The sequence below is a fragment of the Bos taurus genome, chromosome 18 (genome assembly GCF_002263795.3).
Source record: "Bos taurus isolate L1 Dominette 01449 registration number 42190680 breed Hereford chromosome 18, ARS-UCD2.0, whole genome shotgun sequence".
Classification (NCBI taxonomy): Eukaryota; Metazoa; Chordata; class Mammalia; order Artiodactyla; family Bovidae; genus Bos; species Bos taurus.
In genome coordinates this window covers 61,973,602-62,040,470 of record NC_037345.1, presented here as the reverse complement: position 1 = coordinate 62,040,470, position 66,869 = coordinate 61,973,602, and the positions used below count along the sequence as shown (strand labels likewise).

The 66,869-nt window shown below is 59.5% G+C and overlaps 5 protein-coding genes and 1 non-coding gene across 13 annotated transcripts; 4 read left to right on the top strand and 2 right to left on the bottom strand.

The window, feature by feature from the left end:
* Nucleotides 1–8,933: 8,933 nt before the first annotated feature.
* Nucleotides 8,934–15,537, top strand: ZNF628 (zinc finger protein 628). 3 transcript variants are annotated; one of them, XM_010815491.4, is made up of 3 exons: nt 10,813–10,932; nt 11,599–11,791; nt 12,318–15,537. In XM_010815491.4, exon 3 carries the CDS (start codon nt 12,323–12,325, stop codon nt 15,413–15,415), a length of 3,093 nt encoding a protein of 1,030 aa, XP_010813793.1. In that variant the 5' UTR covers nt 10,813–10,932; nt 11,599–11,791; nt 12,318–12,322; the 3' UTR covers nt 15,416–15,537. The 3 variants fall into 3 exon arrangements, with proteins under 3 accessions (NP_001179987.1, XP_059732886.1, XP_010813793.1); NM_001193058.3 differs by lacking the exons at nt 10,813–10,932; nt 11,599–11,791 and adding an exon at nt 8,934–8,980 and having other exon boundaries at nt 12,318–15,415; XM_059876903.1 differs by having other exon boundaries at nt 9,428–11,791.
* Nucleotides 15,538–15,824: 287 nt separating this feature from the next.
* NAT14 (N-acetyltransferase 14 (putative)) lies at nt 15,825–18,745 on the top strand. 3 transcript variants are annotated; one of them, XM_010815484.4, is made up of 3 exons: nt 15,825–16,024; nt 16,700–16,815; nt 17,599–18,745. In XM_010815484.4, exons 2-3 carry the CDS (start codon nt 16,744–16,746, stop codon nt 18,145–18,147), a joined length of 621 nt encoding a protein of 206 aa, XP_010813786.1. In that variant the 5' UTR covers nt 15,825–16,024; nt 16,700–16,743; the 3' UTR covers nt 18,148–18,745. The 3 variants fall into 3 exon arrangements, with proteins under 3 accessions (XP_010813786.1, XP_005219762.1, NP_001032322.1); XM_005219705.5 differs by lacking the exon at nt 15,825–16,024 and adding an exon at nt 16,270–16,295; NM_001037245.1 differs by lacking the exon at nt 15,825–16,024 and having other exon boundaries at nt 16,302–16,815; nt 17,599–18,743.
* An 88-nt stretch (nt 18,746–18,833) lies between these two features.
* Nucleotides 18,834–42,145, top strand: SSC5D (scavenger receptor cysteine rich family member with 5 domains). 3 transcript variants are annotated; one of them, XM_024979368.2, is made up of 14 exons: nt 18,834–19,697; nt 20,165–20,191; nt 20,458–20,766; nt 21,322–21,441; nt 21,624–21,737; nt 22,068–22,376; nt 23,993–24,310; nt 24,559–24,735; nt 24,954–25,271; nt 27,277–27,846; nt 27,928–28,242; nt 28,402–28,569; nt 33,658–33,813; nt 40,032–42,145. In XM_024979368.2, exons 1-14 carry the CDS (start codon nt 19,673–19,675, stop codon nt 42,053–42,055), a joined length of 4,950 nt encoding a protein of 1,649 aa, XP_024835136.1. In that variant the 5' UTR covers nt 18,834–19,672; the 3' UTR covers nt 42,056–42,145. The 3 variants fall into 3 exon arrangements, with proteins under 3 accessions (XP_024835136.1, XP_024835135.1, XP_059733596.1); XM_024979367.2 differs by having other exon boundaries at nt 27,925–28,242; XM_059877613.1 differs by lacking the exon at nt 40,032–42,145 and adding an exon at nt 36,202–39,536 and having other exon boundaries at nt 27,925–28,242.
* LOC112442464 (U6 spliceosomal RNA) lies at nt 38,278–38,381 on the top strand. The gene has a single exon (XR_003030555.1). It is a non-coding gene; the product is annotated as a U6 spliceosomal RNA (small nuclear RNA).
* Nucleotides 42,146–50,248: 8,103 nt separating the features above from the next.
* Nucleotides 50,249–55,245, bottom strand: SBK2 (SH3 domain binding kinase family member 2). Of its 2 annotated transcripts, none has more exons than XM_002695406.6 (4): nt 55,099–55,245; nt 54,009–54,275; nt 51,877–52,079; nt 50,249–51,378 (listed from the first exon to the last, which is right to left on the bottom strand). In XM_002695406.6, the coding sequence occupies exons 1-4, from the start codon at nt 55,187–55,189 to the stop codon at nt 50,788–50,790; spliced, it is 1,152 nt and encodes a 383-aa protein (XP_002695452.4). In that variant the 5' UTR covers nt 55,190–55,245; the 3' UTR covers nt 50,249–50,787. The 2 variants fall into 2 exon arrangements, with proteins under 2 accessions (XP_002695452.4, XP_005219786.1); XM_005219729.5 differs by having other exon boundaries at nt 55,067–55,169.
* A 691-nt stretch (nt 55,246–55,936) lies between these two features.
* SBK3 (SH3 domain binding kinase family member 3) lies at nt 55,937–63,820 on the bottom strand. Its single transcript, XM_002695405.6, has 4 exons — nt 63,404–63,820; nt 62,777–62,927; nt 62,103–62,305; nt 55,937–58,388 (listed from the first exon to the last, which is right to left on the bottom strand). The coding sequence occupies exons 1-4, from the start codon at nt 63,446–63,448 to the stop codon at nt 57,690–57,692; spliced, it is 1,098 nt and encodes a 365-aa protein (XP_002695451.3). The 5' UTR covers nt 63,449–63,820; the 3' UTR covers nt 55,937–57,689.
* Between the last annotated feature and the right edge of the window lie 3,049 nt (nt 63,821–66,869).

Sequence of the window (66,869 nt, the reverse complement as noted above, 5' to 3'; positions counted from 1 at the left end):
GCAGGGGATGCAGGTTTGATCCCTGGTCTGGGAAGATGCCACAGGCCGCCGAGCAACTGGGCCAGCGCACCGCAACTACTGAGCCTGCGCTCTGGAGCCCGGCAACCGCAAGGACTGAGCCCACGCGCAGCAACTATGGAGGCCGCACACCCAGTGCCGGGCCCTGTCCTAAGAGAAGCCACTGCAGTGAGAAGCCAGCGCACCGCAACTGGAGAGCAGCCCCCGCTCACCGCCACCGGAGGAAGCAACCAAGACCCGGCACAGCCAAACATAAATAAATTAATCTTTTAAAAAAAGCTCTCAGTTGTTAAATACTAAAATATGTTATTTCTAAGTCCATCCATTATAAATTTCCCCCTGAACGATTCCCAGGTAATATTATCAGCAACAAATTATAAACAACTATAAAACGGCTCAAGAAGAGAATATATATTACAGGAGTCCCCTTTTTTTTTTTTTTGGGGCAGAGAGGCTTGAGGGATCTTAGTTCCTAGACCAGGGATTGAACCCAGGTCCTGGTAGTGAGAGAATGGAGCCTCTTGGGAATGCTTAGCAAGCTGTCCTTTTGAAATGAGAGCTACCAGATGGGATACAGCAAAAGTATTGGAGCTTCAGCTTCAGCATCAGTCCTTCCAAGGAATATTCAGGGTTGATTTCCTTTAGGGTGGACTGGTTGGATCTCCTTGCAGTCCAAGGGACTCTCAAGAGTCTTCCCCAGCACCACAGTTGGAAAGCAACAACTCTTTGGCACTCAGCCTTCTTTAGGGTCCAACTGTCACATTCTGGTAAGATGGGGATGAGAAGGCGGCCCAGGGAGAAATCCCCCAAACTCCCACAGCGACTCAGTGGCAAAGATGGGGTTTGAACTTGAATTTGGAAACCCCATGGACTGGACAGAGGAGCCTGGGGGGCTACGGTCCATGCGGTCACAAAGAGTTGGACACGACTTAGCGACTAAACAATGCCCGAATCCAGGCCTTTGCTTCCCGGGCCCGTTCATCATCCAGCCATGCCCCGGGTGGCAGCCCAGTAGGCAGTGGCCGAAGCCCAGCCAGGCACAGGGCTCAGAGGGGGCACCAGGCCAGCCGCAGCACGGTAGCAGCGGGCACTGAGTGTGGCGGCCTGCATGGGCATGACCCGTGCCAGCAGTAGGCAGCCAGCAACATTGCTGGAGGTCCAGTCCCCCTGGCAGTGTGCTGAGAGCTGCAGCCAGTGCGGCCAGTAGCAGAGGGTGGGCCAGATGCCCTGTATCACCCATGCCAGCCACAGCTCCAGTGTGTTGAGGGCTGTCTCTCCCATCCCCAGTGCCACCTGTGTGCCACGCCGCGGTCAGGGACAGGGCAGCCTGGACGCAGCATGGGGGCCTGGGCGTCAGGTCTGCCTGGCGGCATCACAGGCCTCCTGCGCTCTGCCCCGGCCCCTCACTGTCCGTCTGGGAGTCTCCCTGACTCCAGGGCTGGCTCTGTGTCACCGCTGCTCTCTCCTCCTCTGCGCCCAGCTCTCCTGCCCCGCCCCGGGTCTGCACCTCTCTCCTTTGCAGTGTCTCTGATGACGCCCCCCACTCTGTGCTTCTGGCTTGTCTTGCTGTCTCTGTCACCACCTGTCACCATCTCCAGAGCATCGCTCAGACTTTGAATGTGTCTCCGTCTTGATCTGGGCCGACTGTGTGTGTGTGTGTGTGTGCGCACACGTGTCCTGGACAGGCATGTGGTGTCCTAGCTAGGTAGGCCTGGAAGGTTTCCTGACCTGTTGCTCTCAGGCCCAGAGGGGAAAGTCCAGGATGCCTGGGCAGCGGGGTGCTGGGGGGAGTGGACGCCCCAGGTCTCTGCAGGGTTAGATGTCAGAGCTCAGGCCCCAGGACAGGCAAGGGGCTGCCCCTGCATGGCTGGCATGATGTTTGCCAGCCCAGCTCCAGGAGCGGACTCACATCCAAGCCATCAAGGGTCACAGGCAACAACTGCTGACCACTGGGTCCCCGTGGGAGGGCGGCCCGCCGGCAGGGTGTCACCTGGATGGCCCACCAGGGGGCGCCAATGTCCGAGGCCGGCCTTGGGATGCCCTGAGGGAGGGACGCTCCAGGGTGTGTGTGGCTTGCACTTTTGAGCCTCTTTCCTTCTCCTGTCTCCGTCCCTTTTTAAAAAAAAAGGGGCAAAAAAAGTCTTTAAAAATATTTATTTATTTGGCTGCACCAAATAAATTTATTTGTTTAGTTGCACATGCGGGATCTTCCAGCTGCGACATGTGGGGTCTAGTTCCCTGACCGGGACCCAGGCATTGGGAGCACAGTCTTAGCCACTGGACCACCAAGGAAAGTCCCTGCGTCCTTCCTTTCCTAAAAATAATTTTTTAAATGCATTTATTTTGGGCCGTGCTGGGTCTTCATTGCTGCGTGGGCCTTCTCTATATGCAGTGCTCTGGCCTCTCGTTGGGCCAGCTTGTCTTGTTGCAGAGTCGGGGCTTTGCAGCGTGAGGGTTTCAATAGTTGTGGCTCCCCAGCTCTAGAGCACGGGCTCAACAGCTGTGGTGCATGAGCTTAGTTGCCCTGCGGGATGTGGGAATCTTCCGGGATGAGGGATCAAACCCAAATCTCCTGCATTGTCAGGTGGATCCTTTAACTGAACCACTGGGGAAGCCCCCCTGTCTCCTTCCTTAATGAAAGTCCCCCGCAGCTGGGGGTTGGCTTCATCTGAGGACCTGCCCTTGCAGGTATGAGAAAGTATTCACAGACTCCTTTCTCCTATCCCAGCTCTCGGAACTGGTGGTAGAGGGTGCGTGGAGTCAGTCAGAAAGCATTTATGCAGCACCTGCTGTGTGCAGGGACTCAGGATGCAGTGGTGGACAAGACAAGCACAGTCTCTCCCTGCAGGAGTCTTGGAGGGAGCTGTCTGTAAACTAGAAATTACGGTTCCAGAGGTGCCATGAAGATGCAGAGGCTGGACAGGAAGTTGCAGGCAGGGGTGATGCTTCAGGTAGAGAAACCCTCTCTGAGAAGGTGATAATTGTCTGGCAACCCTAATGCAAGGGGTGGCAACCAGGAGCTTCCCAGGTAGAGGGCACAGTGGGTGCAAAGGCCCTGAGGCAGGAGTAAGCTTGAAGGGAGGGAGTGAGAGTGAGAGAGAGAGAGAGAGAGCGATGTGAGGAGATGAAGTCAGAGAAGTGGTCAGGGGCCAGACACGTGAGGCTTTGTAGGCTAGGCAGGAGTTGTTATGAGTGCAAGAGTGATGGGAGCCATGGAAGGTTTGGGACAGAGGTAGTTCCCGAGGCTCAGGGCCCTGCCCCAAACCTCCTTTGCTGGCCTCGCTGACCCTGCCCCTACATCCCTCTCTGGTGTGTGGAAGGGGTGTCAGGACCCCGCTGGGAGCCCAGACAAGGCTTCTCCCTCCCTGCCTCCACCCCGTCATATGCTGCCTCCCTCAACCCAGTCCAAGGGGGACTTTGTCCCCATAATATTTTCTTTTTAAAATATTTCTTTCTTTCTTTATCTGAGCCAGGTCTTAGTTGCGGCATGCAAGCTCTTACGGCATGTGGGATCTAGTTCCCTGACTAGGGGTTGAACCCCAGCCCCCAGCATTGGGAGCGTAGAGTCTCAGCCACTGGACCACCAGGGAAGTCCCTGTTCCCCGTAGCATTTATTGTAAACATTTACAGATGAGAGTTCCTGGTGTGCTCGACCCATAACCCAGAGGCGCCCGCACCGTCACGTTTGTTTCATATCTCTTCTTCTGAGAAGAGGGATGGGTTGAATTATGCCTTCCTGAACTCGTGTGTTGAAGTCCCAGCCACCCGACCTCAGAATGTGACTGTGCTCACAGATAAGGTCTTTACAGTGGTAATTAAATGAAAAGGAGGTCAGTTGAGTGGGCCGTAGCCCAATATGAGTGGTGGTGGTGGTTTAGTCGCTAAGTCATGTCCAACTCTTGGGATCCCATGGTCTGTGCCCACCAGGCTCCTCTGTCCATGGGATTCTCCAGGCAAGAATACTGGAGTGGGTTGCCATTTCCTTCTCCAGGGGATCTTCCTGACCCAGGAATCAAACCCGGGTCTCCGGCATTGCAGGCAGATGATTTACCAACTGAGCTATGAGGGAAGCCCCAGGATGAGAAGTGTCCCTATTGTTGTTCAGGGCTAAGTCATGTCTGGCTCTTTGCAACCCCAGGGACTGCAGCACTCCAGGCTTCCCTGTCCTTCATTATCTCCCAGAGTTTGCTCAAACTCATGTCCATTGAGTCGGTGATGCCATCCAACCATCTAGTCCTCTGTTGTCCCCTTCTCCTCCTGCCCTCGATCTTCCCCAGCATCAGGGTCTTTTCAGGTGAGTCAGTTCTTTACATCAGGTGGCAGAGTATTGGAGCTTCAGCTTCAGCATCAGTCCTTCCAATGAATACTGAAAGTTGATTTCCTTTAGAATGGACTGGTTGGATCTCCTTGCAGTCCAAGGGACTCTCAAGAGTCTTCTCCAACACCAGTTTGAAAGCACCAATTCTTTGGCACTCAGCCTTCTTTATGGCCCAACTCTCATATGACCACTGGAAAAACCATAGCTTTGACTAGACGGATGTTTGTCAGCAAAGTGATGTCTCTCCGCTTTTTCATATGCTGTCTAGGTTGGTCTTTTCTTCCAAAGAGCATCTTTTCATTTAATTGCTGCAGTGACCATCTGCAGTGATTTTGGAGCCCAAGAAAATAAAGTCTGTCACTGTTTCCATTGTTTCCCCATCTATTTGCCATGAAGTGATGGGACTGGATGCCATGATCTTAGTTTTTTGAATGCTGAATTTTAAGCCAACTTTTCCACTCTCCTCTTTCACCTTCATCAAGAGGCTCTTTAGTTTCTCTTCACTTTCTGCCATTAGGGTGGTGTCATCGGCATATCAGGAAAGCCATGGTATTGTCCAAAGGCCTGAGAACCAAAGAGCTGATGTTGCAGGCTCCAGCCTGGGTCTGAAGACACGAGAACCAGGAGTGGTGAGTGCAGGCAGAGAGCAGTGTCCCAGCTCAGACCGTCAGGCAGAGAGTGAAGTCCACCTCCTTCCACCTTTTGGTTCTGTTCAGGCCCTCAGTGGATCAGATGGCATCCACCCACACGCGGGTGGGCCCCCAGCTCCGCTCAGTCTACTGATCCAAATGCAAACTCTTCCAGAAACACCCTCACAGACACATCCAGAAATCATGTTTAACTGCTGGGCAGCCTGTGGTCCAATCAAGGTTACTCATGAAATGAACTCTCACGTTTCCTATAGATTAACTCAAAGTCAGCTGATGAGGACCCTGATTGCACATGCTGAGAACGGGTCACAGGAGTGAGGGACACCCCCGCCGCATGCAGGGCCTTTGGGGCAGAAGTGATCCCTGTGCTCCCCAGGTCCTGGCCACCTTCAAAGACTGCGGGCCTCCCTCAGCCCTGTCCCCCTGGGAAGAACCGTCCACCTGACTGGCCAGGCGGGGGGCTCGAGGCACTGGGGCTGGATGGGACCCCTGATCTCCTTGGGCGGGGTCCCTCCCCCTGTAAAGCACTGGGGCAGGGTGTCCTTGGCCAGGAAGAAGAATGCCTTGGGGGACTTCCCTGCCCGCCCAGTGGTTAAGACTCCATGCTTTCACTGCAGGGGGTGCAAGTTCCATCCCTGGTGTTCAGCCCCTGGTTGGGAACCAAGATCCCACCTGAGGACTGGAGAGGCAGATGTCCAGACGCTGGCTTGGTCCTCCGTGGAGCCTTCACCACCTGCCCCTAGCCCTGGACACATGCCCTTGCCCATCTCTCCTGCTGTTTTCTCCCCTGAGATGCTTAGCAGCACACAGCCATAGGATATGCGTTATTTATTATGTCCTGTTTATTGCCACCCCTCGTCTCCTGTAGAGGCTCAGATGGTGAAGAGTTTCAATGCAGGAGACTGGGGTTAGACCCCTGAGTCGGGAAGATCCCCTGGAGAAGGAAATGGCAACCCACTCCAATACTCTTGCCTGGAGAATCTCATGGACAGAGGATTCTGGGGGCTACAGTCCATGGGGTCACAAAGAGTCTGACACCACTGAAGCGACTAACACTTTGTAAACTCACTGGGGCCCAACTTTTGCTGCACCCCACGCCCCCGCCCCCCGCCCCGCGTGACTATGTCCCAGCTCTTCGAGCGAGGCCGGGGGAGGGTCGTGGGTCGCGACTGAGGGTCTGGAGGCTCCGGAGCCTGGACCGGGTGCCTCTGATGACCTCCTGTGATGTCTGTGTCAGCTGGCCCCTCTGAGTCAGGACCCGTGACGTCTGGCGCAGGGTTGTGCTGAGGGGTCCACAGTCAAGGCTCCGTGAGGGCTCCAGCGCAGGCATGGCTGGTGCGGGGCACGGCTCCTCCCGCGCGTGTCCTCGGGGAGCCAGACACGGTGCCGGCGTTCCGTCAGGCGCCCCACAGGGCTGTTACTGCTGCTTTGAAAATGAGCCTGCCAGATCTGCAGATTTTGTTTTCCCTTCCCCAAGGAAGCCCCAGGCCCCCAGAGTACGGGATCCTGTTGCTCCCGGGGGCTCCTCCCTCCTTTCCCAAGCCCAGGTCAGGGGGCGGGGCCTGGCGTGCGGAAGAGCCGGGGATACAGAACCCGGGGGCGCGGCCTGCAGCTTTCGATTCTCCCTAGCCTTCCCCTCGTCCTCCTGGACAGTTCAGTGCTCTGCTCAGGTGTCCCTCCAGGGCCTCTTTTCTGGCAGGGGAGGTAAAGAAAAGCTAAAGGGAGAGCAATGTTTAGGTGGGGATTTCATAAAGACCCTGCTGGGCAGGGTAGGTCTGACCACTTAGATAACCCAAGTCCCAGCCTGCCTGGGGGCCTTGGGGAACTGTCTTTTGTTGTTCAGTCACTAAGTCGAATCAGACTCTTTGCGACCCGAGAACTGCATGCAGCACGCCAGGCTTCTCTGTCCTTCACCGTCTCCCGGAGTTTGCTCAAACTCATGTCCATTGAGTTGGTGATGCCATCCAACCATCTCATCCTCTGTCGCCCGCTTCTCCTCCTGCCCTCAGTCTTTTCCAGCATCAGGCTCTTCAAATCAGGTAGCTGAGGTATTGGAGTTTCAGCATCAGTCCTTTCAATGGATATTCAGGGTTGATTTCCTTTAGGATGGACTGATTGGATCTCCTAGCAGTCCAAGGGACTCTCAAGGGTCTTCTCCAACACCACAATTCCAAAGCATCAATTCTGAGATGCTCAGCCTTTTTTATGGTCCAACCATCTGGGAGGCTGTAGAACTTCACTTATTCAAGAGTGCTGCCTGCTCCTGACAGGGCCCCTCGTTAGTTGTTGGGGACACCTGGGGGCAAAGGCAGACCCCACCCCTCTGACATGGAGCAGAGATGAGCAGGTAATGGGACCCCCACCTAGCAAAGGCGAGACCATTCACCTCCACTTGGGACTAGAGCCCGGCCCAAACCCACAGTCTTCCGACTAAGATCACACAGCTGGTCTCACGACTTAATGAAACTCAGATTCTTGAGGTCTCATCATAGAAAGAATTCAGTGAGAGACAAAGTGATAGGAAGAAGTAGAGTTAGTAATATAGGATGCTTGTAAGAGGTGAAAACGGGCAGGTGAGAGAGCTCTGCCCCAAGGATTAAAAAAAAAGTTGCTCAGTTGTGAGGGACTCTTTGCAACCCCAGGGAGTGAAGACCCACCAGCCTCCTGTGTCCATGGCATTCTCCAGGTAAGAATACTGGAGCGGGTTGCCATTTCCTTCTCAGGGGATCTTCCCAAACCCAGGGATCAAACCCGGGTCTCCTGCATTGCAGGTGGATTCTTTACCATCTGAGCCACCAGGGACGCCCCTCCCTGCCACCAAGGATTAGGTGGGCTACAATCTTACAGGTAAAGGAACACGGGGGAGGGAACACGGTCCAGTAACTTTCTTAAGTGATCATCAACTTACAGTGGCCTCCCAAAGTTTCCTAGGTTTCCCTATCTGCAGCTACCTGAATGACTACCCGATTCTATCCCTAACACAGCGACTTTCCAGTAGGAATTGAGAAGGGATGGGGTATGGGGTGGCATGAGGCATGTCCATCAGGCCGAGGGGAGTTGCCTTGGGACAGTGGTTCTCAACCAGGGGACTGTGGCCAGGTCTGGAGGGGGCCGTCTTAAGGTGTGGTAGAGGGAGCCCTATTGGCCTCTGGTGGGTGGGGGCCAGGCTGAACCAGCTTGCAAGGTACAAGTCAGCCCCCACAGCAAGGAGAGGTCAGCCCAGATGTCAGTAGTGCCCTGGCTGAGAACCTGGGCTGGAGGGCCCGCAGAAAAGCCGGTGTGGCTTGGAGGCTGGTGAACATGGTAAGGGCAGACACGGGGTTCAGAACGCTCCCGGCGGTCCCAAGGCCCCCAGGAGTCCCTAGTGCCCTGGGCGAGCCCCCTGCAAAGCCAAGCCCAGGTTGCCCGACAGCCGCACTCGCGAGCAGGCGACAGACGCCCGCAACTGCCAGCACTGCGGGCCTCGGTTTCCCTCATGGGAGTAACGGGAACCCCGAGGGCCTGGGCGTGGGCCAGGAGTGACAGGGCGACGCCTGCTCGGGATTCTATCACAGGCAAGAGGGAGTCGATGCTAGTAAAGGGACACGTCCGACCCCGCGCCCCGACCCGACTTTGCCGGGCCTTGGTCCCATCCCAGCGACCGCCTAGTGGATCCGACCGGTGGTCGGGCTTCCGGGAGAACTACAACTCCCAGGATGCTACGCGCCGTAAGAGCCCGAAAGCGCCGCGGCCGCCGGCGGCCAATGGGGTGGAGGGGCGGGGCCTCGGCGCACGTGGCGTCCTGACGCACCGGCGGCGACGTCGGGGTTTGTGTGCGCGAGAGGCCGCCGATAAAGGTTGGGTGCCTCGCGCCGGGGGCCGTTGGGAGGGAGCGCGCCCCCGCCCCCTCCCCGGCCCCCGCTCCCGCCCCGCCGCCGCCGGGGCCCTGCCTTCCCGTCGACCCCTGCGGGAGGGCCCTGGGCCGCCTCCGCTCGTTCCCCGGTCGGGGCCGCAGGTGAGAGACCGGAGGGGCGGGGGTGGGGGAGGGACCGGAGGGCGGAGACGTTGGGGAAACGGCGAACGTGAAACCGGAAGGGGTGCCTTAAAGGGAAGGGCGCTGCCTCACCTCCGACTTTTGTCCGCCGGGCTGGCCCCCGCCCTCTTAAAGGGCAAGGGACCTCTCTTTAAAGGGTCGGGGCAGGTAGTGCAGTTTGTAAGCTCTCCCCTCTCCCATCGCCCCTCTGCCCCACCCCGCACCCCCAGAAAGAATTCGCCTCTTAAAGGCCGCTGACAGTGTCCCACACGCTGAAGGAAAAAGCTTCTGAATCCTAGTGGCTTCAAAGCAAGTCCCTAGTTTAGCTCAGCAAGATAGGTGGGTACGCGGGCGCAGAACCCTCTTAAAGGGGAAGTCGGGCCTGATGGAAGGGTGTGGCCTGGCCTCTTGACGGGTTGCTGTTGACCGGATCAGCAGGGTCCGGTCCCTTCCAGAGCACGGCTGTCTTCTTAAGGCATGCTGCCTTCTGAAAGACACGTGCAGCTTCCTGGGGTAGTCTCTTAAAAGGAGGTGCTTCCATTTCAAAGGGGTTGCTCATGTTTTCTCAAAGGGGATCTTTATGGCCTGTGCAGAGAGGATGCCCCGCTTTGTTTCACTCAAGATGTGTTCACCGAGCACTCACTCTGTGGCAGATGCATTCCAGACTCTAGGCGCCGGGAAGCAACAGTGAACAAGATGCCATTAGCATCCAGTGGGCAGAGACCAGGGGCTGACCAACTTGCAGTGCAGGGAACAGACCCCTGGACCCCCGACCAGCCCCAGATGTCAACAGCGCTGATGCTAGGAAACTCTGATTATGAAGTAGGTTAGAAAGTGATAGCAGTCTCCCTGGTGGCTCAGATGGTAAAGCGTCTGCCTGCAATGCCGGAGACCGGGGTTCGATCCCTGGGTTGGGAAGATCTCCTGGAGAAGGAAACGGCAACCCACTCCAGTACTCTTGCCTGGAGAATCCTATGGACGGAGGAGCCTGGTAGGCTACAGTCCATGGGGTCGCAAAGAGTCGGACAGAAAGTGATAAGCCCCATGGTGGGGGGATAACAAGGCAGAGAAAGAGATTGCAGCGTGTTGGCAGGGACTGCAGAGTTTAGTAGGGTGATCAGGGAATACCTCCCGGAGATGATGTTTCCACAAAGCCTTGGAGGTGAGGGAGGGAAGGGGCTTCTAGGCAGGGGCCTGTGTGAGGGCCCCAGGTGGGAGCGGGCATGCCTGCCGCCACCCCGTGAGCAGGGAGCTGTGAGGGTTGGAGAGGCCAGCAGGCAGAGAGTCAGGGAGGGGAGGAGGCCACAGGCCGTGGGAAGTCTGTAGGTTTTGGGGAGGGATCTCTCTTCTGCTGTCAGATGGGAGCTGTGGAAGCCTTTAGCACAGAGCAATGAGATGGTCTGTGTCAGCAGTTTCCATTCAGCCTCTGTGTTGGGAACAGGCTGGGGGTGGGAAGAGTAAGGATGGGAACTAGGAGAACTGTCAGATTCCAGCGATGCTCCTGCCAGAATAGGGGAGTCAGCTAATGGACTGGTCAGAGAGAGCGAGAGAGAGAGGAGTCGAGGGTGCCCGGGGACTTTTGGCCTGAGGAAAAACAAAGCTGTTTTCAGAGATGGAGAAAACTGGGGTGAGAGAGAGATTTGCAGCGGGCCAGGACACAGAGGGGAGACAGCAGGAACAGAAATTGGAGCTGGAGCTGGGTGTGGGGCCTAAGTGTGAGGTGTCTCTTAGGCGCCCAGCAGGGGTGTAGGTATCCAAGGTCAGGTGTCAAGTGGAGAGGAGTTTTGGAATGGTTCCGTTTGTAGATTGTGGAGTCCCAGGAGTGGTGGGGCCCCCAGGGAGAGGGTGGGTGCAGAAGAGGAGGGCTGGCAGAGCTCTGGACCCTCCAGTGTTCACAAGTAGGACTGCCACTCGAAACAGAGAAGGCCTGGCAGGTGAGGAGAGCGGGGAGCCCAGAAGCCAGGGCAGTGGGTCAAGGAGAGAGAACCACAGTGTCTGCTGACCACTGAGCAGAGACCACTGGCTTTAGCACCATGGAGGCCATGAGAGTGGGGCAGGGTCTGGTTGGCAGGGTTTGAGATGGGAGGAAGGGTGTACTGATGGCATGTTGGGGTGGCTTTGCACAGAGACAGAAAGGAGGCCACAGCTGGAGGAGGAAGTGGGGTGAAGGGTCTTTGTTCTTTTTAAAGATGGGAGACTTAGCCCTTGGGTGAAGTGATGGGGACGGTCCAGGAGGTGAGGAAAGTCCGAGTCTTTGGCCCAGAGGCAGGAGGCAGATGGCAGGGGTGGGGGGCAGTTCCGGGTTTCTCAGCCTTAGCACCCCTTGCATTTTGAACCTATGGCTCTTTGCTGTTTAGGGGTGAGTGGTTCTGTCCCGTGCATTTAGGACGTGGAGCAGAGTCTCTGGCCGCTGCCCACTAGATGACATTGGCCCCTGCCCCTCCAGTTGACACAGCCAACCCAGTCTGCAAGCATGGCCAGATGTCCCCTGGGGTGGGGGCGTAGTGGGGGGCGTGCAGATCACATGGCCTCGTTGAGAACCACGGGTGTAATTGCTGCATTGTGGGAACATTCTGTTCTGGTTGCTTTTATTTTCTCAGACACAGGGTCAGTGGCAAGCTCCACCTGCTAAGAGCAAGAGGGGACAGGAGAGAGGAGAGGAGAGAAGACGCGCCAGGTGTCACCTGGTGGGCAGTGCAGGGCGATGGGGAGGGAGCTTTGAGATCCTTGGGCTTGGATGCGCAGGGAGACGAGGCCAGGTGGCTTCGGGTCACCAGCAGCACCGTATACTGGGTAAGGGGGTGGCGAGGGTCTGGATGGGGGCTAGGGTGCGGGCTGCAGCGTCCGTGGTCGGTTTGGGGTTCAGCCGCCAGAAGGGGGCGCTGGAGCAGAATGCGTAGCGGTGGAGAGTAGGTGTCGGAGGGCTTCGGCAGTGGGAGCAGGTACTAAGCAGGATGGAGGAGGAGGTCTTTAGAGGGAGCTGACCGAAGGATCTGGAGCCAGGGCACTAGAGACCCGGCGTCCTTTAAGGACACGCCTGTCTTTAGGGGGACGGGGCAGAGAGCCCTCCAGCCTCTTGGAGGGGATGCCCCGTATCAGGGAGTGACCAGCTCCTCCCAGTGTGCCCGAAGTTTCCCCTTGAGCACCCAAGGCCTCTATCGCGGGCAGCCTCCATCGTGGGCAGCAGCCTCCTTGTCCGAAGGGAGGTGCTCCCTGCCTCTGAAAGGGCCGGCCTGTGGGTGTGGGGCTGCGATGGTCCGGTGTGTGAGTGGAGGTGCGGGGAGCCCCCGGCCTGCCTTGACCCCGCGTCCCTCCCCAGGTGTGATGGTCGGCTCCCACGTGGACATGGCGCCGGCCTCGACCGCCGAGGGGGCCAGTGAGAAGCCCGGGCCCGTGGCCCCCGCCCCGCCGGCGCAGTATGAGTGTGGGGAGTGCGGCAAGTCCTTCCGCTGGTCATCCCGCCTGCTGCACCACCAGCGCACGCACACAGGCGAGCGGCCCTATAAGTGCCCCGACTGCCCCAAGGCCTTCAAGGGCTCATCGGCGCTGCTCTACCACCAGCGGGGCCACACGGGTGAGCGGCCATACCAGTGCCCCGACTGCCCCAAGGCCTTCAAGCGCTCGTCGCTGCTGCAGATCCACCGCAGCGTGCACACGGGCCTGCGCGCCTTCACCTGCGGCCAGTGCGGCCTGGCCTTCAAGTGGTCCTCGCACTACCAGTACCACCTGCGCCAGCACACGGGCGAGCGGCCCTACCCTTGCCCGGACTGCCCCAAGGCCTTCAAGAACTCGTCCAGCCTGCGGCGTCACCGGCACGTGCACACTGGCGAGCGGCCCTACGCCTGCGGCGTGTGCGGCAAGAGCTTCACGCAGAGCACCAACCTGCGGCAGCACCAGCGCGTGCACACGGGCGAGCGGCCCTTCCGCTGCGCGCTCTGCCCCAAGACCTTCACGCACTCCTCCAACCTGCTGCTGCACCAGCGCACGCACGGCGGCGCCGCCACTGCCCCTGCCCCGGGTGCCGGCCCCGGGCCTCCGCCGCGCGAGCCCGCCGCTGGTGGCAAGGTCCTGGTCTCCGACGCCTACCTGCAGCGGCCCTTGCCGCCGCCCAGCCCGCCCGCCCCGCCACCACCCGCGCCCCCGCCCGTGGTGCCCGAGCTCTTCCTGGCCGCCGCCGAGACCACGGTGGGGCTGGTGTACCGCTGCGAAGGCTGCGAGCTGGGCTTCGGCAGCGAGGAGCTGCTCCTGGAGCACCAGCCGTGCCCGGGGCCCGAGGCGCTGCCTCCGCCAGCTGCCGCGCCCTCCGAGGCGCCCAAGGCCGACCCGCCGCCACCGCCGCGGTCCCCGCTGCCCCAGCCCGCTCCCGCCACCGCCGCTGCCCCTGGCTTTGCCTGCCTCCCCTGCGGGAAGTCCTTCCGGACGGTGGCCGGCCTCTCCCGCCACCAGCACAGCCACGGGGCGGCGGGTGGGCAGGCGTTCCGCTGCGGCAGCTGTGACGGCGCCTTCCCGCAGCTGGCCAGCCTGCTGGCGCATCAGCAGAGCCACGTGGAGGAGGCCGCAGCTGGGCGCCCGCCCCCCCAGGCCGAGGCCGCCGAGGTCACCTGCCCGCAGGAACCGCTGGGGCCAGCGCCCGGCCCGCCGGCCCCCGCGCCCGCGCCGGCCTCGGCGGAGCGGCCCTACAAATGTGCCGAGTGCGGCAAGGCCTTCAAGGGCTCCTCGGGGCTGCGCTACCACCTGCGGGACCACACGGGCGAGCGACCCTACCAGTGTGGCGAGTGCGGCAAGGCCTTCAAGCGCTCGTCGCTGCTCGCCATCCACCAGCGCGTGCACACGGGCCTGCGCGCCTTCACGTGCGGCCAGTGCGGCCTCACCTTCAAGTGGTCCTCGCACTACCAGTACCACCTGCGGCTGCACTCGGGCGAGCGGCCCTACGCCTGCGGCGAGTGCGGCAAGGCCTTCCGCAACACGTCGTGCCTGCGGCGCCACCGGCACGTGCACACGGGCGAGCGGCCGCACGCCTGCGGCGTGTGCGGCAAGAGCTTCGCGCAGACCTCCAACCTGCGGCAGCACCAGCGCGTGCACACGGGCGAGCGGCCCTTCCGCTGCCCGCTCTGCCCCAAGACCTTCACACACTCCTCCAACCTGCTGCTGCACCAGCGCACGCACTCAGCCGAGCGGCCCTTCACTTGCCCAGTCTGCGGCCGCAGCTTCGTCATGGCCGCCTACCTGCAGCGGCACCTGAGGACGCATGCCCCTGCGGCCCCTGCAGCCGGCCCCCAGCCCCCGGCCCCACTGGCCGCCGCCCCTGCTCCGTCGGCCACCCAGGATGTGCACGTCCTCCCCCACCTCCAGGCCACGCTCTCCCTAGAGGTGGCTGGGGGGACGGCCCCGGCCGCGGCCCCCGGCCCCGCCGCTCCCAACTCGCAGACGTTTCTCCTGGTGCAGACGGCTCAGGGCCTGCAGCTGATTCCCAGCAGCGTCCAGCCGCCCACGCCCCCGCCCCCGCCCCCGCCTGCGCCCCCCAAGCTCATCCTGCTGCCCTCCTCCGGCCCCGCTGGCGGGGGCAGCTGCGCCCGGCAGGGCCTGCGGGCTGCGGGGAAAGCTGGGCCGGGGGCTGGAGTAGTTTGGCTGCCAGGCCCTGGGGGGTTAGGCGTGCAGAGAGGAAGTAACGCTGCCGGGAACGTGGGAGGGCAGAGCCTTATAGTTCTGCAGAACGTGGCGGGTGGGGAGACAGGCCCGCAGGAAGTGAGTGGGGTTCAGCTCCAGCCCCTTCGTCCAGCCCCGGAACTGACCACCGTCCAGCTCCAGCCGGCCCAGGAGGTGACCACGGTCCAGCTCCAGCCTGTGACGGGTCCGCTGTCCAGTTCCAGCGGGGGAGCCGTGACCACCGAGGCGCCTAATCTGCTGGTGGTTCAGAGCGGGGCAGCCGAGGAGTTGCTGGCGGACCCCGGCCCAGGGGAGCCTGGCGAGGGCGAGGCCGGCCCGGGGGTGGTCCCAGATGTGCTCTTTGAGACGCTGCAGACGGAGGAGGGGCTGCAGAGCGTGCTGGTGCTGAGCGGGGCCGATGGGGAGCAGACCCAGCTGTGTGTGCAGGAGGTAGAGACCTTACCGTCGGGGCTGGCCGAGCCGCCAGCCTCCGGCCCGCCCGGACAGAAGCTGCTCATTATCCGTAGCGCCCCGGCCGCAGAGCTGCTGGAGAACGGCAGCGCTGGGGGAGGCGCCGCTGCGCTGCAGCTGCTGGCGCCCCCACCGCCTGGCCCAGCCTCTGCTCCTGCGGGCGGCCCCGCGGCCCCGGGCCCCCAGATGGTACAAGTGGTCCCCGCAGGAGCGGCACCTGGGGGCGTGGCCCCACAGGGCCTGCCCTCCATCCAGATTGTCCAGACTCTGCCCGCGGTCCAGCTGGTGCACACGTTTTGAGTCGGACCACCGGTATCTCTTCCTGCCCCACGAAGAGGCCCCGACCCCATCTCCGCCTGGGCTGGGCTGGGCTGCGCGGAGGGAGCTGCAGGCTGGGCTTGCTAATAAAGACCAGAATCCCCTCTCTTGTGTTTTTTCTAATTGGTGGGGTGGGAGGTCAATGTCATGACCATAGCCACCACTTGGAAACTGGGGGGTCTCCTGCTTCCTGGTTCGCAGGTGGCTTTGCGTCTTGGGGCCAGCCGCTGCTCCTATGTGGGGGCCCTGTTTATCCATTTTTTAAGAAAAGGGACGCAACGGTCACGGTGTAGGGGAGGCACTGGAATCTGGAACACCGGTTCTGCCACTTGTTCTCTGTAAGTCACCGCGCTCTTCCTCGCGCAGAAAAATAAGTGGGTGGCGGGGATGCTTATCCCGACGATCACTGAGAGCCCTGGTGGGCAGTTGGGGAACCTGTGGGTCTGAGATGCTGTCGCGGCCCCGCCCGCGGAAGCCGGGGAGCCATTGGGAATCAAGCCGCCTTCGCGGCCTCACCCCTGCGCTCAGGTCGCTTAGCAACCAGGGGCCATCGGGAAGCCGGCCGGGGAAGCCGGCCGGGGCGCGCGCTGGGTAAGCCCCGCTGCCCGCCTCCACCCGGTCTACAGTTCCAGGCCCTTCCGTCAGGCCCCCTCCCCTGCCAGCGTCCCGCACTCCCGCTCTCTCCGCCGCTCCTCCAGGCTCTAACCTATCCGGCCAGACGCTTGGCAACGGTTACTAAGCCCGAGAGCAGGCGCTGCCCCGCCCCCAGTGCGCGGGTCTGACGTCACTTCCGCCGGCGACCCCTCCCCGACCCTGCCCCCCGCCCCCCGCACCTTGTCAAAAGCGGGAGCGACCCACAGAGGTGTCTGAAAGTCCTTGTTCCTGCGACAGGCGACAGGCGCTGCTCCGGGGCGGCCGGGGGACAGAGGCGCTCTGGGCGCTGGGGGCGGGGAGCGCGGTCCTTTCCCTGGCTGGGGGGGTTCACTCACCCCCAGGGCAGCCGCGGGGCCTGGAGGCAGCGCGGTGTTGGCAGGCACCAGGCTTTTAGGCGTGGGTCGCCGAATACCGCCGGGGGCGGGCTTGACCCGAGAGGCTTCGGAAGGTCGCTGGATTGACCGGGAAGCCTGTCCTGTCTCGGCCCTCGCCTGGAGGCCGCCAGCATCCCGCGTCCTGACCTGGACACGCTGCAGCTGCTGGCCCGCAGCTCTGGGACACTTTGGGGAACAAGAGGTGTCCTCCTGACACTGACCTGCTTGTTTTCGCCAGGTGCACGCCTGCTCCTTTGGGGGCGCGGGAGCCTGGGGGCTGCCATGGCCCCCAGCCACCTGTCGGTGCGGGAGATGAGGGAAGATGAGAAACCCTTAGTGCTGGAAATGCTGAAGGTGAGAGACATTAGCAGCACCACTGAGCCCGGGGGGCGTGGGACGGAGGGTACCGCTTGGGGGTGGGGGGGCGGGACCCTAGAAAGCCCGGCAGGGGGCGGGGAAAGAATGGGGACACCAATGAGCTTGGGGGGGCGGGGACAGAATGAGGGGCACCAGGGAGCCCAGGAGGGGGCGGGGGGCATCCCGAGTGGCTTCAGCCACCCTCCTGAGCCGGCGGTGACGCTGGAGAGCAATCTTTTGCTCCTAAGACACTTCCAGCCTTGGACCCTTCTCTCTCTAGTGCTTTCTCCCTAACCTAGGGATCGAGAACGGTTTTGTGTGTGTGTGTGTGGCCACGCCACATGGCACGCGGGATGTTAGTGCTCACCCACCATAGATCCAAGCCATGCCCCCCGCAGTACAAGCCCTTCCATCTTCCCACGTCCCCTCAGCCCTGTGCTCCGGCCTCCTACTACTCCAAGCCTGGCCCTCGAGGACCCCCAAGCTCCTTCCAGCTTCCTCTCTTGGTGGGGCGGCTCCTCTGTCCAGTCTCCCCTGGTGCCTCACGCCTGCAACTCCGCTGAACCCGGATTGCCCACCGTTCCTAATTCACCTGCTCCCACATTCAGAGCCCAGTGTGCCAGCCAGCAGTGTGTTCACGCCGAGGCACACCTGCCACAGGCCCCGGATCAGTGCTGTCCCCTCCCCTCCGATTGCTCCCACCCCAGGCAGGGCCTGCCTCGGCCCCCACTGCCTGCCGCCCTCGGGAGCCCCCTCGCTGACTGCTCCTCCTGCCCGCAGGCTGGCGTGAAGGACACAGAGAACCGCGTGGCCCTTCACGCGCTGACCCGGCCGCCGGCCCTGCTCCTCCTGGCTGCGGCTAGCAGCGGCCTTCGCTTCGTCCTGGCCTCCTTCGCCCTGGCCCTCCTCCTGCCCGTGTTCCTGGCTGTGGCTGCCATGAAGCTGGGCCTGCGGGCCCGCTGGGGCTCGCTGCCCCCGCCCGGTGGCCTCGGGGGGCCCTGGGTGGCAGTGCGGGGCTCGGGAGACGTGTGCGGGGTCCTGGCCCTGGCCCCAGGCTCCAGTGCCGGGGATGGGGCCCGGGTCACCCGCCTCTCGGTGTCCCGTTGGCACCGCCGCCGAGGTGTAGGCAGGCGCCTGCTGGCCTTTGCTGAGTCCCGGGCGCGAGCCTGGGCTGGTGGCATGGGGGAGCCCCGAGCACGCCTGGTGGTCCCAGTGGCCGTGGCAGCCTGGGGCGTGGCCGGGATGCTGGAGGGCTGTGGCTACCAGGCCGAGGGGAGCTGGGGCTGCATGGGCTACACGCTGGTGCGGGAGTTCAGCAAGGAACTGTGACTGCAGACCCTAGTGGGAGGAAAAGCAGCATTTAGTGAGCACCTGCTGTGTGCAGGCACTTCCACACCATCCTTCCCCCCCCCCACCCCAGGGCCCAGCAGCTGAGGCCCGCAGAGGGCAAGAGACCCCGCCACAGCCTGATGCACATCCGTAGTGTTTGAACTTCTTAGAGGGGTCAACCTGTCCAACCCCTGCCTCAGATTCTGTCTGCACGGAGAAATCTTATCTGTCTGCCAAGCCTGTGTCGCTTGTGTTATGACATGTGGCAGGAGAGGAGGCCGAGCACGTATGCTCCCCACTGGGGTTAGGACTTGGCAGGGGCACCCCAAACAGAGATGAGGGCCCCCCCAGCCCCGGGGGATGGGGTGGGGGGCGATGCCCATGCTTGGAGGGGGTGAGGCTGCAGAGGCAGAGAGGGGCTGAGCGAAGCCTCTGCAGGGGTGGGTTGTCTGCCTGGAGAGAGCCCCAGGGAGGGAGTGGTGGGCACAGGGCGGCCCGGCTAGCCCCTCCCCAGGAAGGTGGGAGCCCAGAGGGGCGGCCAGACCCATCTGGTTTTTTACACCCGTTTGTTAATAAAGCCTGTAACCGCTGCACGCCATTTCTCTCTGATGCCTTTTCCAGTCTGCCTCCACACCCACCACTTTTGTCTGGCCCCTCCTTCCCGAGGTTGACAGTAATTGTTGGGAGGGGGGAGTGTGCTGGACTGGGGGCAGGGGAGGCGATGAGCTCAGGCAGCCCAGCTCCGTGCCAGCCCTCTGACTCACGCTCCCCATTACCGAATTTTTTCCGCCTCACAGCTGCTTAGTGCAGAGAGAGAAAGAGTGCGTTCGTGTGTGTGTGTGTGTGTGTGTGTGTGTGTGTGTGCAGTTGTCCTCCCCCACCCAAGTCTTGACCCTTGGCCCTCTCGACCCCTGACCCCAGTTTTCTTGGGAGACACACAGGGGGCTGATGACTTCTGCCCGCAAATCCACCTGGGGGAATGGAGAAGGGAGTCTCTCTCCTTTCCCAGTCCAGGAAGTCCTTCCTGGTGTCTGCCTGCAAGCCCTCTTGCTGCACCAGGTCCCCAACCCCGGCAGCTGATGTGAGCCCATCCTCAATCCCTCTGTTTCCGGCACACCACCCTGGCGGGACAGGAGAAGCAGCAGATGGGTGGGCGCTCTGCCCACGCACCCCTGTCAGGATCCTCCCCTGAAGCCTGCCGCCCCCCGAGCCTGAGCACAGCACTCCTGGCCAGCTGGCTGTCTCCTGTGTGGGTGTCTGCAGTTGGACACCCTCCCTCCCGCCTGCCACCGCCCTCCTCCCCAGGCCTCAGCCGCCGGCCAGCCCCCTCCCCGCCCCGCTCCTGTCCCCTGCTGCCTCCTCGGCAGCCTCTCTTTCTCCTGCAGAGCGTCCAGCCCCCGCCTGCTCCTCCCCGGGTCCAGGGCGCCTCTGGCAGGCGCTCCCCACCCTCCTGCGTCCGCGATCCCCTCCTCCCCGCTCCTGCTCCCGTCTGCTTCCACCCTGTCCCCACCCCGACTCTGCAAACATGAGGGTCCTGGCCTGCCTCCTCGGTGAGTGACCCTTCCCCTCCTCCGGGACTCAGGGGCCCGGGCCCGGCCCTCTGACCCCTGAGCTGACCCACTGCAGAGCCTCCAAGTTCCAGGGCCCCATCCCTGTTGCTTGGTGGGGGGGAGGCGGGGGGAGCACAGGACATCTGGCTGCCTCTGACTGATCCTCCAGGGACCTGGCCTCGGGAACCCCGAGTCCCACCCTCTCAGGAGATCCCAGGACTTCCTCTCCCCTCCATGAGCCCTGACCTTGCAGGGGGTTTCACCCATCATTCACCTTTAGCCAGGCCCCCAAGGGGGAGAGCCAAGGGCCTGGCCCCCTGCCCAGACCTGAGGCCTCCGGGCTCCGCCCATCCCAAGGACCTGGGCCTCGGCCAGGCGCTGGGCCTGAGTCCTCCTTCCCGGCGGCGGGGTTTCTGGTTCAGAGGAGCGAGGACCTCACTGCCTCACCCCTCCAACCTCCCTTCCAGTGGCTCTGATGGGGACCCAGGCTGTTGGTAAGTGGCCCCAAACACTGCTCCCGTCTGGGTGCGCTCAGCTCCAAGCCCTTCCCATGCCTGGCCCGGGCTCACCCTCCCTTGGACCCTGGTCACCCCCATGTGCCCACGACCCCCACACCACTTCTGCAGGACAACGCAGTCACCCAGCTTCCTGCTTTCTAAGGGGCTCCCGGTCACGCCCCTGCAGGACAGCCCCCAGCCCCTGCCCTGCCCACCAGCCCCGGGGTCTCCAGGATGTCACAGCCTCTCCTCCGTCCCTGCAGAGCGGCTGCGTCTGGCCGACGGGCCCCATGGGTGCGCGGGCCGCCTGGAGGTGTGGCACGGCGGGCGCTGGGGCACCGTGTGCGATGACGGCTGGGACCTGCGGGACGCCGCCGTGGCCTGCCGGGAGCTGGGCTGCGGGGGCGCGCTGGCCGCCCCTGGGGGCGCCTTCTTTGGGGAGGGCGCAGGGCCCGTGTGGCTGAGCGAACTGGCCTGCCGGGGCGGGGAGCGGCAGCTGGGCCTCTGCCCCCACCGGGGCTGGAAGGCCCACATCTGCTCACACGAGGAGGATGCGGGGGTCGTCTGTGCAGGTAAGGGGTCCTCAGCCTCCTCAACACCCAGGGACCCTCAGCCCAGTAACTAACTCTGAGCATCCAGAAGTCCAGACACCCTACCCCTGCCTCACTGAGAGCCTGCCCTCTCCATAGCACTGGGGTGTTAGATGGTGGGTGTTGGAAGAACATCCTCCAAACTCTTTGGAAAGAACTTTTAAATTGATAAAGCTGGCAGCTTTACCAATCGTGCAGATGGCGAGCCAGAGTTATTTATTTGCACCTGTGCTTCCCCCCACCTAAAGAGGTGCAGGAAGACTTAAAGGGGCCAGAGCTGGTCTGCACAGACTGGAACTGGGGATTGTCCCTCCCCTCAGGGGGCCTCATGACTATTATTCCTCATGGGCCACTTATCAACTGTGTCAGCAAAAAGCATCTGTTTTCAGAGAGAGGAAGGCAAGGGTAAAAACCGATACGGAGCCTACTTGGCTTGGGTGAAACTCAGCCACGCCAGGTCGGGTGGGGGCGGCCCGGGGCCTGAGACGGGCCCACAGGAGGGAGTGTGCCCTCCAGCAACACGCTGCTGTCCCCAAGGCCAGCGTGGGACAGACTCCAGGGACCATGACGATCCACCTTCAGTCCTGGATGGGGACCCCTGGCCAGGGCTGGCAGGGGAGCTGAGCCCCGGCTCTGAGGAGGCCCCGGTGACGCCTGGTGAGCCCCCACCCATGCTCTGGCTCCTGCTTTAGCAGTGAGGGAGAAGGGACAGAGGCCCAACTCTACCCTCCCCGGGGCCCCCGTGACGCCCCCTTCAGACCTTGGGGACTCTCAGGACTGACTTACAGCCCCAGATTCAGCTGCCAACCGCACTCCCCACTGTCCCCCTCCTCGACCAGCACCCCGCCCAGCCGGGACCCCCCAGAGTGGCTCCCGGAAGAAGAGCCCCCGGCTGCCCAAGCCGGCCAAGTCCACCAGGGCCCCAGTGCTGACTGCCGGAGCCCCCCGCCAGGGTAAGTCCGAGGCAGACCTTCCGTCTGCAACAATTCCAGAAGGGGTCAGGCCCTAGGCCCCCCAGACCAAACTGGGGACCCCAGGGTAGGGGGGCACTACGTCCCCGGGGATTCAGCCAGGCCCAGGCTCCCCGCCTGGTCAGTAGACCCGGGTGTCCACTCGCGGCAGGCCCCCAGGCTCCCTGCCCTGTCCAGACCCTGACTTTCTGCCACTGGCTGGCTGGCAGGCAGGCTGATCTCAGACCCCTGACCCCGCGGGGCCTCCGTTTTCCCAGATGGAAAACGAGTGTTAGCAGCCCCTCACAGCGCCCCCTCCCGCCCGCCCCGCAGAGCGGCTGCGCCTGGTCTCCGGCCCCCACGGGTGCGCCGGGCGCCTGGAGGTGTGGCATGGCGGGCGCTGGGGCACCGTGTGCGACGACGGCTGGGACCTGCGGGACGCCGCCGTGGCCTGTCGGGAGCTGGGCTGCGGGGGCGCCCTGGCCGCCCCTGGGGGGGCCCGGTTCGGCCCGGGCGCGGGGCCCGTGTGGATGGACGACGTGGGTTGCGGAGGCGGAGAGCAGGCCCTGAGAGACTGTCCCCGAAGCCCCTGGGGCCGGAGCAACTGCGACCACAGCGAGGACGCAGGACTGGTCTGCACAGGTACGTGCCCCCTCCCGCGGGCCACGCCCCTCCCGCGGGCCACGCCCCTCCCGCGGGCCACGCCCCTCCCGCGGGCCACGCCCCTCCCGCGGGCCACGCCCCTCCCGCGGGCCACGCCCCTCCCGCGGGCCACGCCCCCATACCACTAACCTAAAGATGTCACGACTTTCAAAAAGACTTCTCCAGTCCCCTTCCCTCCTTCTTGTCTTCCTTCTTCCCTCTCTTCTTCCTTCTTCGCTCCCTTCCTCTCCCCCTTCCTCCCCTCTCTCCCCGTCTTTCCCCCTGGCCCTTTCCCCCTCCCTCCTCCCGACACCCACAGTCATTCAGCCTCATGCACGCGGTACTGACCCAGATCTCTCTTTCCTGACCTGGGTGTCGTCGCGCTGCAGGACTAGGACGCAGCCGGCAAAGGGCGGGGCCGCGCACAGGTGTCGGGTGGGCAAGTTCAAGGACACACTGGAGGCAGACATCCGCCCACCCACCCGGGCAGGGGCCAGTAAATGCTTCAGAGAGTGGGTGGGAACTGGGAGAGGGAGCTGAAAGCCTTTCCGAGCTGCACCCCCACCCACAGATGGAGCCAAGGCTCCACCAGAGCATGACTTCCGCTGGCGGGCCGCACGGAGGGATAATGTGGGGGTCTGGCCTGTGGAGTGTGGTGGGGGTGGAGATCAGGGCGACACAGGTCGGGGGACCTGGAGCCGTGAGGTTGTCCCCTCTGAGGGCCATACCTTGGGGGCTGAGCTGTGGCCTCTGAAGCCTGGAAGGTCAGCCCAGGCTCCCCAGGGCGGTTAAGCTCCGGGGAGAAGTTGCGATCCCCATCAAGGGGCCAGAAGCTTGGTGTCTTACCTCCATCTCTGCTCCTCGGGGTGGGCCTTGCAGGAGCTTGGCACATGCAGCTGGGTCATGCAGGCTAGGGGTGTGGCACCCTCTCTGGCCTGTCCCCTTTAGACACCGACTGGGGGTTGGAGATGGACTCCATACTGCCCAGAGCTGGCCCCGCTCTCACGCACAAACACCTAACAGAAATGCCCCCAAACCTCTAGCCCAGCTCTCAGCACCACTGCTAGGGTGACAGGCGTGGGGTCTACAGGCCTTTGGGGGGTCATCTGGGGTGGAGCTGGGAGATGCAGCTGGACATTGTATGGTGCTCAGGACAGCGCCCGTGTCAGGGGAGCTGAGGCTGAGAAGCCCTGCTCTGCAGGCCTGGGGAAGGCAGCTGGGGCGTGGGGACCTGCTTGGGGAGGTGGGGGTGGGCATTGGTGGGTGTGCCCTGGGCTCTCCCTGGGGAGGCAGGGACGTGCAGGGGGCGGTGGACAGAGCAGAGCTGGACTCTTGCAGCGTGACTTGGGCCTGGAGTGGAGGGGTGAGAACTGGGGGCTTTGTGTATTTTCCTGGGGTACCCCCCCAAGTGCCCACACTCCGTCCATCCAGATGGTCTGTGTCAAAGCCTCTTCCTCACTTGTGAGGATGGAGGGTCCGCTCTGCAGCCCCGTGCTGGGTGTGAAGCAGGACCCACACACGGCCTAGGCCTGCTCCCCCATCCTCGCCGCCACAGTTCCTGCCTGTCCACTGCAGTCTCCTTCCTCTCTGCTCTCCTCCCCCGCCTCCACGTCCAGGCCCGGCCCCCCGGCTGCGTCTGGCCGATGGCCCCCACGGGTGTGCTGGCCGCCTGGAGGTGTGGCACGGCGGGCGCTGGGGCACCGTGTGCGATGATGGCTGGGACCTGCGGGACGCCGCCGTGGCCTGCCGGGAGCTGGGCTGCGGGGGCGCGCTGGCCGCCCCCGGGGGCGCCTTCTTCGGGGAGGGCGCGGGGCCCATCCTTCTGGACGACCTCCGCTGTCGGGGGAACGAGACGGCCTTGCGGTTCTGTCCGGCGCGGCCCTGGGGCCAGCACGACTGCCACCACCGGGAGGACGCCGGGGCCGTGTGTGATGGTGAGGGTGGCCCTGGGGAGAGGCCAGGGAGGGAGGCCTGGGGGGCTTCGCCCGGAGGGGTGAGAGCTGGGGTGCTGTGTGTTTTCCGAAGGTTACCCCCGGTGTCCCCACTCCTTCCATCTAGGTGGCCCGCCACCCCATTCATGCTCACCTGTGAATCCCCACCATAGTGGTCCTGGGCTGGTGGTCGGGGAGCCGCCCGCCACACAGCAGGGGCTGGTGGTCACCTCTCCCCTCCCATTTCCCAGGTATGCCTCTCGGGTATGTCCCTCCCACGGCCCCCGCGGCAGGCAGCAACAGCTCAGGGCCCAGGGGGGCCCCATCCAGGTCCCCGCCCCCCACGGCGAGCCAGGCCCCGCAGATGCCCGGTGTCTCAGTTCCGCCCGCCCCCCCGACTTTCCTTCAGGAGCCTGGGCCGGATGCCGGTGAGCCCCCTGTCCTCCCCTGAACCCCAAGTGTGGGGCTGAGCATAGGTTTCCTGCCCTGCCCCTCCCACAGCCCCCTGGGCGCCCCTCCCCACTCAGAGGACAGAGGGGAGGAGAGCACAGAGCGTCTGGGCCAGCTGGGGTCTCCTCCTGGGTGAATGCACAGAGGGAAGATGGTGGAGGGCCTGCCTCAAATTCTCTGTGTCTCCCCTCTCCAGGATCCCCCCAGCTGCGCCTGGTGGCGGGGCCCAGCAGGTGCTCGGGCCGGCTGGAGGTGTGGCATGCAGGACGCTGGGGGACTGTGTGTGATGATGGCTGGGACCTGCGGGACACAGCCGTGGTCTGCCGGGAGCTGGGCTGCGGGGGACCGCGGCAGTCTGACCCCACTGCCGGCCGCTTTGGCTGGGGCGCCGGCCCCATCTGGCTGGACGATGTGAGGTGCACGGGGACCGAGGCTGCCCTGGCCGACTGCCTCGCCGCTCCCTGGGGGAAGCACAACTGTGCCCACAATGAGGACGTTGGAGTCACCTGCGCGGGTGAGGAGGCCTCGCCATCTGCTGGCTTCCAGAGGGCTTCCTGGAGGAGGGAACGGGAACTGACATTGGCACTAACGTTGACTGAGCGCCTGCCTCCTAACCCCTGCCCCAGGAGGGCTGTTTTCACACATGTGACCCCATTCACACCTCAGGATAAGTCCAAACTGATGGACATTATGCCTATGTGAAGGGCTTCCCAGGTGGTGCAGTGGTAAAGAATCCGCCTGCCAATGCAGGAGATGCCTGCCATTCCATCCCTAGGTCGGGAAGATCCCCTGGAGAAGGAATTGGCAACCCAATCCAGTATACTTGCCAGGGAAATCGCATGGACAGAGGAGCCTGGCAGGCTGCAGTCCATGGGGCTGCAAACATTCAGACAGCTGAATGACTGGGTGTGTGCACGCACACACACAGACACATACACGCATGCACACACGCACACACACCAGTTTTACTGATAGAGATGTTAGTGTTAGTTGCTTCATTGTGTCAAGTCTTTGCGGCCCCATGGACTGTAGCCCACCAGGCTCCTCTGTCCATGGGATTCTCCATGCAAGAAACTGGAGTGGGTTGCCATGCCCTCCTCCAGGGGATCTTCCCAACCCAGGGATGGAACCCAGGTCTCCCGTACTGCAGGCAGACTCTCCACCATTAGCAGGGAAGCCTGGTGATAAAACTGCAGCACAGAGAGGCTGAGTAACTTGCCCAAGGTCACACAGCAACTAAGCAGCACAGCTGGGGTCCTTCCTCCTTTTCTTCCTACCAAGAATCACGGGGTCTCCCTCCTGGAGGGGAGCTCTGTCCTCCCTGAGATGAAAGGAAGCAGGCACAGGGGCACCGAGAGATGGCGAGAAGCCAGTGTGACAGAGGGCCCGCAGAAGCGAGGTCAGCCTTGGCCTGTGTTCTCTCCCGTGTCATTGTTTCATCCAGCGGCAGACTCGGAGCTTGGTACAGGGGGCTCAGAACGTGAGGGCTCTGGCCTCTGAGAAGCCCAGGGCTCACTGAGGGACAGAGATGTGAGCCTGTCTGACATGTCACTCGGGAGGTTCCCCAAGACCACCCTCAGGTTCCACAGTTTTCTAGAAAGACTCACAATGGTCAGAGAAGCTCTCAGACTCAGGAGCAGGGTTTCCCGCAGCAGAAGGGCCCAGATTCACATCGCGAGGAAGGAGGCAGCTGGGGCAGGGTCGGGAGAGACCCTTGTGAACCCTCGTCTCCAAGGGGAGGGGTGCAGACAGCACTTAATCTGCTACCCCACCCCCACGCACGTGACACTTTCCTAGCCAGCGGCAGAGCGTTTTCAGGAGCTGGGTCCCCCGTGGGACTGGCGCTTGCAAGCCATGCTGTTAGCAGAGATGACCTGGCTGGTCCCAGGTCCCCAGGCAAGCAACACGCTCCAACCAGGCAGGACGCTGCCAGGGCTGGGAGGGTCCCCCTGCCTCCAGCAGCCGGGGGCGAAGGGCCAGACCCCTCTGTGAGCCAGACTGACCCTCGTTCTGCACCACTCACCCTCAGCATCACCCACAGCGTCCGCCACCTTCCCTGTGCTGCCCAGAAAGATGTTGGGTGAGCCGTGGAGGCTGGGAGCCCAAAGCTGGGGCGCGTTCCCTCTTTCCCTCTCCTCCCTAAGGCCCTGGGAGCCACAGCAGGGTTCTGAGCTGGGGGGTGGCCTGGTGCCACCCTGGTGGGGCAGTGACCAGTCAGTGGGTACAGGGGGAAGGGCACCGGCTGGGCAAACAGGACAGGTCAGAGTGAGGGGGCGAAGCGGGGCAGGCAGCTCAGGACCGCAAATGCTGAGGCAGGATGGGGCCGGGGTGGCCACCGAGTGCCCTGGGCCTGGCACAGGGCCTGGCTCATAGGAGATGCTCAGATGCCACCTGCGATGAGGCCGAGTGCTTGGGAACTCGGTGGCTGTCTGCAGTGGGAGACAGGAGAAGGTGGAGCCTGGCTGGGGACCTCACGATGTCTGCCATCTTCCCTGCCACCCCCCCACCCCCGTCTCCAGGAACCCCCGGCCTGGACTCCATCTCAGACCCCTTCAGTTGGAGCTGGATCCCCGGCCTGGGCAGAGACCCGGACGCCTGGCTCCCGGGGGAGCTGGCCACCAAGCCATCTGCGAGGCAGACCCCCAGCATCCCTGAGAAAACCACCAAGGCCCCAGGGAAGATGCCCAAAAGCACCAAGAAGTGGGTGACCAAGAACGCAAAGAGACCAACCACTCAGCCCCCGGCGATGCCAACCACTAAGCACTCCAGGGTCTCAGGAACCCAGAGTCCCCCTGAACTGACCTCACGGACCACCAGCACCCTGGCCACGGGGGCCTCCCGAAGACCCACCTCTGAGTTTACCACCAGGCTGACCACGCAGGCCCCCCGCAGGCTGACCTCACACACCACCGTAACTCGGACTTCTCGAGCCCCCAGGGAACGGACCTCTAAGACTGTGGCGACGCTCGCCACCCAGGGCCCCCGATTAGTGACCTCCGAGGCCACCGTGGAGCCATCCGCTGAGCTCCCAGGACAAGGTTCTCCAGAGTCATCCACGGACCCGGCCCCCTCCCCCACCGGCGCAGCAGGTGAGCAGAGGAACAGGAAGGCTGAGGCTGGCCCCTCCGGACCCCCGCTGACCCCTCCTGATCCATGCCTCCCACCAGCAGGCCCGTTCAGGGTTCGTCTGGCGGACGGGCCCAACCGGTGTGCCGGGCGGCTGGAGGTGTGGCACGCCGGACAATGGGGGACGGTCTGTGACGACGGCTGGGACCTGCGGGACGGCATGGTGACCTGCTGGGAGCTGGGCTGCGGGAGGGTCCGGCCTCGAGTGGGCAAAACCCACTACGGCCCCGGGACCGGGCCCATCTGGCTGGATGACGTGGGCTGCAAGGGCAGCGAATCCTCGCTGAGCGACTGCCCGGCCCGGGCGTGGGGACAGCACAACTGCGACCACGAGGAGGACGTGGGGCTCACCTGCACTGGTACAGGGGGTGGGGCGCGGAGCGGGGGGCGGGGCACGGGGCGGAGGGGCGCGGGGCCCGGACTCGCACCTGGAGATCCTGGCAGGGGCCTCCGGAGCAGCAGCGGCAAGGACTCCTGAGACGGGTCGGGGGCTCTCCCCTCCCCCTTTTCCTCCCCAGGCTATGCAGACGAGGAGGACTATCCACCCTGGACCTGGGACCCCACCTCGGGGGAGGACCTGGCCAAGGGGACCACCTCTGCAGGGGTGCCCGGACACACCCTTTCCCGGGAAACCACGGGGAGCCCAGGGGCCCCCACCCCAGCAACGAGGCGCCTTCCGAGCACAGGTGAGGGGCAGGCGTGGGGTGGGGAGGAGCATCTCCCTGCCGGGCTTCCTGAAAGACCCTGAATGAGCTGGCCCGGGTCTCCGAGACCGCAGGCAGGTTTTCCTCGGCTCCAAAGACGCTAAGAACTTCCCCTCCATGGGCTCGTCTGTAACTGTCCTACAAGAGCCTAGAAGAGGAGATCCCTTCCTCCTCCCCGCCCTGAGTCTCAGAATCAAGCCAGGCTCAGCAGAGTCCGGCCCCCAGTCCTGCAAGTCTTCTGGGGCCTCCGGGAATCAGCCTTGATGTCAAAGCCCGTGTCCCTGGAGCCAGAGCCTCGGCCGAAGGTCCCCAGTCCCCACACGGAGGCACATGCCGTCACCACACCGCTGCCCCACCCCAGCCCCTCAAGCCTATTCTCCCAGCTCAAGCTCTCGTCTGGGCGGGGCTGAGGCTCGGAGGCGGGCTGGGGGCCTTCACATGGAGCGCTGTCCCCAGCCTGACCCCTTCCTCTGGCCAGCGGGGGCAGCCTCCAGCCCCGCTGCCCCATGGCCTCTGTCTCCCTGAGGCCTGGTCACACTCGGGCCTTGACCCGCTCAGATGGTTCCCATTTCTGTGTGTTTGTGTGTGTGTGTGTACACTCGGGCCTTGACCCGCTCAGATGGTTCCCATTGGTATGTGTGTGAGATCTCTGTTCCATCCTGCTCATTCTCTCTTGATCCTTCTCTGCTCCTCTTTCTCACCTTCTCTTTTCAACTTCTCACCCTCCTCATCTCGATCACTCTTTTTTCTTTTTCACTGACCATGTCTCTTTCTCGTCACCTTCCTCCTTTTCTTTCCTTATCAAATTCATGTCCCACCATTACTGTTTCTCTCCACCCTCCCCCACCACGGTCAACTTCTTTCCATCCCCGCCCCGGCGTCTGGCTCTTTCCTTCCATTTCTCACTGCCTACCCTCCCGTCTGTCTCTCCTCACGTGTCCTGTGTCCTCCCCCTCTTCCTGTCATTTTCAGCGTCTCACGCTCAGCTTCTCTGTTCCTTATCCTGCTTTCTGCGGTCAGTTTTATCTTCTCAGCTCCGTGTCTGTCTTCCTCCTCTCCCCTGACTCCCCTTCCTGTCTCTATGGCTCATCGGCCTCTCACCGTTTTTCTTACTTTGTCAAGGCCACGCTCCATCACTCCTGTTTCTCCCAGTTTCTCTCTCCCCCCTACCCCCGCCTTCCTTTCTCTTTCACTCCGCGCCCAAACTCCTCGCTGTTTCCCATCCGACCCCGCGGCCTAGGGCCGCTTCTCCCCTCTTCCCTCCCCTGTGTCCTCGTCCTTCTCGCCGACCCTCCGTCCCTCCGCTTCCCACGGGCCGGCTGCCTCGCCCGGCTCTCCCGGCCCCTCCGCTCCCCCAGGTGTCGCATGCTTTGCTCGCTCCGCTCGGGATCCCGCCTTTTCCGCGCGCTCAGCAAGCATGCGCACTCCGCAGGCCTTGGAGAGAGAGAGAGGGGAGAGAGAGAGACAGAGAGAGAGGGGAGAGAGACAGAGAGAGACAGAGAAGCCTCGGCAGGAAGGGCGGGCGGGGGGACGTCTATGGCCCAGCGCGGTGTGACGACACAGGAGCGGTACGCCTCCTAATTGGCCAGCTGGCCCAAGCCCGCAGCTATAAAAGCGTGAAGCGCGCTGTAGTTCCCTCCCCACCCCCACCCCGGGTCTGTCTGCTGCTTCGGTGTCGCTCTTCCGCCGGAGGGACGGGGCGGGGGCACGTAGCAGGCCTTGGAGCCGCCGAGATTTTGGGGGGGGGCACCCTAGTCGTGACTTAGGGCTCAGTTTCCAGAGGTGCCGTGCCGTGTGGCCAGGATTCCAGAGCTTTCGGTCTCTGCAGCCGGGCGCCGCCTCCCTTTCTCGTCGCGCCCCCTCGCGGCGGAGGCGGTCGGATGCTGCGCGCCCGCAGCTCTGAGGGCGGCAGTGTCCGGGCCTCTGAGACCCCACCTGTTTCTGGTCGGGGAGAAGGGGTGCGTGAGCACACATAAGTACGGAACTGGGCACTGCGCGATGGAAACCCCAGGGGTCACATGTGCAACCTTAGTACTGGGAAGAGGGGCAGGGTTGGGTGGGGAGAGATGGAAACGACAGAAATTATGTCCTTATTAGCAAGGTGGCCTTGAAAAAAATGACTCGGCTTCATTGAGCTGCAATTCCTTACTTCGAAAAAAGCAAGTAAAAAGGCCGCAGCTCCAGGTCCCCTGGAAAGAGTCAAGGACAGTGCCAGGAACACATTAACTGCATGACATAAGTCCTGAATCCCATGGGTAGAGAAGCCTGGCGGGCGACTGTCCATGGGGTCACAAAGAGTCGAACGCAACTGAGCGATTAACACTTTCACACTTTCATAGGTCCTGGTGTTGCCCCTGAGTTTCAGGTGGGAGGGAGGGGAATGAGGCTCGGGGAAGTTGAACTCAGGAGCTGCGGCTGAGATCCATTTTAAACTATTTCACACACAGTTTGCTCGTTGGACTGGGGAATTACTGAAGTCATTGCAAGTGTGAATTCTGGAGTCTGGCTGCCAGGGTTCCAGCTGTGACTCCACTGGAATTAGAACAAGGGGCTGGGTGACCTCAGGTCCCAATTCAATGAGCAAAATGTGTGTGAAATCACTTAAAACCGCAATGCACTGCTTGTTACAGTTATTTACCATAAATGAACAACAGCTGTAGAATCCCAGGGACACAGCGATTATTTCTCGTAGAGCAGTGGGGAAAAGCTTGCGGAGGAGATGGCATCATTTCCACCAGGAGACCCCACAAGGAAGGGGCTTCTCTGAGCAGCGAAGACGAGTTGAGAAAATTGCATTGCCCGTTGATGGCACATCGTCTCTGCTAGAGTTTTAGCTGTCTCAGGTTTAGCTAGGTCAGTTTCTATTGTTGCCATAAGACCACCACGTATCTGGGGCTGAAGACAACACGAGCTTATTATTTTGCAGTTCTAGAGGTCAGAAGCCCCGCTGAGGTCTCTCACTAGTTGAAATCAAAGATGGCAGGGCTGTATTCCTTCCGGGGCTGAAGGGAAAGATTGTTCCTGTGCCTTTTCTAGCTTCTAGAGTCTCCTGTATTCTTTGGTGCACGGCCCCCTCTTCCATCTTCAAAGTCAGCAATGTTGCATCTCTGTGGTCCTTTTTTACCTTAACATCTTTGTCACTACAGTGAGAATTTGTGTGTGTGTTAGTTACTCAGTCGTGTCCAACTCCTTGTGACCTCATGGACTATAGCCCACTAAGTTCCTCCTGCCTGGAATTTTCCAGGCAAGAATACTGGAGTGGGTTGCCATTCCCTTTTCCAGGGGATCTTCCCGACCTAGAGATTGAACCCATGTCTCCTGCACTGGCAGGCAGATTCTTTACCACTGAGCCACCAGGGAAGCCCACTGCTGGGATAGATTCTCTAAGAAGAAGGATTTATGTGATTAGATCAGGTTCCCTTGGGTTAATATGGGATAAACCCATCATTTCAAGGACTGGGCCCTTAGTCAGTTTGCAAAGTCTTTTCCACGAAAGGTAACATATTTACAGGTTCTGAGGGTTAGAGCTTGGACATCTTTGGGGAGCGTTAATCTGTATTCCACGGGATCTGTGTTGAATGAATGAATGAACAAACAATTGTGAGATCGCCATGTAGGTCTAGAGAGAGTGCACAGGAGATGAAGATGGAAGCTTATGAAGGTTGAATTGTCTTTCCATTTCATTTGAAGCAACATTTCTTGAGGCTTCCTGGACGATGGAGTTTGAAGACACAGGCATTAGTTCATGCCTCAGGTGTTTGCTGAGTGGCAGGCATGAGTCCCAACCCTGGGAACATGATGGACAGAGAAAGGGAGGGTAAAGGGGGGGAGCGAAGAATTGTCATTTAAAATGGGATGGTCAAGAGATGACTTACTAAGGAAATGCCAGTTAAGTGACAGCCTCAAGAGGTCGGGGGCACTCCCCTGCTGGTCCAGTGGTTAAGACTCTGCCCTGCCAATGCAGGGGGTGAGGGTTCAGTTCCTGGTTAGGTAACTTAAATCCCACCTGCCATGCAGGGCACTCTAAATAAAATGAAAAGGAAAAAAAGAAGGGGAAAGCCATGCAAATACCTGGTTGGAGAGTGTTCCGTAAGTGCAGTCACATGAACCTGCAAAGGCCGTGAGGTGGGAGTGTGCTCAGTTGGTTTGAGACACACCAGTGAGGTTGGTGGGGTCGAAGTGGAGTGCTTGGTGGGGGTGGCAGCAGGGGGTGAGGGCTGTGGTTCATTGTAAAGATGTCAGCTGTGATGCGGAGCCTGGAGAGGAGCTAAAGGCGCTTTCTGGGCAGAGGGGTCAGCATGTGCAAAGGCCCTGTGGTGGGGTCTTGAGAGAAGAGCCCACAGCCTGGCTGGAGTGGAGTGAGCCAGGCAGGGGGAGTGACCGGGGTGAGGCCAGCCTCGGGCTTTATTTCTGTCTGTTCCCACAGGGAAAGAGGTCTCCATTCAGAACCAGGTAGGCCTGCTGGATCTGAAGCCCAGTGTTGCTCCTTAGCTGTGTGACCTTAGGAAAATTCCTTGCCCTCTCTGGGCTTTAGGTTGGTCATCTGTAGCAAACCTGCAGCTTCTTTGCCCACCAGCTCCCCATGAGCTTGCCAAAAATTAACGTGTCTTTCAGCGGCAAGGATTTGGGATAAAGGTGGGCCTGAGGATCTGCACCCACTTGTGAGGGCAGCTGGACAATGCCTAGAGAGATGGGTGCTCCTCTGGGGGCTCAGTGAAGAATCTGCCGGCCAGTGCTGCCTGTGCCACCGTGTCCTCTGCACTGTAGGGCGGACTCCTACCAGGGAAGCCCTGCGGGTCCCCTTTTCTCAGTGTATGTTTTAATGAAAAAAATCAAATCGATCACACACTAATGAACCATGAACAAGCATGTGGCCATTTCTTAGAACACATTTCGAGAACACACAGGCCCAGAGAGCATGCCTGCCCTTGGTGGGCTGACATTTTAACAGGAAAACCAGTTCCTATTTGTGTTCTTCTTGATAGAGTCCTCCTAAAACCTGGCATCCTGGGAAGAAAGCCTCAGAACACAGAGACAGGGATTACTGGGTTCTCTCTATTATCTCTCAAGGTGACAAGGATTGTCGTGAGCCTTCCCGGACGGGGGACACACCTTCAGGAGGAGTCCCGGCCAAGGAGACCCCCACTGCAGCCACGCCTGGCCCCCCTGGCACCACCAGGAGCTCAGGCCACCCGTCTCTAGCTCCCAGGCTCCGTGGGGACACAGGTGAGGCATGTGGCTGGGGGGGGGGCGGGGTCCAAGGTGTTTGTGGGGTGGGGTTGAGAGGTGGTGGAGAAGGGAATGGCAACCCACTCCAGTATTCTTGCCTGGGAAATCCCACGGACAGAGGAGCCTGGTGGGGAGTCCACAGGGTCAAAAAGAGTCGGACACGACTCAGCGGCTAGACCACAACAACAGAATGGAGAGGTGGACTGCAGATTTCCCGGTGGTGACCCAGCTCTCACCCCAGAAAGACCAGGCAGAAATATATCCTGAAACAAAGGGTTGTTATTGACCAGTGGTCTTCAACTGGGATAACTGGCAACACGTGAAGACATTTCAGGTTGTCACAGCTGGGAGGGGGGAGGCTAGTGGTCCCTGGTGGGTCAAGCCCAGGCTGCCGTTACACACCCTCCAGTGCACAAGGGCCCCCCACCACAAAGAACCAGCCAGCCCCTTATGTCGACAGTGCTGAGGTGGAGAAACCCTCACCTGTACTGTGTTAGTCACTCTGACACGTCAACAAAAGCATGAGAGGAAATCCTGTAAGAGAATGGGGGGAAAGGTGCAAACAGGAGATTTGCGGACTAGGAAGCCCAAATGCCCAACAAGTATGTCTGGAAATGCTCACACTCATAATGAGTCAGAAAATTCAAATGAAAACAGTGACAAGCGTGGAAAAAAAGTGGAAAGGTCAATAATACCCATTGTAGGTGTGGGCATGGGGAGACAGGCATCCCCACTGGATAGAGCAATTCAATAAAAGCGACCTAGTGATGTTTACAGAGAAGGCAATGGCACCCCACTCCAGTACTCTTGCCTGGAAAATCCCATGGATGGAGGAGCCTGGTAGGCTGCAGTCCATGGGGTCGCTAAGAGTCGGACACGACTGAGCGACTTCACTTTCACTTTTCACTTTCATGCACTGGAGAAGGAAATGGCAACCCACTCCAGTGTTCTTGCCTGGAGAATCCCAGGGATGGGGGAGCCTGGTGGGCTGCACAGAGTTGGACACGACTGAAGCGACTTAGCAGCAGCAGCAGCAAATGGGTTCACACAGAGCTGGACACGACTGAAGCGACTTAGCATCAGCAGCAGCAGTGATGTTTAATGAAATTAAATATGATTATACATTACCACCCAGCAACCCTTTTCCTAGATCTGTTTGTTGTTGTTCAGTCACTAAGTCGTGTCTGACTCTTTGTGACCCCAGGGACTGCAGCATGCCAGGTCTCCCTGTCCTTCACTATCTCCCAGAATTTGCTCAAACTGATGTTCATTGAGTCAGTGATGCCATCCAACTGTCTCATTCTCTGTCACCCCCTTCTCCTCTTGCCTTCAATCTTTCCTAGCATCAGGGTCTTTTCCAATGGGTCAGCTCTTCGCATCCAGAGAAACTCTTTCACAGGCTTACAAAGGAATATATGTGAGGATGTATTAGGGAATGGGAGGCAGGTTAAGTGTCCAAGAGAAAGGTAAGGAAGAAGAGAAAGGGTTACACCTGACAGAATTCTATGCAGTAGCTAAAGCAATGGCAGGCTGGATACACAGCAACATGCGTAGGTACTAACAACATAACACTGAGAAGTTCAGAAACAGAATGAGATTTCCAGCAGAATGTTATTTGTAGAAATTAAAAGCACAAACCCCCAAATATACATAGACTTTTGTATTAACATGAAACATCTGTGCACTCTGTATTGTTTCAGAGCACACATGAAACACAGTAGACTGGAGGTGCCTGTGGAAGAGGATGAGGGGAATGCAGATGGGGGTTAAAGAGGAGAGAGAGTAAAACAAGAGGAGACACTGCAGGAACTATTGATGACAGTGTACGGGGCAGTATGACTAGCTTAACTCTCTGTTGCTTGGGTCTAAAAAATTAAAAGCCAAGACCACTCTAGGTATCTGAGCCCCTGTGCACACAAACCAAGCTGAGATTCTTGAAATGATAACTAGGAACAGTCACCATTTGTAGAGCAATATACCATGTGTCAGGCACTATTCTGTGCACGTTATGAGTGTTAGTCTTTAACAGTTACATATGTTAATCCTTGTAGCAGCCACACGAGGCCTAATGAGTGATGTAGGTGCTATAATTGTGCCCGTTTCACAGATGAGAGAAACTGAGGCACAGATATCAATGCCTGTGGCAATATAAGTAATTATGAGAATGCTTATTACCTGCTTGGCATTGTGTAAGTGCTCTGTGCACGCACAGTCTCTCTGAACCTTCATGATTATAGGGGAGATACATGGATCATCCGTGGTTTACAGAAGGGGAAGAAACTGAGATTCGAGGCAGTTAAGTCATTTGCCCACGGTTACCCAGTACCACACAATTGCACTCATCTCACACGCTAGTAAAGTAATGCTCAAAATTCTCCAAGCCAGGCTTCAGCAATACGTGAACCGTGAACTTCCAGATGTTCAAGCTGGTTTTAGAAAAGGCAGAGGAACCAGAGATCAAATTGCCAGCATCCGCTGGATCATCGAAACAGCAAAAGAGTTCCATAAAAACATCTATTTCTGCTTTATTGACTATGCCAAAGCCTTTGACTGTGTGGATCACAATAAACTGTGGAAAATTCTGAAAGAGATGGGAACACCAGACCACCTGACCTGCCTCTTAAGAAACCTGTATGCAGGTCAGGAAGCAACAGTTAGAACTGGACATGGAACAACAGACTGGTTCCAAATAGGAAAAGGAGTACGTCAAGGCTGTATATTGTCACCCTGCTTATTTAACATATGCAGAGTACATCATGAGAAATGCTGGGCTGGAAGAAGCACAAGCTGGAATCAAGATTGCCGGGAGAAATATCAATAACCTCAGATATGCAGATGACACCACCCTTATGGCAGAAAGTGAAGAAGAACTAAACAGCCTCTTGATGAAAGTGAAAGAGGAGAATGAAAAAGTTGGCGTAAAGGTCAACATTCAGAAAACTAAGATTGTGGCATCTGGTCCCATCACTTCATGGGAAATAGATGGGGAAACAGTGGAAACAGTGACAGACTTTTTTTGGGGGGGGCTCCAAAATCACTGTAGATGGTGATTGCAGTCATGAAATTAAAAGACGCTTACTCCTTGGAAGGAAAGTTATGACCAACCTAGATAGCATATTCAAAAGCAGAGACATTACTTTGCCAACAAAGGTCCATCTAGTTAAGGCTATGGTTTTTCCAGTGGTCAGGTATGGATGTGAGAGTTGGGCTGTGAAGAAAGCTGAGCGCAGAAGAATTGCTGCCTTTGAACTGTGGTGTTGGGGAAGACTCTTGAGAGTCCCTTGGACTGCAAGGAGATCCAACCAGTCCATCCTAAAGGAGATTATTCCTGAGTGTTCATTGGAAGGACTGATGTTGAAGCTGAAACTCCAGTACTTTGGTCATCTCGTGTGAAGAGTTGACTCCTTGGAAAAGACTCTGATGCTGGGAGGGATTGGGGGCAGGAGGAGAAGGGGACGACAGAGGATGAAATGGCTGGATGGCATCACCGACTCGATGGACATGAGTTTGGGTAAACTCCGGGAGTTGGTGATGGACAGGGAGGCCTGGCGTGCTGCGATTCATGGGGTCGCAAAGAGTCAGACACGATTGAGCAACTGAACTGAACTGAACTCAGCTAGGAAGCAGAGGCGGAGAAGGCAATGGCACCCCACTCCAGTACTCTTGCCTGGAAAATCCCATGGACGGAGGAGCCGACTGAGCGACTTCACTTTCATTTTTCACTTGCATGCATTGGAAAAGGAAATGGCAACCCACTCCAGTATTCTTGCCTGGAGAATCCCAGGGATGCGGGAGCCTGGTGGGCTGCCGTCTCTGGGGTCGAACAGAGTCGGACTGAAGCGACGCAGCAGCAACAGGAAGCAGAGGATCTGGGGTTTAAATCCAGGTGGCCTGGCTGGAGGCCAAGCCTTTTACTTAACTGTTCCTCTGACCCTACAGGGGGACAAGATGCACCTCAGGGACCCTGCAGAAAAGTGGAATTCAGTCAAGCTGTGCTGTTCAGTATGGTAGCTACCAACACAGGCGGCTGTTTAAATTTAAGTTAATCAAAAACTTGAAAAAGGAAGGACCTACTGTTTAGCACATGAAACTATACTCACTATTTTGTAATAACCTACACGAGAAAATCAGGGCTTCCCTGGTGGCTCAGTCTATAAAGAATTTGCCTGCAATGCAGGAGACCCAGGTTTGATCCCTGTGTTGGGAAGATCCCCTGGAGAAGTGAATGGCTCCCCACTCCAGTATTCTTGCCTGGAGAATTCTGTGGACAGAGGAGGCTTGCAGGGTGCAGTCCATGAGGTCGCAGAGTCGGACATGACTGAGCGACAAACACTATACAAGAAAATAATCCAAAAAAGAATATATATATATATATATTTATGAATGACTGAATCACTTTGCTGTACACCCGAAACTAAGGCAACATTGTAAATCAACTATACTTTAATAAAAAAACTTACAGTGCTTGCTTCCACAGCACATACACTAAAGTTGGAACCATACAGAGATTAGCATGGCCCTTGTGCAAGGATGACATGCAAATTTGTGAAGTATTCCATACTTTTTTGTTGTTTAAAAAAATTTACAAAAAGAAATCCGTTCAAAGTTAAAAAAAAAAAAACCAAGTAGAGAACTTCCCTGATGATGTAGTGGATGAGAATTCACCTGCCAATGCAGGGGACATGGGTTTGATCCCTGGTCTGGAAAGATTCCACACATCGCAGAGCAACTAAGCCTGTGCTCAACAACTATGGAAGTCAGCACTCTAGAGCCCGAGAGCCATACGTACTGAAGCCCCAGTGCCCTGGAGCCTGTGCTCCCCAACAAGAGAAGCCCGCACAAAGCAACGAAGACCCAGCGCAGCCAAAATAAAAATGTTAAAAATTGAAAAAGGAAACATTTGGTTCCTTAGTTGAACCACATTTTAAGTGCTCAGAAGCCACAGGTGACCAACGGCTACCATACTGGCCAGCACAGAACATTCCCACCGCTGAGAAAGTGATACTTACTGGCCCAGACTCTGGATGCAAAGGACTTGGGCTCAGACCTTGTCCTTGTAACTTTCAAACAGTGTCAGTGTGTGACCTCGGGCAAATTACTTGCCCTCTTGGCCTGATTTCCCTCATCTGTCAAAAGAGGTTAAAAATCATATTTATCTGGAAGCAGGGCCTGGAAGTGGAGAAGGCAATGGCAACCCACTCCGGTACTCTTGCCTGGAAAATCCCATGGACGGAGGAGCCTGGTAGGCTGCAGTCCACGGGGTCGCTGGGAGTCGGACAGGACTGATCGACTTCACTTTCACTTTTCACTTTGATGCATTGGAGAAGGAAATGGCAACCCACTCCAGTGTTCTTGCCTGGAGAATCCCAGGGAAGGGGGAGCCTGGTGGGCTGCCGTCTCTGGGGTCGAACAGAGTCGGACACGACTGAAGCGACTTAGCAGCAGCAGCAGCAGGGCCTGGAAGAGGGGAAGGTTTCTGCCTTATTCAGGCCTAAAATTTGGGGGCATTCCAAGCATTTTGTAATGAAGATAAAATCTTAATACCATAGGTTAAAAAAATAGAAACGAATGCAAAAACAATCCACGATGAAGTAAATAAAATTTTAACAAGTCGGATCCGACCTACCTCACCAGGATCTGACAGCCAATTTTAGGGGGGATTCCAGTGAGGTAGGCTGGATCCTGACTTGAATTAAAATTTTGACTTTTTGTTTATTGTGGATCTTTCGCATTAATTTTGATTGTTTAAACATAGGGCAAGAAGATACTGTTCTTGATTACTTGATTCTGACCCCTCCTATCCGAGCAGCTTCCACGCCCTCCGCCTCTTTATCTCCCTTCACCCCATCTCTGCCCTTCCGCCCCCTCTTGCATCCCAAATCCCCGGCCCGCATTCCCCTGGCTCCCTCCCGCATCCTCCCACACCACCTGCACACACCCCCACCCCACCATCCTGCATCCCGGGGTACCCCTCCGCGTCCCCCTCTCCCCGCGCGCCCATCCCCGCATCCTCCAGAAGGGGAGGACACCAGGTGGCGCTTGGAGACATCGGAGCATGCGAGGAGGTGGGGCACTAGGGCCGGGTGAAGTCTGCTGGCGACCCGTGACGTCACGAGCCCCCGTGCCTCCCCATTGGTCGCACCGTCTGGAGGGCGGGACGCGCTGCGGGGTGGGTGGGGCGGCCTGACCTCGTCCGTCTGTCTTTCCTCCGCCAGGCTCCCAGAGGAGACGGTGGCCAGAACGCCGACTGCGGCCCACGACAGCCAGGACCAAGCCCGCCGCCCCTTCCCCACCCGCCTCCGCCGCGCCGGGGCCAGCCGACCCTCCACTGACCTCCGCCTCCGCACCGCCGCTCATCCGCACGGCGGCCTCAACGCCAGAGGCGACCCCTGACGCGACCTCCGCGGTGCCGCCCAGCCCGGTCGCGGCCTCTCGGGGGAGCGCCCACCGCACCTCGACGAGCCCCGGCCTTACCGGGCCCTCCCCTGATGCCGCCGCGGCCCCCGCGCCGACCTCTAGGCTTTCACCCACCCCACCGCCCACCGCGCCCAAGGAACTCACCTCAGACCCCTCTGCGCCGGCGGCGGCGACCCACCTCTCCCCTACCTCCGGGCTGACCCCGGATCCGGACAAAGCCCCAGGCCGGGGCACGTCTCCACAGCCTAGCACAGTTCCAGAACCTTCCAGTTCCCCAGACCGCTCCACAGGGCCTCACCCCACCACGGCCCCGTACTCCACCATGACCTCTCACCCTGAACCGACCTCTCACCCAACCACGGCCCCGTACTCCTCCATGACCTCTCACCCCGCAGCGACCTCTCACCCCACCACGGCCCCGTACTCCACCATGACCTCTCACCCCACCACGGCCCTGTACTCCACCATGACCTCTCATCCCGCACCGACCTCTCACCCCACCACAGCCCCGTACACCACCATGACCTCTCACCCCGCATCGACCTCTCACCCCACCACGGCCCCGTACTCCACCATAATCTCTCACCCCGCAGCGACCTCTCACCCCACCACGGCCCCGTACTCCACCATGACCTCTCACCCCGCAGCAGCCTCTCACCCCACTACTACCCTTTACCTCACCTCGACCCCTCACGCCACCACGACCCCTTATCCCACCACGACCCCTTATCCCACCACGACCCCTTATCCCACCACAATCTCTCACCCTACAGTGACCTCTCACCCCACTTCTGCCCTTTACCCCACCACGACCCCTCACGCCACCACGACCCCTTATCCCACCACCACCCCTCACTCTACCTCAACCCCTCACCCCACCACGACCCCCCCTCCCATCACTACTGCTCAGTCCACCACGACCCCTCACCCCACCACAACCCCTCACCCCATCACCACCCCTTACCCTGCCACGACCCCTCAGTCCACCACAACCCCTCACCCAGCCACCACCTCTTCCCCTACCACAACTCCTCACCCCATCACCGCCCCTTACCCCACTACAGCTCCTCACCCCACCACGACTCCTCACCTCACCACCACTATTTACCACACCATGACTCCTGACCTCACCTCAGCCTCTACGGTCACTGCCAAGTCCGTTCTAACTCCCTTGGGAACAGAACCTCCCTCTCCAGTGAAGCCCAGCCTGCACCCCCAGTTGACCTTCACAGGGGCCCCTCGCCCCTCCACATCTCCAGCCTCAGAGTCCAGCCTGTCTCCTGCCCCAAGCATGGACATACCGTCCACTGAGAACTTCAAAGCAGCCACAAGCCAGAGCCCCGAAGTAACCTCTCCACCTACCCAGACTCCACACTCAGCCCCTGACCCCACTGTGACCCCTGTGGGGTCATCTGGGGACCATCTGGCTCCTATGGCCCACCCCTTGGATCAACCACCCCCTGACCACCTCTCCCTTGGGCCAGCTCCCAGTCCGAGCTCAGGCCCTCTGGGCCCATGTGAGGCCCCAGTGCCGCCTGTGAGGGTCATGGCTTGTGAGCCGCCTGCCCTGGTAGAGCTGGTGGCCGCTGTGAGGGACGTGGGCAGCCAGCTGCAGAGGCTGACCCAGGCCCTGGAGCGAGATCAACAGGACCGCCGAGCCCTGGGACTGGGCTTGACCCAGCTGGTGGAGGCCGCCCAGGGTCTGGGGCAGCTGGGTGAGGTTGTGAAGAGACTGGCAGAGGTGGCCTGGCCCCCCACCACACCTGTACCAACCACTACCACCCCTGAGTGGGAAGAGAGGCCTCTGCGGGGAGATGTGTGACCTTATCGTAGGGACTTAAGCCACTCCCCAACGACAACAACAAAGGAAAACCAAAGTATCTACTTAAAAATAAAGTGTGAATGACGTTTCTGGGGGACTAGGGGAGGAGGAATGGCACCCCACTCCAGTACTCTTGCCTGGAAAATCCCATGGACGGAGGAGCCTGGTAGGCTGCAGCCCATGGGGTCGCTATGAGTCAGAAACGACTGAGCGACTTCACTTTCACTTTTCACTTTGATGCATTGGAGAAGGAAATGGCAACCCACTCCAGTGTTCTTGCCTGGAGAATCCCAGGGACGGGGAAGCCTGGTGGGCTGCTGTCTGTGGGGTTGCACAGAGTCGGACACGACTGAAGCGATTTAGCAGCAGCAAGGGAGGAGGAATCACAAGACCGATCTGTTTGTGAATGTCACAGGCATGACACAAGGCGATGGAGGTGACTGTGATGGTGATGATGGTCATGATGGCAAAGATGAGAGAAGTGATAGTGATGGCGAGGATGAAGATGATCCTGGTGATGATCATGCCATTATGATGGTGGGGGTGGTGGTGGTGATGGTGGGGATGGGCATGAAGGTAGTGGTGACAGCTCTCTTGATGGTAATGATCATCCTGGTGATATTTATGGTGGCAGTGACGGTCACGAGGATCACGGCAATAGCTGTTGTGATGGTATTGTGATGACAATGATGGAAGTGGTCATGGTGATGATGCTGGTGAGGCTGAAAACGATCCTGGTGGTGACGGTGGTGGTGATTATTACGGTGATAATGAGGGTGCTGAAGGTGATCACGATGGCGGTGACGGTCTCGAAGGTCACAGTGATGACTGTTATGATGGTGACGAATGATGGAAGTGATGGTGAGGATAGTGGAGGTGATGGTGGTCATCACTATGGCAGTGACGATGGCGATGATGAAGGCCCACGAGGGCAGAAATCCTTGTTCACAGACGTATGTCCAGCTCTTAGAATGGAGGCTGACACAACACGCCCCCTTCATTAATACCTTCTGAATGACTGAGCTCGTCATCATAGTAATCATGACTAATGTTCTCCGGGCAGTTCCTACGGGTAAGGCTCCGTGTGGAGGGCTTTGCACGCATGATGTCATTGTATCTTCACAAACAGCCGCTGAGGAGGGTACTGTTTCTACAGCTCGGCAGGGAGTGTGAGCTTTGGAGCCTAAATGCCTGAGTTTGAGCCCTTGTGGGCCTGACCCTGAGTCAGTTACCGCTTGGTCTGAGTTTCCCCATCTCTTGAAGGGAGACAATAATAATATACACCCTGTGGGCTGCTGTGCTGATTAACATAGATTAATGCCTGTATGAGGGTGCTTAGCTCAGGGCCTGGCTCTTGATACCTGCTCTCTATGTGGTAGTTATCACTGTATTACCCCCACTGTATAGGTCAGGGCACTGAGGCACAGAGACGTTTGGTCCTGTGCCTCAGGTCACTCAGGGAGTATGCAGTAGGCTCATGACTGGAACCCAGGCCCGTCTGACCCAGGGCCCTTGCTCATAAGGTGTTACGTGCCCCCAGTCAGATCACCCTGGCTTCGAGGCCATATGCTGGCTGTGGGGACTCCGGAAGTTAATTTCCTTTCTCGAGTCTCAGTTTTCCCATCTGTACAAGGGGGGAGTAGTGGTTCTGCCTCCTGCCTCCTGGGGTGGTCGTGAGGATTAGAGGAGTTACTGCAGGTGACAGCAGAGCTTGGTGTGAGTTAACAAGAATGGTTGCGACCACTCCTCATGGTGCTTGTCTGTGCCCCACACAGTGGGGGCTCGCTCTCTCTCTTTTTTTTTTAATATGTTTTTGGCTGTGCTGGGTCTTCACTGCTGTGTGGGCCTTCTCTAGTTCCAGAGGGTGGGGTCTCCTCTCTGGCTGTGGTGCAGGGCTTCTCACTGTGGTGGCCTCTCTCGTTGCAGAGCTCAGGCTTGAGGGTGTGTGGGCTCCATAGCTGAGGCACGTGGGCTCAGTGGCTGCAGCTCCTGGGCTCTGGAGCACAGGCTCAGTAGTTGGGGTGCCCCGGTTTAGTTGCCCCAGGGCATGTGGGATCTTCCCGGACCAGGGATCGAACTGGCATCTCCTGCGTTGGCAGGTGGATTCTTTATCACTGAGCCACCAGGGAAGCCCCATTGTGGACTCTCAATACACTACCTCCTGCCCTCCCTACAGCCCTCAGAGGGAGCAATTTGACCCCTGTTTCGGAAAGGGCTTGGAGGCTCAGAGAGTGCAAGTTCCTTGCCCAGGGCCACACAGCAGAGCTGCAGAGCTGCCTCAGAATAACACCGTGTCCCTCAGCTCCCCTCCTCCCCCCTCTCCCCAGACCAGAGCCTGGCTCTGAGGTCCTGGAAGGTCACAGAGCTGGCGCCCCCGCGGTCAGGCAAAGGCCAGCGGGGTCCAGTTACTTGCTGGGGGTGGGGAGGGATATTGTCTGGGGGTCTTGGTAGATGAGCTGTCCGCCCCTGCCAACAGACCAAGGAGCACGCCGAGAATCCTCTGTTTCCCCCGGGTCCCATTAAGCCCTACGACTTAAATAACTGCTGACTGGTGCCCTGGGGAGGGCGTCTGCCTGCACTCCCCTTGCTGTCCCAGCTCGTCCGGGCTCCAAGGGTAGCGCTCCGACTCGGAAGCCAGAGGTTCCCTCTTTCATCCCCAGATGGGAGCACCTGCTCCCTGGCTCCAGGCCCCCCCGGAGAGGGTCCCCCCTGGGGGTTCAGAATCCTGGCTCCATCGTCTGCAAGCCAGGGTGGCGGGGTCTCCCGGGCACCCGGGCCCAAGGTCCCTCCACCCTCTGCCACCTTCTGCCAGCCCCGAAGAAGCGGGTGCTTAATTATCTGGTCACTTTATCCCTGCTTGGCCAGGCAGCTAAGCCCAAACATCTGGCCCCAGGGCCCATGGCCAGGATGGGCGGCCAGCCCCCACCTACTGCTGGCCTTGACCCCGGACACCTCCCCCAGGACATCTGAGCCCGCTCCTCTGCCTGCCAGCTTGCAACAAGCCCAAAACAGTAGCCGCAGAGGCCTAGCAAGCTTGACGCAGAGAAAACATTTGACAAAATTAACACCCATTCATGGTTTACAAACGCGCGCATACGTACACACACACACACACACACACACACACTGTTTGCAGGGTAGGAGCAAGGGGAGCCCCCTTAATCAGATAAAGGGTGGAAAGGGAGCCACAGGTCTGTCTTTTCCCCACAGACGATGTGACCGGCCACATCGAAAACCGCCGGAATCGAGCAGGTGAACGTTTAGCATTAATGACGGTTCAGCTGGGATGAGGGATCAATACTCTAAAATCGTGTTCTCACCATTCCCTGCACCTCCAAGTGTGTGTGACCCATGGATCGGAAGCGTCGGCCTTGCCTCCAGGAGCTGGTTAGAAAAGCAGAATTCCAGGCTCCATCCAGACCCCCCTGGATAAGCATCTGCGTTTTAACCAGGTCCGGGTCGGGGTGTGGGCGGGGCGGGGCGGGGGTGGTGGTGATGTGTGGGTGCAGCCCAGCCATTTGCATGTCTGAACTAAACACGAACTGCGGGCCACGGGCAGTGTCTCTCAGGCCTTGCACAGCCGGCCCAGGCAGAGAAGCGAGTGAGTTGGGTGCAAACCCCACTGGTTTAATGCTCTGCAGCCATTGACCGGCCTGACGTGGGTCGTGAACTTTGATTCTCTTGTGACCGGTGATTCTGCGTTTTGAAGCTGACGGGACAAGGAAGCAGGCTCTGTGTGCTCGTGCAACGTCTCACTTCCCTGATGGGTTCTGGTGACCAATTCCTGGCTGTCCGCCCTCAGGCAGGCTCCACAACCCCCTACCCTCTTGAGGGTCTGCCAGAGATTATCCTGGTGCCCAGGGAGCGTGACATTCAGTTGCAAATGGGGGATGGGGAGGGAGGGGGAAAGCTTTTCTTAAAAAAATTCTTTTATTTGTCTATTCCTTGGCTGTACCATGCAGCATGCAGAATCTTAGTTCCCTGACCAGGGATCGAACCCATGGCCCCTGTAGTGGAAACACAGATTCTTAACCACTGGATCATCACTGAGTTAGTCACTCAGTCATGTCTGACTCTTTGTGACCCCATGGACTGTAGCCCACCATGCTCCTCTGTCCATGGGGTTCTCCAGGCAAGACTACTGGAGTGGGTTGCCATGCCCTCCTCCAGGGGATCTTCTCTACCCAGGGATCAAACCTAGGTTTCCTGCATTGCAGGCAGATTCTTTACCATTTGAGCCACCAGGGAAACCCTAAACCACAAGGGAAGTCCCAGAAAAAAACTTATTTTTAAAACAAGAAATCCCACATTTTAATTTTATACTGGACACCCACAAATTTTTTTAACTGGTCCTGCTTGCATGCTTGGGGTTCCCCAGCTGGGGTGTAGCCAGAACTTCCTTGGTGATCACAGGCCTGTAGACACTGGGCCGGTGACTGGGGAGTAAGACCAAAGACTTTGGAATCAGACTCTGCCACCTTTTGACTTTAGGGTCTTTGGAAAGTACAGCCTCGACAGTCTTGTCTATAGAGAGGAGAGAGATGTGAGCAGTTCCTGTGTGACAATAGGTTCTGAATTTGGTGCTTTTAGAAAAAGGGCAGGGTTTTCCCTTTTGTTTTTAATGGGAACTCAGAGGCTCAGAGAACCTGATCAAGGTCACAGCATGAGAACCAGGAATTGCCTGTGTTTTTGTTTTTGTTTTTTAGAGCAGTCTCATTGAGATGAAATTTACATGCCAAATTAACCCTTTAAAATTTTTTATTGAAATATAGTGGATTTATAATGTTGTGTTTCAAGTGTCCAGTGAAATGATTCACTTATGCATATATGCATTCTAAGATTCTTTTCCATTACAGGTTGTCACAGGATGGTGTGTACAGTTCCCTGGGCTGTACAGTAGGTCTCTGCTTATTTGTTTGGCTGTGCTGAGTCTTAGTCATGGCAGGTGGGATCTAGTTCCCTGACCAGGGATCAAACCCAGCTCCTGAATTGAAAACGTGGAGTCTCAGCCACTGGACCACATGGTGGACTGTATAGTGTGTATATTTTAATCCCAAACTCCTAATTTATTCCCCCTTTCCCCTTTGGTAACCATTAGTTTGTTTTCTAAGTCTGCAAGTCAATTTCTGTTTTATAAATTAGTTCATTACTATCATTTTTTTAGTCTACCTATAAATGATATCACATGGTATTTGTCTTTCTCCGTCTGACTTACTTCACTTAGTATAATAATCTCTAGGTCCATCCAGAATTCACCCTTTTTGTATGTACAATTCGATGACTTTTTAAAATATGCTCAGAGAATTATGGAACATTCACACAATCTAATTTTAGAGCTTTTTCCACCACCATCACCACCCCCCAAAAGAAAACCTGCACCATGAGCAGTCACCCCATTTCCCCTGTGACCACTAAGCTTTCTTCCTCTGTGGACACAGAGAATCCTACAACAGATGGCCTCCAGGTTTTTGAGGTTCATCAGTGATGTGTGTCCATGCTTCCTTTATCTGCCTGCCAACGCAGGAGACACAGGAGACACAGGTTTGATCCCTGGGTCAGCAAGATCCCCTGGAGAAGGAGAGGGCAACGGGCTCCAGTATTCCTGCCTGGAGGATCCCATGGCCAGAGGAGCCTGGTGGGCTGCAGTCCAGGGGGTCACAAAGAGTTGGATAGGACTGAGCACGCACGCACGTGATATTCCCTTGTACGGATAGACTGCATTTCTTTCTTTTTTTCTTTTTCTTTTTCGGCCATGTGGCACAACTTGCGGGATCTCAGTTCCCCGACCAGGGACTGAGCCCCATCCTCTGCAGTGGAAGTGTGGAGCCCTAACCACTGGGCTGTCAGAGAAGTCCCTGGACCACATTTCTTTGATTGCTTTGCCAATGACTTGACATCTGGGTTGTGTCCACTCTTTTGGCTACTGTGAGCAGTGTTGCCATGAACACTCGTGTGGACACGTGTTTTATTTCTCGTGGGCATCTACCTAGGGCCGAAATTGCCGGGCTGTATAGTTACTCCACAGGCTTCCCTGGCGGCTCAGTGGTAAAGAATGCACCTGCCAACGCAGGAGACATGGGTTCAATGCTGGAGTTGGGAAAATCCCCTGGAGGAGGAAATGGCAACCTGTTCCAGTATTCTTGCCTGGGAAATACTCCTGAGAGGAGCCTGGCAGGCTGTAGTCCATGGGGTCATAAAAGAGTCGGACATGACTGAGCAACTGAGCACGCACGCATAGTAAGTCCAAAGTTAATTAATATTCCAAGGAACTGCCGGGCGGTCTTCCAAAGCGGCTGCCCCATTTTTCGAATTCCCCCAGCCCCACAGGAGGGCTCCAGCTTCCCCTCCTCGCCAGCACGTGTTGCTGTCTGTCTGCGTACTCCGGTCATTGCCCGGGTCTGAAGGCTTTTCAGCTTTCCTTTCCACGTAGATGCCCCAACTCCCATCTCCTCCAAGGGAGGGGCGGCCCCCTCGCCAGCACACACTCACACACCCACACTCACACCCACACACGTGTGCTCAGGCCCCCAGCCCCTGACGGGCGCGGCACAACGGCATGCACCTCGGACCCTTGAAGGGCTGGCCTGGATTAGAATCCTCCCGCTGCCTGACCTGCCGTGTGAGCTCAGGCAGGTGCCTTGGCCTCTCTGGGCCCCCTGTGCCCGCCCCTGGAGTGGGGAGGGTCTGAGGGACCCCCTCCAGCATCATCAAGAATTGCCACCTCCAGGAGTTGCTTGAGGGGTGAGCGGCTTCTTTCCGGTGAAGTGTAAGATCGGTATCCTGTGTCCCGTAATTAAGTAATGCTTAATGACTGCCCGGGGCCCTTCCTCCTGCCCCTCCCAGGGCCCTTCGCTGGTCATTATCGCCTCCTCCCAGTTAATCCCCAGCTGCCGCCACCAATTTGCGCCCTCCGCCCTGCCTTGCTCCTCTTCACTGCCCCCTCCCTCGGTGCCACCCCGCCCCAGCCACCTCCAGCTTTTCGGGGACACACTCTTGGCCTCGTTGCTTGGGCTGCTCACAGGTGAGGGGACAGGAAGTCCTGCTCTTGCTGCTCCCCCTCACCCAGTGCACCCACTATCTTATTCTCTCCCACAGCCCCCTACTCCAGGAAGCCCACTGCGATTGCCTGGGACACGTGCCCATGTCCTCAGGTCTCTGGATTGAATTTAGATGGAAAAGGTCCTTGGGGGTCCTTCCACAACCCCCCTCCCCACCAGACAACACCTCCGCGGCCGCAGCAGGGGCCTGGGGCAGGTGCGGGGGCCAGGGAGAGGGTGACACATGATCCGGCCTGGGTTGTAGCCTTTCTCTGGGCGGGCAGCCAAGGAGGCCACGGAGAGGAAGAGAGAGTGTTTGCAAACAGGGTAGCTGCCAAGAAGGGGCCAGGGTGAGGTGTGAAGGAGAGGGGGGGCCCAGCGCTGACTGGCAGCCGCACCTGGGACTCTGCTTCCCCGACTACACACACGCGTGCACATGCACACACACGCGCAGGCTCAAGGCCTGAAGCACACACACGGGTCCAGTGTCCGCACACAGCAAGGTGCACTCCACTCTCTACCCTCACACGTGGTCACACAGTTCCCTGAGCACATGGGGGGCTCGCAGACGCACAAAACACGCAACTCATGTTGTCCACGCGGAGTGAGACACACTCAACCCTCACGTCTCTCTGTCTCTCACAAACACACCATTATTTGCACACACACACGGGCTCAGATGGGTGCTCATGGACACACAAATACACACAAGTTTCAGGTAGGAACTTGAGAAATGCACGCTCCAGTTCCTGCCCGAAAATAGCCAGACATTTTCCAGCTCCGCTGTTTAATCCCTCTCCTTCTCAGACACTTCTGTGCAGAACAAGTGCAAACACACTCACCCCCAGGCACACTCACAAACGCACACACAGAGCCAGCATCTCCTTCGACGACAGGAGGGACCACTGTCTGCCATTCTTCCTGCCTCTCTGTGTCTGTCTTCCTCTCTCTGTCTCTCCCTTTCTCCTTGTCTCTGCCTCGCTTCCCTCCCTCCTCTGTCTCTGTCTCTCCTCCACAGTCTCTCTCCTCCACAACATGCCCTTCAGGGGACACTTGCACGCATGCACGCATGCACGCACGCGCACACACACACACACACACACACACGCTGGCCTTCTCTGTCCCAGGCTGACAGACCAACAGCATCACAGATACCTAAGTACCAGAAGGACTTTATTTGCAGAGAGTAGCTGAGGTGAGAAAGACAAAACGCATTACCAAGAGGGCGCAGACCCAGCTGGTGGGAGAAGGGGCAGAGGGGGTGAGGTGGGGAGTGGAGGGCGCTCAGGAGAGGAGAGACTCGGGCAGGACGACAGGTGTGCTCAGGAGAGCCGTGCAAAACCGAAGGGATGGGCCGCCTGCACGCCCACGATGGCCCCTGCTGCTTGGGCTCCACCGGAGGGGAGGCCTGCGAGAAGGGGGAGCAGGGGCGGCCTGGCTGATTTGTGGCAGGGGAGCGTGAACCAAGAGCAGCTAGGCAAAGGGAGCCGTGGGTGCCGCGGCCCGGGAAGGTGGACAGGTGCGGACGGCCACGGTGCTCGCTCAGAGACCCCCGGACCGAGGCGGCAGATAGGTGGGAAGCGGACGATCCCAGACAGAGGCGGACAGACGGCAGAGCAGCCAAGAGCCGTCCCGAAAGCCGAGGGGGCGGCGGGGGCGGCCGGGCCTGTCCGGAGCACCCCCGCCCCACCCTCCTCACCCTGAGTCTTCGTCCTCCCCCGGGTACACCTCCTCAGCCTCCCCCTCCCGCTGCCTCCAGGGCCGCCCCAGGAAGCCCCGGACGGAGCTCACGGGGCTCCTCCTCCGCGGCTGGGGCTCCAGCAGCCCCAACAGCAGGGTGTCGGCCGTGGGCGTCAGGCCGAACCAGGGCCGAGGCCGGTGGTCGGGCTGGCCAGAGGCCTGCCAGACGACGAAGTCCTCGTAGAAGGGGTCGGCCTCGGCCAGGGGCTGGTCCCAGGGGAAGTAGCCGGTGAGAAGGCAGAAGAGCAGGACGCCCAGCGCCCAGGCATCCAGGGCGGGTTGGATGGGCAGCCCCTCGGGGAGGGGCGGGGGCGCGCAGAGCTCGGGGGCCGTGTAGGGGATGGGGGCCCCGGCCAGGCGCAGCAGGGTCCCCCGCGGCCGCGTGTGGCCAAAGTCCGCCAGCTTGACCCGCCGGCAATCGGGGTCGCAAACCAGCACGTTCTCGGGCTTGAGGTCCCGGTATACCAGGCCAAGAGAGTGGACGTGCTCCAGGGCCGAGGCCAGCTGGGTCGCGCAGCGCTGGGCAGCTGCCTGCGGGAGGCCCACCTGCGGGAACGGGCGTCAGGGGCTGGGCCCAGGGCTTGTCCTCAGCCCCGGGGACAAGCGTCGGGGTCCCAGCTCCCCAGCCCACCAACAAGGGCTGGCCTTGGAGCTTGTCCTCAGCCCCTGGAAGCAGACCCAGGGCGACAGAGGCCTAGTTGGCCCCGAGGAGGCCTGGGGTGAGCCCCGTGGGAGGGGCCTGGGGGTGAGCCCGTGGTGGGGGGGCCTGGGCTGAGCCCCATGGGGGGCCCTGATGAGGCCTGGGGTGAGCCCGTGGGCCCAGGGTGAGCCTGTGAGGTAGGCTCGGCGTTGCCTCCGTGACAGCCGTAGACTCGGAGGGGCGCGTCCATCCCACCAGACCTGCGGGCGCGGTGGGGCCCCTGCAGGGCGACGCGCTCAGGCTGCCCTGAGTGTGACTCCTGAGGCCCAGGCTGAGCAGGGTGTCCGCTCCAGGCCCACCCCCGCCCCCGCCCCCCCCAGCTCCAAGCTCCGGGGCCGACCCACCTTGGGACGGATGTAGGCGATGAGGTCGCCGTGCAGCACGGGCTCAGTCAGGAAGCTGTAGGAGTCGGCCGACTCCAGGCCGACGCCGCAGGCCGCCACGATGGCCGCATGCGAGCCCAGGGAGAGGCCCACGCAGAACTCGTAGAGGAAGCCGCGCAGCGTGGTGGAAGCCTTCGGGAGCTGCTTCAGAGCCAGCACCGTGCCTGGGGGCGGGGTCGACGTGAGCCTGGGCCGCCCCCTCCTCCGCCCCGCCCCTGCCCACCCACCCTAAAGCAGCCTGGCCACCCAAACCCCGCTGGTGGTGCGGAAAATGCTGTGTGTGCTTAGTCGCTCATTCCTGTCCGACTCTTTGCGACCCCGTAGACTGTAGCCCGCCAGGCTCCTCTGTCCCCGGGATTCTCCAGGCAAGAATACTGGAGTGGGACTTCCCTGCTGGGCCAGTGGCGAAGACTCCACTCTCCCGGTGCAGAGGGCCTGCCTTAGGTCTCTGCTCAGGAACTAGATTCCACGTGCTGCAGCTCAGACCCAGTGCAGTCAAATAAATAAAGAAATAATAATTAAAAAAAGAATACTGAAGGGGGTTGCCATTTCCTCCTCCAGGGGAATCTTCCCCACCCAGGATCCAACTCACGTCTCATGCATTACAGGTGGGTTCTTTACCAGCTGAGCTACCAGGGAAGCCCAGTGGTAACAGCATTTAATGCTTCCCAGGTGGCACTAGTGATAAAGAATCCGCCTGCGATGCAGGAGAGGGTTTGATCCCCAGGTGGGGAAGACCCCTGAAGGAACAAATGGCAGCCCTGTCCCGTATTCTGGCCTGGAGAATCCCATGGACAGAGGAGCATGTAGGGCGGCAGTCCACGGGGTCACAGAGAGGCCGGGTGTGGTGGGGGAGGGTCACCTCCTTGCCTGAGATACCTGAGTGCAGCCCCTTCGTGTGTCAGCAGCGCCCTGAATTCCTGCCAGCTGTCAGCCACCTCCCATGTCGAGGACTGGTTCTACCCTCTGGGGGCAGGTACACCTTCATGCCCCAGCACCGCCCAGGGAAGGCATCGAGCTGGCCTCCAGGTGGGCGAGGCCCCCTCACGGAGCCCGTGGTTCCAATTATCGCTCGTGTCCCCAGAGTTCTGTGATGACCCCGGTCTGTATCTCTCTGCATCTCTCTCTCTGATGAGCTGACCGGCATCTCTCCTTACTGCCTCCCGCAAAATTCACACCTTAAAGTAGTCCTTATGCCCATTTTCACAGAACGTGACCGTATCTGGTGACGGCGCTTTTGTTTTTGTTTTGGCTGCACGGCTTGTGGGGTCTTAGTGCCCCCGACCAGGGAGTCAACTGTGGCCCTCAGCAGTGAAAGCGTGGAGCCCTGAGCCGTGGACGCCAGGGAGTGCCCCGGAGGTACGGTCGTGAAAGAGATAAAGTGAGATCACTGGGGGTGATCCCCAGTTCCAGTGTGACTGCTGTCCTTCCGAGAAGAGGAAGCCTGGACGCAGACACGCAGGCAGGCGTGAGGACGCGGGGAGAAGCTTGGCTGTCTGCAAGCAGAGGAGGGAAGCCTTGGGAGAAGCCCGCCCTGCTGAACTGTGGTCCCCCCAGTCTGCAGCCCTTTCTTATCAGCTGACAACTGCAGGGAACGGACACACCCTGTCATGCAGGGGTGTCCTTGGAGGCAGGGCTGGTGCAGGTTTTTCCCTGGGGGCCCAGCTGTCCCCAATCCCTGGTCAGGGCTGAGCCCTGCAGTCTCCTTGGATGCTGACCAGCAGTCTGGGGCCGGGGCCCGTGTCCTGCACACCCGCCCTGTGCTGGCCTCGCTGAGTGCCCAGCAGACAGTGAGTCTCTCATCGCCCCCACAGTGACTACTGAGCTGGCCCGTGTGAGGGCCACCGGGGGCAGGGGTGGGGGCAGCTCCGTCTTCCTCCCCATCGTCCCCGGCAACCAGAGCCCCTGACATCTCCTCCGGGATTCTCAGTTCTCTCAGAGAAGGGATCATCACCCCTGTGTTAGAGGAGGAGGCTGAGGTTCAGAGAGGGCCAGGCCATTACCGAAAACACACAGCCTGGAAAGGGCGTAGGTAGGACTGGGCTGGCGTTGCAGACCCCCTGTCCCTGTGCCCTGCCTTCAGACCCCGGTACCTTCCTGCCGGTGGGTGACCAGCCAGACACGGCCGAAGCGGCCCCGGCCCAGGGCACGCACGTGCTCGTACAGCTCGTCCGCCTCGGCCCGGACCAGGCTCTGGGCGCTCAGCGCCATCCGGGCCTCCAGCGCCCGGGCAGCCTCCTGGCCCTGCCGCAGCTCCTCCGCTGTGAGGCCCCCCAGCCCCTCCTCCTCTGCCCGGCTCTCCGTGTGCTCTCCATGCGCAGCCTCCATGTATTCCGTGTGTGATGCTTTCCCCGGCATCCCTGCAAAGGCAGAGGAGAGGGCGCCCGGACTCAGTCCTGCCAGAACAGGGCCAAGGGCGGGGAGGGCCTGGGGGCTTGGAGTCCTGGGCCTGAGGGAGGAGGGGCTGGGGTCACGACCCCCTGGTCCAAGGAGGAGGGTGGCGGGTCACTGGTTCAGGCCCTTGTGACTCGGTTTCCCTCCTTGCCAGGGGCGTCTCTGGGGCAGCAGACCCGGTGCTGGGTGGGGTGAGGTCAAGTCCGCGGCCCCGACGTGCCCGCCCTGCCCCCACCGCCCTGCGCCACCTGATGGCCTGAGGGTGAAAGATGAACCAGAGGACTCGAGACACCCCCCCCCACTGTTTCCAAAGCAAACAGACTTGGGCCCTGGGGGTGGATGAGGAGCCTCCGTCTCCTAAGAGCAAACAGGTGCTCAGCCCCCAGGGGCTGCAGGGGGCGGGCTGCACGCTCGCCTGGGCACGCTGGGGTCCTGGGGGAACCGAGCTCTTGGGATGGGCTGTACAGCCCTGGGGTGGTCTGCGGTCCAGTACTCACAGCCCCAGCCCCTCCTCTTCTCTCAGACCCAGGGGTCCAGGCCCCCAGCTCCCCCTCCCTCAGCCCCGGGGGTCCAGGCCCCCAGCTGACCCCTCTCCTGAGACTTGACACAACTCACATATCTTGGGGCCCCCCACCCCAGACTCTGTGTCCCCCACGCTCAAGCACTCTGCAGTCTCAGTGTCCGTAATGAGCTGCTGATCCCCGAAGGACCCAGCGCTCCGACCACCTGCCTGGCTTCTCTCTCAGGCACTGCCCACCTTGGGCTGTTTGACCCCTGCCTCCTCCTGACCTGGGCTCCAACCTGAAGACCTCAGCTTCTCCCAGGCTCGCCTGACCCTTCGGCTGCCCGCTGTGGTCAGTGCCCAGCACTCAGAGCCCATGCCAGCAGAGGCCTGCCCGCAGCAGGACCCGCCCCCACCTAGGGGGTCGGAGCCCCGCCCCCGGCCTCACCCCTGGACTCTCTATGGGGAGAGCGACACCATGCGTTGTGGCCCAGAACTGGCTGCAGCCAGACTGTCCCAACCCAGGGACTCTGCCTCCTCCCCAGAGCCAGGGTCCAGACCCCACACCCTCTGCAGAGCCAGAGTCCAGACCCGGGCCACTCCTCCTCAGACGCAGGGGTCCAGCCCCCAACCCCTCCCCCCTCAGGCCTGGGGGTTCAGACCCCCAGCTCCTCGTCCCTCAGACGTGGGACTCCAGGCCCCTGTATAGAATGAAATCGTTCATCCAGCCTGCCCCGCCTTGACCACCCCTGGCTGCCCCACAGTGTCCCATGACGGGTCAGACGCAAGTGTTTTTGGTAAGGGGAGTCCGGGGGAGGAGGCACTGGGGTCTGCCGGGGAAAGGATGACACAACAGGATTCCAGAACGATGCAGTGAGGAATGACCTCAGACTCGGGCGAAGGGGAGCAGGTGGTGCGGCAACTGGGCGGGAGGGCCTCGGGGGAGGGACGGGCGGAGGGGCGTCCCAGGCTCAAGTCTTCAGACTGCAAGGTGGGGGCGCAGGCAGGGACCCCTAGGACTGAGGTAGGGGGCCTGGGGGGGCCACACAGCCCCGCCCAGGTTTAGAGCGAGATGACCGATGCCAACTCACTTGCTTCTTTTTAAGTAAGCTTTTGATTTCAGAATCATTTTTATTGTTTTCAAGTCTTTATTGAATTTGTCACCATGGTGCTTCTGTTTTACGTGTTGGTTTTTTGGCCCTGAGGCGTGTATAATCTTAGCTTCCCAACCAGGGATTGAACTTGCACCTCCTGCGCTGGGAGGCAGACCTCTGAACCTCCAGGGAAGTCCCATATCCCAGAATCATTTCTGGATGCACAGGACAGCTGCTTTGAGCTCCCACGTCCCCTCCCCCAGCTCCCCGCCAGGTGAGTCCTGACCAACCACACGTCCATTTGTCCAAAGGAAGATAGGAACTGTCAGTCAAATGGTAGACTTGTCTCAGGTCCACAGCAGCCCTTATCTGTCACAGGGTTCAGTCCCAGACAGCCCTTGTATGTGGAAGCCTGCGGGTCAGGCTTCCAGCAGCCGTGACTGTGCTGGGTGCAGGGGATGCTGCCTTGGGTCCATGCAGCCCCTGCCCTGCGGGTCTGTGTGCTGGGCTGCAGGGGGCGCATGGGGTCTGGCAGAGGTCCCTGCAGACCAGTTGTGGCCCTTGGTGTGGACGGGACTGCATGCTCTCAGGGAGCTGGCCCAGGAGACTCTCTGGACAGGAGGAGAGCCCGAAAGGAGGCACAGGTGAGAAGGACCAGGTGCATCCGGACGGCCTGAGAGGGGAGATGTGAAGTGGGGGGCACAGGTCACTGTGATACGGGCTCCAAACGAGCGGGAGCAGCCCCCAGGGGGCTCTGCTTCCTGGAGGCCTGGAGTTGGAAAGGAGGCATTCTCGGAGGAGAATGCTGGGCGTGCAAACGTCTGTAGGCAGGAGAAAGAGTGTGTATGTGTGTGTGCATGTGTGTGCATTATGTGCTCACGTGCCCACATGTGTGCAGGTATTTGTGGGTGCATGCACACGTGTGCACGTGTGTGCATTTGTGCATCTGTGGACATGTGTGCATGTGTGCCTGTGTGTGCATGTGTGTCGATTTAGGTCCAGAAATGGTGAGTGACTCCTATAATGTCACCCAGGGCCCAGGAAAGTGGACGAGATGGCAGGTGAGGGTTCCACGGTATTGAATCTGGAAAGCCGTGGTCAGCGGGCGTCCACTAAGATCTTAGAGGAGAGGAGTGACTGCTCAGAGGTCCACAGACACGGAACACATCCCCACGGGGCAGAAACGCATATGCGGGAGACATGGCACTTCCTTTCAGGAAGACAGGACAGAAGGGTGAGGGAGGGTCCTTGAGGGGGGGAGGGGCTGGGGGCCTGCACCCCCGGGTCTGAGGAGGAGAGGCTGGGGGCCTGGACCCCTGGGTCTGAGGAGGAGAGGCTGGGGGCCTGGACCCCCGGGTCTGAGGGGGCAGGGGCTGGGGGCTTGGACCCCCGGGTCTGAGAGGGGAGGGGCGGGTCTGAGGCGGGAGGCGTGGGGCCTAGACCCCCGGGGCTGAGGGGGGAGGCGGGGCTGGGGGCCTGGACCCCCGGACCTGAGGGGGGAGGCGGGGCTGGGGGCCAGGACCCCCGGCTCTGAGGGGGGAGGGGTGGGGCCTGGACCCCCGGGTCTGAGGGAGGAGGGGCCGGGGGCTCCAGACCCCCGGGTCGTCAGCTGGGAGGGGAGTCGTGCGTCTGAGCTCAGCCTTCGGTTGTGAAAGGCGCAGGGCGCTCTCGGTTCTCCCAGGGCGCAGCGGTCTCTCCGCGCAGGTGGCCGTGGTGGCTGGGGACAGGGCCTCTGGGGGCGGGGCCTCTGGCCCGGGCTCCAGCCACCTGTCCCGGTCACCTGGTCAGGGCTCTCCCGCATCTGTGCCTGTCCTCCCCCCGCTGTCACCGTCCTCCTCCTCTGACCACTCTTCTAGGCTTGCTCCGCCCTCCTCCTCCTCCTCCTCCTCCTCCTCCTCCCCGCCCTCGCTGGACATGCTCCCCAAGCCCCCAGCTCTGTCTTTGTTCCCGTTTAACCCCCAGTCATCTCCCAGGAAGTCCAGGACGACCAGCGGGGGGCTCCTGGTCTCAGGATCCAGATCCAGGAGCCCCTGGAACAGGGCCAGAGCCGGGGGCGCAAACTGGTCCCAGGGGGGTGGCGGCCGGGGCGGCTGGGGCCTGGCGGTCATCCACCCCGCAAAGACCTCGAACTCGGGGTCAGGGGCCAGCGCCACGTCCCAGGGGAAGCAGGCGGTGGCTGCGCAGAAGAGAAGCACGCCGAGCCCCCAGGAGTCCAGGGCGGGCCGCAGGGGCAGGGTGTCGGGGGGCAGCAGGACGCAGAGCTCGGGGGGTGCGGAGGGCAGGGGCCCTGGGGGCGCCGGGGTGGGGCTGCCCTCGGGCCGGGTCAGACCCAGGTCCCCCAGGGCCACGCGACTGCACACAGGGTCGAAGACCAGCACGTTGTCGGGCTTCACGTCTGCGTGCACCAACCCCCGGCCATGGAGGAAGTCCAGGGCTCCTGCGAGCTGGGCCACCACACGCTTCAGCAGCAACTCTGGGAGGCCCTGGGGTCAAAGGCAGAGGGCAAAGGTCACCCTCCGTTCCTCCTCTTTGCTGCTTCCTGGGGTTCAGGAATCTGAATGCCAGGACCACTGGCTACCAGGAGTGTCTCTGACACATCTCCCAACACCTTCTCCCCCTCATCCTCAACCACCAGCTCTCCCTGTAGACCTGCCCTCAAATGTTTTCCTCACCAGGACCCCGCATCTCACCAGAAGCTCTGTAACTTCCATCGAACTTTGTCCTGACACTAACAACCACTCCTTACATTTCTTATCTTCTCTCCACAGACCACAAAGATCTCCAATGAAACCCTAAATCTCACACTTAACTAATGAACTTAACTAATCTTAGTCCTGTACTAATTGAGGTCCCATCTCCAACTCAGACCTAGTTCGAAAGTCCCAGCATTTACTTTATTAATTGATTGATAGATCTGTCCATCCAGCTAGCCAGGCAGTGAGACAGCAACCCATCCATCCTAACCCCAACCTGTCATCTATCCAACAGTCTACACAACAGGGTTCCAGTCAGTATCCATTCCACCAGCTAGTCAGCTGTTCAATAATTTGTCCAGTTATTTAGTATCTGATATCCATCCATATATTCCTCCATCCTTCAATCCATCCATCCATCGACCCACTCATCCACCCATCTATTCATCCATCTTTCCTTTCTTTCATCCATCCATCCACTCATTTGTCAGTCCACCCTGCAACCCACCCATCCATCCATCTATCCACCACCCAACCAACTATCCACCCATCCACCCACCCACTCATCTATCCATCCATCCATCATCCATCCACTCACCTATCCACCCACCCATCCACCCATCCATCCACCCACCCACCCACCCATCCATCCATCCACCCACCCACCATCCATCCACCCACCCAACCATCCACCCACCCATCTACCCACCCATCCATCCATCCATCCACCCCCCCATCCATCCATCCACTCATCTACTCACCCATCCATCTACCCACCCATCCATCCCTCCACCCATCCACCCACCCATCCACCCACCCATCCATCCATCCACCCACCCATCCACCCATCCACCCAACCAGCCATCCAGCCATCCACCCAACCAGCCATCCAGCCATCCACCGCCCCATCCATCCATCCACTCATCTACCCACCCATCCATCTACCCACCCACCACCCACCCATCCACCCATCCACCCAACCAGCCATCCAGCCATCCACCCAACCAGCCATCCAGCCATCCACCGCCCCATCCATCCATCCACTCATCTACCCACCCATCCATCTACCCACCCATCCATTCCTCCACCCATCCACCCACCCATCCATCCATCCACCCACCCATCCATCCATCCACCCAACCAGCCATCAACCCACTCATCCACCCATCCATCCATCCATCCATCCACCCACCCATCCACCCACCCATTCATCCATCCATACACCCATCCACCCACCCACCCACCCACCCATCCATCCACCCACCCATCCACCCATCCACCCACCCATCCATCCATCCACTCATCCACCCATCCATCCATCCACTCATCCACCCATCCATTCATTTAGCCACCCACGCACCCATCCATCCATCCATCTAGCCACACACCCACCCATCCACTCATCCACCCATCCATACATCTATCCATCCATCCATTCATCCATCCACTCATCCACCCATCCTTCCATCTAGCCACTCATCCATCCATCCACTCATCCACCTATCCATCCACCCATCCATCCACCTACCCATCCATCCACCCACCCATCCACCCATCTACCCACCCATCCACCCATCCACTCATCCACCCATCCATCCATCCACCCATCCACCTATCCATCCATCCACCCATCCATCCATCCACTCATCCACCTATCCATCCATCCATCCATCCATCCATCCACCCACCCACCAACCCATCCATCCACCCACTCCATCCACCCATCCACCCACCCATCCACCCATCCACTCATTCACCCATCCATTCATCCATTCATCCACCTATCCATCCATCCACCCATCCATCCATCCATCTACCCATCCATCCACCCATCCATCCATCCATCTACCCATCCATCCACCCACCCACCCATCCACTCATCCACCCATCCATCCATCCACTCATCCACCTATCCATCCATCCACCCATCCATCCATCCATCTACCCATCCATCCACCCACCCACCCATCCACCCATCCACTCATCCACCCATCCATTCATCTAGCCATCCATCCATCCATCCACTCATCCACCCATCCATCCACCTAGCCACCCACCCACCCATCCACTCATCCACCCAAACATCCATCTAGCCACCCACCCATCCATCCACTCATCCACCCATCCATCCATCTATCCATCCATCCATCATCCATCCACCCATCCATCCATCTAGCCACCCATCCATCCATCCACTCATCCACCCATCCATCTAGCCACTCATCCATCCATCCACTCATCCACCCATCCATCCATCCACTCATCCACCCATCCATCCATCTATCCATCCATCCATCATCCATCCACCCATCCATCCATCTAGCCACCCATCCACCCATCCACTCATCCACCCATCCATCCATCCACTCATCCACCCATCCACTCATCCACCCATCCATCCATCCACTCATCCACCTATCCATCCATCCACCCACCTATCCATCCACTCATCCACCCATCCATCCATCCACCCATCCACCCACCCAACCAGCCATCTACCCATCCACCCATCCACCCACCCATCTACCCATCCACCCACCCAGCCACCCAGCCATCTGTCCCTCCAGCCTTTCTTCCATCATCCCACTATTTCCCTCCTTATCTCCCTTGCTTCCTTTTTTCCTCCTCTTTATCCCCAAACTTATCTGAAATCCAAAGTTTATTCCTAAAGATGAAAGTGAAAGTCGGTTAGTCACATCCTACTCTTTGTGATCCCATGGAATGTAGCCCACCAGTCTCCTCTATCCATGAGATTCTCCAGGTTAACAATACTGGAGTGGGTTGCCGTTCCCTTCTCCAGGGGATCTTCCTGACCCAGGGATCGAACCCAGGTCTCCTGCATTGCAGGCAGATGTTTACTCTCTGAGCCACCGGGGAAGCTATCCCTAAAGATGACCCCACCTTAACCTCACATTCAAGTACCCCTAGAAGGTCATGGATTCAGTCCAGACCTGGTCTTTCTAGAGAGAACTCCATTACAGTCCCTCTCCAACTCCCTGTATACACAGACACATCCTCAGCCATCTCTGCAGCTGCACACATGGTCTTCTCCACACTCACAGTTGGCCTGTCATCAACTTGAAGCTCAGCTCATCCAACTCCACCCTCACTCTTTCCCAGTCCCACTGCCATTAAAATCCTATCTCTCCCTCTGTGCCCACCCTCTCATCAGACCTGATCTGTCCTCTACCTCAATCCCAACCTGTCGTCCAGGCTAGCTTGTGTTCAGATGGTTGGATGGATTAGGGCTGGGGTTAGTCATGGAACTGCGCTGAGAAAGAGAAAGAAGGAGGTTGCCTGGAGGAGGGCATGGCCACTCACTTCTGTGTTCTTGCCTGGGAAACCCCGCAGGCAAGAACAAGGAGCCTGGCAGGCTACAGTCCACGGCTGCGCCAACGCCCTTGGGGGCTTAGTGGGGAGCTCCCTCTGGGAGTCAGGGTGGGGGACAGGCCCAGGGGAGGGCCGACATCAGACCTGGACAAGCCCCCCGCCTGCCCGCCTCACCCGTTCCTGCAGCATCCCGCTGAGGTCCCCACAGGGTGCGTACTCCTGGGCGAAGGCGAAGTGTCGCGGGGTCTCCAGCGGTCCCGCCAGCGTCTGGAGCAGGCCTGGATGTGACGACACACAGCGGCCCACACAGAACTCTCTCAGGAAGGTGGTTCTGAAGACTGAGGCCCGAGGGAGGAGCTTCAGAGCCACGGCCCGACCTGCCAGGGGGCGGGGGCAGAGGGCAAGTCAGGGTGCCCTGAGCATCCAACCTGGGGCGGGGCACGGTGCTTGACCTCTGCGTGCCTCTCCTGTCTCCATCTGTGGGGGGTTGGTTAGAGGCCCCCTTCCCTGGGGACTCTCTCTGCTCTGTCTCAGATTGCTGTGTGACCCTGCACCACTGCCTGACCCTCTCTGGACCTCCGTTTCCTCTCGCGTGAACTGAGGGACGTGGCAACTGGACTAGCAATCCTAGTCGTGATCCTGCCTCGCTGTGTAACCTCAGGCAAGCCTCTCCCACTCTCTGGGCTAGAGCTCCGGTTCCTTGGGCGATCACAGAGCTCTTGACGTTCTGAGGGCCCCATCGGGAGGAGTCCTGGTCAGCTCCCTGAAGGGATGCTCCCTGTTGCGGTGGGCATGAGTTCCCTAAGAGGGGGCCATCCTGGGGTCTGCCCTTCGGTGGCCACACTCACCCCCTTGGCGAGGCCGGGCAAGCAGCACGTGGCCGTAGGAGCCGGAGCCGAGCCTCCGGATGAGGCGGTAGTGGGCTCGCAGACTCCGCACGGGAGTCACCCTGGAGGCCGTCAGGTCCACGAGCCTCTGCAGGGCTGTGGCTGTGTCCTCCTGCAGGAGAGGGACGGGACGGGGGGTGGGGGGTCAGTCAGGGCATCGGGCCGAGCCGGGGGGCCCGGGGGCCCGGGGTCACTGTCCCCAGCGAGGAGGGTGAGTCACAGTGACTCACCCCGCCTCAGGCCACCTGTTTTCGGGCCTTGGCTGGGTCACGGGTGATTGTCTCAGTGGCCCTGCCCACGGTCATCTGGGGCTCCCCCCAGAAGCCCCCAGCCCCACTTGGGGCCGCCTCCTCCCCAGCCCATGCCCCCTGCCCCGCCCGCCTCTCTCTCCATCCTCCTCTCTTCCTGTGTCCTGCCCCTCTATCTGGGGACGTGTCTCCCGGGGCCCCAGTCTTGCTACGTCTCCTCGGGTTCCCTGGGTCTTGGATGTCTCTGTCTCCCTGCTCTCCTGTTGTCTCTGTGTGTCTCTCCATGTCTGCCCCTCAGCCCGGCCCATTCCTCCTCTCTCCGTTATCTCCTGCCTCTCACCTCCGGGTCCCCATCTTCCTGCTTCTTGGGGTCCCTGAGCTCCATCTCAGGGTCAGGCCAGCACGCCTGGTCTGGGCTCCCCGAAAAGCCACCCGCCCACCAAGCCCCGCTGCAGCCCTGAGCGGAGCCACGGCTGGGGGGTTGGTCTGCGAGGCCCACTTCCGTGTCCCCACTGCGTCTGGGCTGGCAGCCTGCCCTGCGCAGCCGCCCCCTCTCCTTGCACCTCCCTGGCTCGGTCCAGCCCGAGTCTGAGCGCCCGAGGTCTTGGGGTCTCCCTGCCCGTCTGTTGGTCCCTAGCCCCCCACTCTTGTCCCTAGGCTCTCCCCACTGTGGCTGCCTGTCCGTCCGTCTTGGGAGGCCCCGTCTGTCCCCTGCCCTGGGCGCCCTCCCGTCTGTCTCCCTGCCGTCTTTGTCTCTGCCTTTGTCCCTCCCTTTTTCCGGCCGGGACAGCTCAGAGACATCCCGTCCCCCCACACCTCCCCGCCCGCGGCCCCCCTTCCTCCCCCGTCCAAACTTAGACCAGCCTGGACTCTGGGCTCTGCTCCCAGGACAGAGGGGACAAAACATAGCCTGAACCCCAAGGGCTGGGCCGGAGGGCAGCAGGCAAAGGGGAGACGGGTGCTTTGTGCCCTTTACCTGGGACACGGGCCCTGGGCTATGTGCATCTAGCCTCCCCCGTGGCCTCCAGAGGCCGGGAGCCCACTCCCAGAGCCCCTTCATGGAAGAGCCCCCACGGTCGCCCTCAGCCCTGGACTTAGGCCCCCGGCCCCTCCTTGCTCAGGCCCAGGAGCTCTCAGCCCCTGATGGAGCCCCTGGTGGGGGGCAGGCTTCCGTCCTGGACACAGCAAGGCTCTGCGCCCAGCTCCCGGCTTGGGCCTTTACACTGGGTCCTCCTCGGCACCCCCAGAATGGCGGGGACTTAGCCCCAGTTTCCAGAGTGGGAAACTGAGGTTCTGAGCGGCGAGCAGGTCAGAGGGGAGGCGGTATGGGCTGGCTGGGCCAGGCCTGTGTGACTCAGCCTGGTTGCTTTCCACTCCTACTACAACCTGCTATTAATAAAAGACGCGGCTTTTGGAAGGGTCCCCGGACGCCGGCTCGCGTGTCCACTCCGGGAGCCTGCGCAGGGCTCAGGGTTAGGGGAGCTGGCGGCAGACGGAGCCGCCTTTGGTCTTGGACTTTCCGGGGCTTGTGGAAAGTTGTGAGCACAGATCAGAGTAAGGAAAGGCCGCACCCGGCGGTCCACTGACCAGATTTCATGCATGTTCCCTTTTTTTGGCCCTACTGGCTCTCTCTCTTTTCTGTTGGGGCAATGGTGTGTTTGAAAGTAAATTGCAGCCCACGGAAATCTTCTAGGGCAAAATAAGGCACCGTCTGGTGTTTGATTTCAAATACTCCTGTGTTGGAAAATCAGGACTCCAGTGAGGGCTGGGATCGGGACACAGCTGCCCATGTGTTGCTGAGAACAAGAATGTGCCTTTACTCTTTAGTTTTGGTTCTGCTGGAAATTTTCCCTCATAAAAAGCTAAAAGCGATTCAGTAGGCTTCAGACATCACAAACTGTGCCTCAGGTTTCCGTCTCCCATCAAAGGAAGGAAAATTTCCAGCTCAATGGCAAAACTTTTTTCAATCACAAACGGTAATTCTTTACAATGAACTGACACCCAGTCTGCCTTCCGCGGCCCCCCGTTTCCCCAAACACGCCTCCTGTGGCTGCTTTATGGGGTCGGTAGTCAGTGTGGACACAGCCCTGGGGAAACGGCAACACCCTGCCTTTCCTAGTATTTCGGTTTCCCTCAGAGCATCACTGACTCAACGGACATGAGTTTGGGCAAACTCTGGGAGACAGTGACTCACAGGGAAGCCTGGTGTGCTACAGTCCAGGGGGCCGCAAAGAGTCGGACACGACTGAGCCACTGAACAACAGCAACACAGCGTATTACTGATTCAAAAACTAAAATTAAATAATGCATTGGAGACTTTTCATTCAGTGCTGATCTGGTGTCAGGCCCTCCCTGGCTCTTTTTTTGCTTTCTGTTCAAGACTTAAGGAAGTCCTCCTTACATGTTTTTGCTGAATAAAATGATGGCTTCCAATTTACAGATGGGGAAACTGAGGCAGGGGCCGGCAGGTGGCGACAGGTAGCGCTAGGGTCCCCGAGTTTCTAGAGACTCCAGGCTATCTTCTGCCCCACCCCCCAACCATGCAGGCTGGAGCTGAGCCCCTGCCCTGGGGGCCTGGGGCGGCTGTGAGTGTGTGGGGAGGGCTGTGGGAGAGCGGGTGCCTGCAGGCCAGCTGCTGGGCGGGAGCTGAGAGATCAAGCTGCAGAGCTGGCCACCTGGGCCCTTGGGGTGAGGGTCAGAGGGGCCGCTGCAGGCCTCCGCCCTCCCCAGTACCTGCCCCCCCTCCACCAGAGGCTCACCGATGATCCGCAGAGCTTTGCACCTCCCCATTTAGTAACACTGTCCCATGGGGTCACCCGGAGTGACCTGGAGAGGCAGGTGTGCCGGGGGACGGGGTGCTCCGGCCCTGGCCCCTGGGTGCACACACCCCTGGGTAAAGCTGGGCTCTGGGCCTCCCCTCCCCTTCCCGTGGCCTCTGCTCTCTAGCCCAGGCGCTCTGCTGGTGACCTCCTCCTGCCTCTGACCCCCGGCCAAGTGTCCAGCTGCCTCCCTGCCTCCGTTTCCTCCTTAAGAAACGGGAGCGATTGCTGGTCCTACTCAGAGTGTACTGTTAAAGAAACATCTAACATTTGTAGCATACATTTATGGTGTATGTTGATTGTATCTAACACAATAATAAATGCAATATACATGATCTGATATTATATACACCATGTCTGGAGAAGGGAATGGCAACCCACCCCAGTATTCTTGTCTGGAGAGTCCCTGTGGACAGAGGAGCCTGGTGCGCTACAGTACATGGGGTCACAGACAGTCAGACACGACTGAGCAACTTAACACACACATGCAGTATGTACTATCATATACATTATATCCAGCATTTATTTATATGTTATTTATATACTTGATATCTTTTTCCAAATAAAGATTACATAAAAACTCCAGTATTCTTGCCTGGAGAATTCCACGGACAGAGGAGCCTGGCGGGCTACAGTCCATGGGGTTGCAAAGAGTCGGACACAACTGAAGCCACTTAACATAGCAAAGACATAAATAATTAACTTACACTTCAAAATAAAAAAGAAAGAAAGGAAAAAGGAATTCCTTGGCAGTCCCTTGGTGGTTAGGACTCTGCGCTTTCACCACCAAGGGTCCAGGTTCGATCCCTGGTTGGGGAACTAAGATCCCACAAGCCACAAACAAAAAAAAATTGTACTTCAAAGGCTGAGCAGTTGATAGCTTACCTGCCCACCCCCCAACCCTGCAACTCCCCACCATCCTTGGGCCAAAAGAAAAAAAAAAGAGATAAAAAGAAAGAAAAGCCCTACCATTAAATCAGTGTGTTT

Bases quoted from the DNA above. Each gene is read 5' to 3' on its own strand.
- ZNF628 (XM_059876903.1), top strand. From the start codon at position 12,323: ATGGTCGGCTCCCACGTGGACATGGCGCCGGCCTCGACCGCCGAGGGG.
- NAT14 (XM_010815484.4), top strand. From the start codon at position 16,744: ATGGCCCCCAGCCACCTGTCGGTGCGGGAGATGAGGGAAGATGAGAAA. The intron at 16,816-17,598 runs GTGAGAGACATT...TCCTGCCCGCAG, and splicing joins TAGTGCTGGAAATGCTGAAG to GCTGGCGTGAAGGACACAGA.
- SSC5D (XM_024979367.2), top strand. From the start codon at position 19,673: ATGAGGGTCCTGGCCTGCCTCCTCG. The intron at 20,767-21,321 runs GTAAGGGGTCCT...GCTGTCCCCAAG, and splicing joins TGCGGGGGTCGTCTGTGCAG to GCCAGCGTGGGACAGACTCC. The intron at 33,814-40,031 runs GTGAGGCATGTG...TTCCTCCGCCAG, and splicing joins CAGGCTCCGTGGGGACACAG to GCTCCCAGAGGAGACGGTGG.
- SBK2 (XM_002695406.6), bottom strand. From the start codon at position 55,189: ATGGGCTCTGAGTGCTGGGCACTGACCACAGCGGGCAGCCGAAGGGTC. The intron at 54,276-55,098 runs GTCAGGAGGAGG...CTGCCTTTGCAG, and splicing joins GTCTTCAGGTTGGAGCCCAG to GGATGCCGGGGAAAGCATCA. The intron at 51,379-51,876 runs GTGGGTCGGCCC...CCGTTCCCGCAG, and splicing joins TCGCCTACATCCGTCCCAAG to GTGGGCCTCCCGCAGGCAGC.
- SBK3 (XM_002695405.6), bottom strand. From the start codon at position 63,448: ATGGAGCTCAGGGACCCCAAGAAGCAGGAAGATGGGGACCCGGAG. The intron at 62,306-62,776 runs GTGAGTGTGGCC...GCCCCCTGGCAG, and splicing joins TGCCCGGCCTCGCCAAGGGG to GTCGGGCCGTGGCTCTGAAG. The intron at 58,389-62,102 runs GTGAGGCGGGCA...CTTTGACCCCAG, and splicing joins GCGGGATGCTGCAGGAACGG to GGCCTCCCAGAGTTGCTGCT.